The sequence below is a fragment of the Eschrichtius robustus genome, chromosome 11 (genome assembly GCF_028021215.1).
Source record: "Eschrichtius robustus isolate mEscRob2 chromosome 11, mEscRob2.pri, whole genome shotgun sequence".
Taxonomy (NCBI): domain Eukaryota; kingdom Metazoa; phylum Chordata; class Mammalia; order Artiodactyla; family Eschrichtiidae; genus Eschrichtius; species Eschrichtius robustus.
Window position 1 is genome coordinate 46,299,021 of NC_090834.1, and position 60,948 is coordinate 46,359,968.

At 35.9% G+C, this 60,948-nt stretch overlaps 1 protein-coding gene, 1 long non-coding RNA gene and 1 pseudogene across 3 annotated transcripts; 1 reads left to right on the forward strand and 2 right to left on the reverse strand.

Moving 5' to 3' along the window:
• Positions 1-5,815: 5,815 nt before the first annotated feature.
• On the reverse strand, positions 5,816-38,887 carry LOC137771726 (uncharacterized). Its single transcript, XR_011075400.1, has 4 exons — positions 38,574-38,887; positions 37,623-37,695; positions 33,892-34,029; positions 5,816-5,967 (listed from the first exon to the last, which is right to left on the reverse strand). It is a non-coding gene; the product is annotated as an uncharacterized lncRNA (long non-coding RNA).
• On the reverse strand, positions 21,248-24,898 carry LOC137771317 (disks large homolog 3-like; annotated as a pseudogene).
• CHORDC1 (cysteine and histidine rich domain containing 1) lies at positions 38,781-60,448 on the forward strand. 2 transcript variants are annotated; one of them, XM_068555317.1, is made up of 11 exons: positions 38,782-39,138; positions 42,570-42,619; positions 45,334-45,390; positions 47,488-47,645; positions 49,652-49,755; positions 50,918-50,976; positions 54,988-55,058; positions 56,290-56,395; positions 58,081-58,200; positions 58,720-58,782; positions 59,071-60,448. In XM_068555317.1, exons 1-11 carry the CDS (start codon positions 39,075-39,077, stop codon positions 59,215-59,217), a joined length of 999 nt encoding a protein of 332 aa, XP_068411418.1. In that variant the 5' UTR covers positions 38,782-39,074; the 3' UTR covers positions 59,218-60,448. The 2 variants fall into 2 exon arrangements, with proteins under 2 accessions (XP_068411419.1, XP_068411418.1); XM_068555318.1 differs by lacking the exon at positions 42,570-42,619 and having other exon boundaries at positions 38,781-39,138.
• Positions 60,449-60,948: the final 500 nt, after the last annotated feature.

Below are 60,948 nucleotides of genomic sequence, written 5' to 3' on the forward strand. Positions count from 1 at the left end.
AAGGTGGGAAAATAACTTTGCCTTAAAAAGAACTTTCATCTAAGAGTGTAAGTGGGTGAGGGAGAAAGTGGTATGGGATGAGACTGAATAGTGAACAGGTTCCCGATATCATATGGTCTTATAACCATTAAAAGGTGCTGGAAATGTATTCTAAATGCAATAAGAACCATGAATGAGTTTTAAACAGTAGTGAAATAACGGAACTCAAGTTTTAAAAATAAGCCTACTTATATGTGGAGAATGTATTATTGGAGGGTAACAGTGGAAGTGGTGGACATATATTGTTCTCCCAACATCCACTTTCTCATCTCTTAGAAATAGTGCCATGATGTTCCTTTAGGGAATGATCTTTCCCTTCTCTCTGTTCCTGTGGATTGGGTGGGTTTTACCCTACTTGAACCAGAATTCCAAAAAGCTACTATTGACAAACAGGAGCAATGTTTCCCTCTGATACAGTACTTGGATCTGAGACGCCCATATGATCTGGGCCAGGCTCATGAGAGCCCTACTGTGGATTTTTTTTTTTTAATTTACTTATTGGTAACTTTTTTTCTAACATCTTTATTGGACTATAATTGCTTTACAATGGTGTGTTAGTTTCTGCTTTATAACAAAGTGAGTCAGCTATACATATACATATATCCCCATATCTCCTCCCTCTTGTGTCTCCCTCCCATCCTCCCTATCCCACCCCTCTAGGTGGTCACAAAGCACCAAGCTGATCTCCCTGTGCTATGCAGCTGCTTCCCACTAGCTATCTATTTTACATTTGGTAGTGTATATATGTCCATGCCACTCTCTCACTTCGTCCCATCTTACCCTTCCCCCTCCCCATGTCCTCAAGTCCATTCTCTACGTCTGTGTCTTTATTCCTGTCCTGCCCCTAGGTTCTTCAGAACCATTTGTTTTTTGTTTTGTTTTTTTTAGATTCCATATAAAGCATACAGTATTTGTTTTCCTCTTTCTGACTTACTTCACTCTGTATGACAGACTCTAGGTCCATCCACCTCACTACAAATAACTCAATTTCGTTTCTTTTTATGGCTGAGTAATATTCCATTGTATACATGTGCCATATATTCTTTATCCATTCATCTGCCGATGGACACTTAGGTTGCTTCCATGTCCTGGCTATTGTAAATAGTGCTGCAATGAACATTGTGGTACATGACTCTTTTTGAATTATGGTTTTCTCAGGGTATATGCCCAGTAGTGGGATTGCTGGGTCATATGGTAGTTCTATTTTACTAGAGCAAATAATTGGAATAGAAAAGTGATCTTTCTCTGGGAAGGAGAGCTTGACTAAAACTGAAGTCAACGCAGTTAGGAGACACTTGAAGTACAGTTGACCCTTGAACAACTGGGTTTGAACTGCACAGGTATATTTTTATGTGGATTTTTTTCCAGTAAATATGTACTAACTACAGTACTACAAAATCTGTGGTTCGCTGAATCTCAGATGCAACATGTGGATACAAAGGGCCGACTGGAAAGTTACACTTGGATTTTCTACTGTGCAGAGGATTGGAGACCCTAACCTCCGAGTTGTCAAGAGTCAACTGCAATCTAGAGAGAGATAATGGTGACTTGATATAGATGGGTGGAAGGAGAAAGAGAGAAGAGGGCACACTGTAAAATATCTTTGAAGTAGATTTGACTGGCCTTCCTAATGGAATAGATGGAAATAATGAAGAAAAATACTTCAGACTTTGCCTTCTGAGACAGTATGAATGGATGGTGATGCCAAACAGTGTAAGAAAAAGACTTAAACTGGATTTGGTGAATGAGGAAATCAATAAATTCATTCTTGTACTTGTTAAATTTCAGACAACTTAGGCCGTTTTGAGTGGATATGTCAGGAAGACAATTGGATATTGAATCTTAGGAGAGAGGTATGAATGGTGTATGTATATGTATACATATATCTATATATATGTATATTGAAATTAGAACAGGTAATGGGGTGAGTGCAGACAGAGAACTTAACAGGGCCCAGATCAAGTCTTAAGGAACCTCAACAAAGTAGACTGAAATGGAGCAGAGTATAAGATAAAATATAGGAATTGTTAATATTCATTATAATCCTATTGCAAAATGTGAATCATAACGAAGAATCTTAGCAGATGCTTAATTTCAAAATGCTAAATATGATCTTTGCTATCAAAAAACACCTGCAATCCCTTAGGGCTGTCAAAGCAAATATCTATATGAAGGTACCACTTTATCATTATTCAGAAAATTGTGCTTTCCGAAATGTCTATTCACTTGCACTGAGGAAAGGTTTCCAGTTGACAATTTACTCTCAGAAAAAAAATAAATGCTATAGATTCTGAATTCTTCATGAAGCTACTGGATCTTTCCAGTCCTGAAACTAATTTTAATTCATTTTGAGGGCCATGAGGGGAAACTAAGGAGGGCTGTTACAGAGCAGAGGCCAATTTAGTGAGGAAAGCATCAGTAAGTTGTCATACTTCCTCCGCCTCTTTTCAAGTATAGCACTTTTCAAGTAAAGAATATTTGGATGAGCCAAATGTTCTTCCTTGCAGAGGACTTAATAAAAAGAACAAAATGTATGAAGTTTCACAGAAAATAGTTCTAAATTTAGACAGAATATAATTATTTATACGATTGTACAACATAACCATGAGTCGGTGCTTAATCACTCATCATGATGTCACTTTTTGTATCATAAGAAAGACAAATTCAAAACGGGAAATTACACCAAGTAGTAGGCACTTAACAGTAATATGAAATTTTATAAGGCAAAGTAACTTCACATATTAGACTGAGGTATATCATCCTCAGAATTATATAAGTCCCCTGGATCGAAAGGAATGGAGGACCTTTTCCCTTTAAGAAATAATGGTGGCTGTCTAGGTACGGTAGATGCTATGGTAAACAAGAGAGATAGAATCATTGCTTTTTTTTACCTCAAATTCAAGTAAATAAGCAAACATAAAAGTAAACAAGTAGTAGTTTAAGATAATGGTAATCACCTCTATGGAAATAGAGAAACAATAGTGATTAGGGTGATGGGTAGCTATACCAACTGAATATGTATGGAAATTATGGCCAAAGTGCCTGCCCTCTTACTTCCATGAGAGACCGTGTGGCTTGTGCTCATTTATCCATAGTTCCAAGTCACAGTTGTTCTCGTTGTAGCTGATGACTCCAGGAGGAAAGAAAATATCTCACCCCACCCCACATTTACAAGACCTCCCTTCCAGACCACAAGTGCGTGAATTCTGTAAGGCCAAAGTATCTTTCCTTCCTCAAAAGACTATTGGTACTAAATTCACTAAATGCCTCATATCCCTGCTTTCTACCACAGCTTCTGTGTAGAGTCTATGTGAATGGTGTGCCACTGTGGCAGTGACTGTGACTTCACATTGTATCTGTGAAGCCATAAGATCTTTAAGCTATCCCTAGCTCTGTTCTCATCTGTATGATTCTCAGTATGTCTGTTTCCTCACCTGCCCTCCTACTCACACTTATTTTCCCTCCAAAACAATCACATTGGGCTTTCTGGAACACTCCCCATAGAACCAGCAAGTCCCTACAATCCTACCAGCTTCCCCAAACATTACTTTAACTGAAAATGGATGACTACTGAGAAAACTTCTGCAGCTCTCCCAAGTAGAAATTGTTTAACATTCTAGAAAACAATAGCCATAATAATCGCAAGCATTTATTGTGCACTTCCTATGTACAGCACTACACCTATACTGTACATGGATTTATTTCATGAATAAATTTCATAACCTTATTTCATTTAATTATTATAGCAATCCAATAAAGTATTTTATTCATATTTTAGAGATGTGAAACTGAGGCATAGAGAGATTAAGTAACATTAATCAAGGTCACAGAAGTATAGAGAGATGGAGCCAGCAGTGGAATCCAGGCAATCTGAATCCAGAGCTGGGACTCTTAGGCAACATCTTCTCATGGGTTAGAAGTGGGGCTTGAGTTGTCATTGTTGTCTTGTTCTACAGAGCTCTTTCAGCCACTTTTTAAAACTCTTGTGCTTTGTTGTTTTTATCTACCAACCTCCTGTCCAATTCATCTCATTCACTAAAGATTTTGGTACCCTGCTCAGGTATTCCTTTCTTTCTCTATTCTTACCATCATCTCAGGAAATTCAGTGTCCACATGGACAATCTATCCAACATCATATTTTAATGGTTCCCTGACTTTCTTATCATTAATGGTATATTTCAGATCATCTCCACCAATCCCTTATAATTTATCACTGAAAAAATTTCCACTTTCAAAATTACAAACATTTCACTCTCTTATGAAAATTTCCATTTGCCTGCTCAGAGCCCCAACTCTCACTGTTCTTCAGTCTCAGCCTCCAGCTCCATTGACCTCTCCACTTCTTCCAAATATCAAACTCCTTATACCTTTGTTTGATTCTACAGTATTTTACTTCAATCATTTTGTTGCCAATGCACTAACCTCCCTTGTCCATTTCTCCTTTTAAAGTCTCCAACAAGAAAAGCTCCAACCCTGAATCCAACCATCTTTGTTACCTGCATCTATGTCTATACTCAGATAGCTAAGCACTCATAAATGGATTGACAGTACATAAATGGATTGATAAAGTCAGTCAACAACTTCACCTATACACAATCTTAATGTAATTCTCTAATCATCTTGATCTAATTTCTATAACAAATATTTCATATGTTCTTTATTCTTTACAAGCTGTGATACCCTGTCCATACACTTCACTCTCAGCAGATGATTGCATTGTACTTAACTAAAATGATTCGAGCCATCAGACAGGAATTCCTTCAATATTCTGCTGCCAAATCTGTCATTAACCTGCATGTGTACCAACCTTCTCCTCCTGCTTTCCTGATACAAAAAGGTGCATGTCTCTCCTCTTCTTGAAGGCCAATTCTTCTACATGTAATCTGAGTCCCAGTTCCTCCCACATTCTTCAGAATCTATGCTGACATTTAATGCTTTCACTTTCAGAGTATTTTTTTTCTTTTTACTAAGACCCACAACAAGGAATATATGTATTACATTGCAACCCAATATATTCACATTATACATATATATGTACTTATCACATGTAACATATGCACTGTATAAAAGTATCATGTATAAATATATAAAATATATCTCACTGTGGTTTGCAGTTGACAATTTGTACCAAAGAAACACAATTTTACAAGGTAAGATCACCTTACTATGCATGATACACTGATATTTTACCTTTTTTTTAATTAATGCTGGTCACCATTCACTAAATTAATGCTACCACACAATAGTGAGTCATAACCTGCAGTTTGAACCACAATGAATTACTCTATTCCTCTACAAATTTGTCTTTAAATTCTTTCATCTAAAAGTTAAAAAAAACAAATTTTACCTCCGATGCTCTTTCAGCTCATATACTTCGCACATTTAGACTTAATAGAAAAGTTATTTTAGTCTGCACATTTTTGTCCCATTAACTCCTCAGAACAATTTAATCTGTCTCCTACCACACTACCACATGAAAACCACTTCCCTTAAGTTTCAGTTAGCTCTCTACAGTGAGCCCCCTACATACGAACATTCAAGTTGCAACCTTTCAAAGATGTGAACGTGCATTCGCATGTCCGATCACATAAGTTAGTTCACGTGTCTGGAGTACATTGTCCCGTGCATGCAGCCTCTACAAGTGGTTGTGCTTTTGTATACTTTACTGTACACTACTGTTGCTGTGCAATATGAGGAGCTTACTAATGAAGACCTGATGGAATTGGAGGCCCAGAGAAAGGACGAAGAGAGACAAAAGGAAAAAGAAGTACCTGAAGAAACCAAGAGATTCACGATGCAGGAAGTGGCAAGGGGATTTTCTTTACTTGAGGAGGCACTGTTAGTTTTTGAGGCACAGGACCCAAACGTAGAACAGTACATGAAGGTTGCAGCAGCCGTTCAGAATGCAATCCAGGGCTACCATGTCATCTAGGACAAGAAAAAAAAGAGCTACTACCCAGACATCACTGGATCGTTTTTTCAAGAGGGGCGATAGAATTGAATCCAGCAAGGAACCAGAACCTGTGCCATCAACATCAGGCGTGACTGAAATTGCAGCTTGGCCTCCGTCTGCTATTGCTGATGGTCCTTCAGCTCTACCATCTCCCACCCCCTCTCCCTCGTCCAGTCAGTAACTCTCCTTGCCTGTTCACTCGATGCCAGCCCCTGTAGGCCAGCTGTTGTACTGTACTTTTCAAGTTACTGTACTGTAAAATTAAAAATGTTTTCTTTATTTTTTGTGTTTGTTTTTATATGTTATTTTAATGAAAAGCATTATAAACCTATCACAATACAGTACTATATAACTGATTGTGTTAATTGGGTACCTAGGCTAACTTTGTTGGACTTATGAACAAATTGGACTTACGAACGTGCTCTCAGAATGGAACTTGTTCGTATGCAGGGGACTTACTGTATAACTAAATTCAGTGGACACGTTTCTGCCTTCACGCTACTCAGCATCTCAGCAGCATTTAACAACTGATTACCCCCTCCTTGAAACATTAATTTTGCTTTGCTTTCATGACACTGCATTCCATTTGTTTTCCTCCCTTCTCTCTGTCTACCTCCTTTCAGCCTCTTTTCGCTGGCTCCTCTGTCACTCTCAGGTACTGGAGGCCCTCTATTCATTTGACTCTTCTCTTTTAGCATCTCCTTCTCACTCTTTAGCTTTTGCTCTAGTTCTCCCTTTTATTGTTGGAATTACCATCTTGATTTAGGAGGCAAGACAGATGTCCTATTTATAGGCTAGAGGTCTTTGGACATTAGTTGTGAAATAAGTCTTCCTATCCCTAGAGAATACAGGAATATTCATAATAATTCAGAATCCAAAGCTTCTCCTGAATCACTTCCAGGCATATGCAGTTACAGAACCCAGAAATATTGCTTTTTATATTCTATGCTCATGAACCTGACTGCTTTATCCCATTTAGGATTCACTGTATAATTTCTGACATATCCAGGAATATCAAGATTTTCTCTGCATTTCCGATTTAGTTAAATTCAAGGTTTCCTTTTCTCCCTATAGGACTTATGTATCCCTGCAAGTTAACAGCTTCTCTTGGAAGTCAGCTGGAAACCTTTGAATGTTACATGCTCAGTATCTGAGGAATAGATTTTCATGATGTATGAATCATCACACCAACCTTTCCTAGCTTTGAAAATTCTGTGATCTGTTCCAAGAGATTTGGCAATTTCTCCGATCTTTAATTGCATTGCCTGGAGGGTAACCAGAAATCCTTTTTTAAATGTCTCAATGACAAAATAAAACTTAGCTTTATCTTCTTGTATATTTTCTCTCCCGTTAGGTACTGTAAATTACTTGGTTGATACTTTAAAAACATGCAGGTAATGCTCTAGCAAGAAATATTTGCCCAATTTGTAATGTTTTCATCTTACAGATTTGTGTTATGCTCTTTTGAACCCAGTACTTTTCATTTCAATATTGCATCCCAATATAATAATTTTTATGAATTTTGGGCTACAATTATGGTTCCAAATTAATTTAAAAATCAATCTTCTGTTTGGATACAAATTTGCAAATAACCTAGCTGAGTAGACAATTAGATAAATAAGCACCTGCACCTACAGAGTTAAGTTCACAGGCAGGGTGGACCACATGGAAACTTATTTCTTTACCAAGTTTTGGCATTGAGGCTGCAAATGAACCTTGGATTATATAAGGTACCTCAATTTCAAAATGTTAAAATGTGGAGACAATGTATCTCTGAATCAAATAAAAATGTCCTTCACTAAAATCTGCTGATTAAATTACTAAAATTGCAAAGAATCAATAAACATTTTGAACACATGTTGCTTAAGCTGTGTAACAAAATAATTTCATTTCACATGCATTAACTTATGCATATTGTAATTAGAACTTTGATATATAGCTTCAGGCTGTAAACATACATATATCAGTTATAAATATTCACATTTTATTGAAATTCATTCTATTTCTCCTCTAATTTTATCACTCTGATTATTCTTTCTGCCCCCAGGCTACCTTTCTTTTTGGTTTTAAAATGACTAAATAAGTAATTCCTTTAAAGGATCAAACCTATGTCATTTCTTCTCTGAGAATCATAACCAAACAAATCATATTTGTATACCTTCACTGTTATATTAACAATTAAATAGGCACAACAAATAAGACTATAAAACTTTTATTAGAGTAACTAAGATATTACTCTATAAGCATTTGGTTTCTATGGTTTAGTAGTTATGGGAACAAGCAATTATAAAATTATAGTGATATGTTGTTAATTAAATGGCTCAGAATTAGAGGAAGAAACAGCCCAAATTATCAGGTCATCACTAAAAAGGGGTTAACTAAGTTTTATATTTACAATTTTTTACTCAATAGTAAAAATGCACTTAATGAAAAACATTTCATCAAATTTAAGTTCTATTAATATTTTTTAAAATTTTTATTGGAGTATAGTTGATTTACAATGTTGTGTTAGTTTCAGGCATACAGCAAAGTGAATCAGTTATAAATATACATATATCCACTCTTTTCTTTTTTTTTTTCTTAGATTCTTTTCCCATATAGGCCATTACAGAGTATTGAGTAGAGTTCCTGTGCTATACAGAAGGTTCTTATTAGTTATCTATTTTATATATAGCAGTGTATATATGTCAATCCCAGTCTTCCAGTGTATCCCTCCCCCCTTCCCCCCAGTAACCATAAGTTTGTTTTCTACATCTGTGACTCTACTTCTGTTTTGTGAATAAGTTCATTTTGTACGCTTTTTTTTAGATTCCACATATAATCGATATCATTTGATATTCTTCTGTGTCTGACTTACTTCACTCAGTATGACAATCTCTAGGTCCACCCACATCGTTGCAAATGGCATTATTTTGTTCTTTTTTGTGGCTGAGTAATATCCCATTGCATATATGTACCACATCTTCTTTATCCATTCCTCTGTTGATGGACATTTAAGTTGCTTCCATGTCCTGGCTATTGTAAATAGTGCTGCAATGAACATTGGGGTGCATGTACCTTTTCAAATTATGGTTTTCTTTGGGTATATGCCCAGGAGTGGGATTGCTAGGTCATACGGTAGTTCTATTTTTAGTTTTTTAAGGAAACTCTATACTGTTCTCCATAGTGGCTGTACCAATTTACATTTCCACCAACACTGTAGGAGGGTTCCCTTTTCTCCACACCCTCTCCAGCATTTATTGTTTGTAGATTTTATGATGATGGCCATTCTGACCGGTGTGAGGTGATACCTCATTGTAGTTTTGATTTGCATTTCTCTAATAATTAATGATGTTGAGCATCTTTTCAAGTGTTTTTTGGCCATCTGTATGTCTTCTTTGGAGAAATGTCTATTTAGATTTTCTGTCCATTTTTTGACTGAGTTATTTGTTTTTTTGATATTGAGCTGCATGAGCTGTTTGTATATTTTGGAGATTAATCCCTTGTCTGTTACTTCCTGTGCAAATATTTTCTCCCATTCTGAAGGTTGTCTTTTTGTTTTGTTAATATTATTTTTGAAGTTACAAAACAAAAGAAAATCAAAAACAGAAACTACTCTTAAACCCGATTGGACTAATTCATGAATGTTAAAATTGTCAACAGTCAAAATTGACTTGAATATAGAAACAGTCTTTAAAATATATCAATATAAGCCAAATAATTTCCAACTCTAGTAGGTTTATTTGATTGTAATACATTGTTTTCCTGATTCTTTTTATGCTTCAACATGGCCAGACAGGAAACAAAATTTTTGCATTAAATGCAATGCCTTTACCAGTCCAACCTAGAGCAGTTCAAAAAAGAGTCAGTGGTTCTGAAGGAGCCTCCCAAAAGAAAATTGAAAATATTTAAGTAGTGGAGCTTTTGCCTAAAAGTGTAATCAAATTTGGCCATAATAATGACCAAATAATTTCCCCAATTATATATAATTTCCAAAAATGGTTGTGTTAATGTACTGACTACGTTGGCAAAGGGGTGTAAGATGGTAAAATGCAACCTGTAGAATCAATTGACTCAAAGCTTGGCTCTGATCAACCAATCAGATGATACTAATTTCCTTTTGGAGGAAACAATACTGAGTAAGAATTAAAAAGTCACAGGCTATTGAATCAGATTGCCTGCTTTGAATGGTACCTTCACCAATTATTAGCTGTGGGATCTTGAGCAAGTTACTTAAACTCTCTGTCCTTTAGTTACTTTAGTTGTCCTTTAGTTACTTAAGGTAGGTAAACAGAACCTACCTTATAAGGTTATATGTATGAGTAAATCATTTAACACATGTAAAGACCCTAGAATAGAACCTGGAAAATAGTAAGCTTTTGATAAATGTTAGCTACTGATGTTACAAATTTAATGTGAATGTCTTGTTTTCTAAACTGGTTATTAAACTGCTCCAGGGCAGGGACCAAGCATTAATTTTATTTTCATTTCTGGTACTAGCACAGTAGATATTCAGTGAATACCTGTTAAATAATAACACAAAAATGCATTATGTTATATCTTAGAAGAACATTATAGTACTAATTAGAATTCAGAATCTGATGACAAGGATTCCATGTGAATCTTTCAGAATAAATTAATTATACCAAAGCAAATACCTGTAGGTAAATTACATATACCCATTTCTTCAAAAGCCTATAGATATGTTTAGACAGATATTATTTTCATGAAAGACCGCACTGCCAGCTTTAAATAGAAAGATGCAATATCAGCATTTCCCAAATGATGTTTTATGATGTTTTATGTCTTTACGGGGCTTATTGTCTATAAGATTTTTTAGCTTTATGATTTAATTTATATGATATGATATTTAACATAAGCATACTCTGGATCTTGTGAAAACCATCTTAAACATAAGAATGGCTTCATAAATTCAGTACCCAGTTGGTGTTTATAAAAATAGTACAACAAGGAAGAGCTTTTAATTGTCAGAGTCTAATAAGAATGTGACCATTTACATGTAACTAGTGAGGTGTGCCAAGTGAAAGCCAACAATATCAGTTTATTGACTAAACAAGTTATTCAAAGTAATTCCACAGACAAAAATTATGGAGAATTGAGTCATCACATAGTCATTTCAAACTAAAAGTAGTCCTTGTTTAAGAGAGTCAGTACCATTTTCAACCTCAGAAAATTATTTATTTTGAACAAGGCATTCATTCATTACACCAAATTAATTTTCTTAATGTTAGTTTATTTGCTTCATAGTTTTTCTTATACAAATACATAAGAAAATCATACTTATTTCTGTGTTTTTACATATTTAAGTAATATCACAGTAAAGAGTAACTTAAATGACCATTAGCAATATACAAGAGTGCTTTCCCTTTAAAATGGCTCCTTACATTACTCATGTGAGAAATATTGATTAAGATGATAACAAGGCCATTAGCATGGGAAACATGGTAGTGGCTAGAAGGAATTTAGCAGTATTTTATAAATATCCAATAGTTTCTGGACAATGAGATTTTTACCTCAGTTATTACTCTCTTCTTTAGAAGAAGGATTGGCAAAAGCAACATCCCTCGGAAACCATAGCCTATGGGCCAAATCCAACCTGCTGCATATTTTTGTAAGTGAAGTTTAATTGGAACACGGCCACCCCCATTCATTTATGTATTATTTATGACTGCTTTTGCCTGACAACAACAGAGCTGATAGAGACTACAAAAGCAAAAATATTTACTATCTGAATCTTTACAGAAAATATTTGCTAACTACAACTCTAGAATTTTCACTTTTTCTTAGTATTAAATATATCTTAAAATATCTTCATGGGACTTCCCTGGTGGTCCAGTGGTTAAGACTCCGTGCTCCCAATGCAGAGGGTCTGGGTTCGACTCCTGGTCAGGGAACTAGATCCCGCATGCCACAACTAAGAGCCCGCATGCCACAACTAAAAGATCCCACAAGCCACAACTAAAGATCTTGCATGCTGCAACTAAAGATCCCATGTGCCGCAACTAAGACCCGGCACAGCCAAAATAAATAAACAAAATGAATAAATATTTTTTAAAAAATCTTCACATAGCTCCATGGAACAGAGTGGAGAATTAAAACATAGACCTACACAAATTATGTCCAACGGATTTTTTAAACAAAGTTGAAAAAAACAATTCAATGGAAGAAAGATAATCTTTTCAAGAAATGGTCTTGGAGCAATTGGACATGCATGGGTTAAAAAACAAAACAAAACAAACTTCAACCTAGACCTTAAATGTTATATAAAAATTTTTAAATTCATTTAAAATTAATCACAGGGACTTCCCTGGTGGTGCAGTGGTGAAGAATCTGCCTGCCAATGCAGGGGACATGGGTTCGATCCCTGGTCCGGGAAGATCCCACATGCCGTGGAGCAACTAAGTCCATGTGCCACAACTACGGAGCCCATGCACCACAACTACTGAAGCCCACATGCCCTAGAGCCCGTGTGCCACAACTACTGAGTCCATACGCCACAACTACTGAAGCCTGCGTGCCTAAAGCCCGTGCTCTGCAACGAGAAGCCACCGCAATGAGAAGTCTGTGCACCTCAACAAAGAGTAGCCTCCGCTCACCCCAACTAGAGAAAGCCCGCACACAGCAATGAAGACCCAACACAGCCAAAAAACTTTTTTTTAATAAATAAATAAAATAAAATAGCAAAAGTTAATTTCTAAAAAAAATAAAATAAGTTTAATCACAAAGTTAAATGTAAAACATAAATCTGTTAAACTTTTAGGAAAAAAACATAGAAAAAAAATCTTCAGGATCTCTAGCTATAGGAAGAATTCTTATACTTGATGCCAAATGCATGATCCATAAAAGAAAAATTGATAAATTGGACCTCATCAAAATTAGAAACTTTTTTTCTACAAAAGACTCTGTTAAGAAATTTAAAAGATGAATTATGATCTGGGAGAAAATATTTGCAAACCTTACACAAGGACTAGTACCCAGAATATATAAAGAACCAAAAATAAGTATCTGGATTATATAAAGAACTCTCAAAACTCACCAGTAAAGAACAATCCAATTAGAAAATAGTCAAAAGACAAACAGACGTTTCACAAAAGAAGATATGTAAATAGTAAATAAAATTTGCCTTCTATATACCACTAAAAAGGATAAATTGATGGCATGGGAAAAGATGTTCAATACGGCTTGCCATTAGAGAAATGAAACTTAAAACTACAATGAGATATTACTACACACCTACCAGAATGGCTAAAATTTAAAATGGTGGTAATAACAAATGTTTGCAAGCACGCAGAGAAACTGGATCATTCATACATTCCTGGTGGAGATGTAAAATAGTATAGCCACTGTGGAACAGTTTGTGGGTTTCTTATAAGACTAAACATGCAACTACCATATGACCCAGCAACTGCATGCTTGGGCATTTATCCCAGAGAAATGAATACTTATGCTAATGCAAAAACCTGTAGCCAAAAGTTCATAGTAGCTTAATTTGCAATGGATAAAAACTGGAAACAACTTAAAATGTCCTTCAGTGGGAGAAAGATTAAACAAACTATGGCACGTACACACCATGGAATACTACTCAGGGATAAAAAGGCAGGATTGATATATATACAACAACTTGGATAAATCTCCAGGGAATTTTACCTAGTGAAAAAAAAGAAAAAAAAAAAAACCTAAAGCTTTTATACTATAAAATTAAACTCATATAACATTCTAGAAATGGCAAAAGTATAGAGATGGAGACAAAATTCATGGTTGTTAGGGATTAAGGAAGAGGAGGATGAGCTGGAGTGGTTTTAAAAGAGTACAATAGGCAATAGATACCCTTGTATTGATGGAACTGTTTTGTATCTTGACTGGTAGTAGTTCCATGAACCGTTACATGTGACAAAATTGCTTACATCTGAATACACACACACACACACACACACACACACACAAATGAGTACAGATCTTCCTTCCTTACGATGGGGTTACGTCCTGATAAACCCATCATAAGCTAAAAATATCAAAATTCAAAAATGCATTTAATATACCTAACCTACTGAACATCATAGCTTAGCCTTGTCTACCTCAAACATGCTCAGAACATTTACATGAGCCTGCAGTTGGGCAAAATCTTCTAACACAAAGCCTATTTTATAATAAAGGATTGAACATCTCATGTAATTTATTGAATACTGTCCTGAAAGTAGAAAACAGAATGGCTGTATGGGTACAGAATGGTTGTGAGTGTATCAGTTGTTTGCCCTGGTGATTGCATGGCTGATTAGAAGCTGTGGTTCCCTACTGCTGCCCAGCATCACTAGAGTATCTTACCACGTATTGCTAGCCTAGGAAAAGATCAAAAGAGATTATCATACTAAGTGAAGTAAGTCAGAGAAAGACAGATATCATATGATATCGCTTATATGTGGAATCTTAAAAAATGATAAAAATGAACTTTTTAAAATAAATTTACTTATTTATTTATTTTTGGCTGCACTGGGTCTTTGTTGATGTGCGGGGGCTTTCTCTAGTTGCAGCGAGCAGGGGCTACTCTTTGTTGCGGTTCACGGGCTTCTCATTGTGGTGGCTTCTCTTGTTGCAGAGTACGGACTCTAGGTGTGCAGGCTTCAATAGTTGTGGCACGTGGGCTCAGTAGTTGTGGCTTGCAGGTTCTAGAGTGCAGGCTCAGTAGCTGTGGCGCACAGGCTTAGTTGCTCTGTGGCATGTGGGATCTTCCCAGACCAGGGATAGAAACTGTGTCTCCTGCATTGGCAATTCCCAATGTGCCATCAGGGAAGTCTGATACAAATGAACTTATTTACAAAACAGAAATAGAGTCATAGATGTAGAAAACAAATTTATGGTTACCAGGGAGAAAGGGGGTGAGGGATAAATTGGAAGATTGGGATTGACATATCTACACTACTATATATAAAATAGATAATTAATAAGGGCCTACTGTATAGCACAGGGAACTCTACTCAATACTCTGTAATGATCTATATGGGAAAATAATCTAAAAAAAAGTGGGTATATGTATATGTATAACTGATCCACTTTGCTGTACAGCAGAAACTAACACAACATCGTAAATCAACTATATTCCAATAAATTTTTTTTTAAATTCAAAGTACAGTTTCTACTGAATGCATATCCCTTTTGCACCACTGTAAAGTCGAAAAATTGTAAGTCAAACCATTGTAAGTCAGGGACCATCTGTACGTGTGAAACTGTAAAAATCTGAATAAGATGAGTGGATTGTATCAATGTCGATTTCCTCATCATGGTATTCGTACTATAGTTTTACAAGGTATCATCATGAGGACAAACCAGGTAAAGGGTACATGGGAGCTGTCAGTATTATTTTTTTACCACTTCATGTGAATCTTCAATTATCACAAAATAAAATTTTAATTAAATTTTCTTAAAAGCTTGCTCCATAGAATAAAAGTAACTTCAAATATTGCTCCTCCCCCTTTTTGAGCAACTTTCTCTGTGTAATTTTAATATGTAACTTATTCGACAAATATGCATTAGGTATCCACAGAACTATATAATGACATCGTATTGATACTAGGCACGTAGGAATGAAAGTAAGACTTAATTTTGACTACAAGAGAACACTTACTGAGAAGATAGTAATAGCCAATTTCCAACTGAAAGTGTCTTCGAATTAATTACACAAGTGCTACAAAATATATTAGAACTTTTGTGTTAACTCCATGACTCCCAGATACTATAGAAGCTTATTCTAAATACTTTAGACAGAGCCTCAGAATATGAGCTCTGGATTCAGAATGCCTGAGATTGAAATAAGTCTTTCGGACCTACCAGCTGTGATAACTTAGGAAAGCAAGTTAACTCCTTTATGCCTCATTTTCCTAATATGGAAACTTGGGGTAATAAAGTAGTCATCTTGGTCTTTGTGAGGATTATTTAATGTAAAGAGCCTGGAACAGAGTAAGCACTGAATTGTTCTGGTTGTCATAAGCAGTAATGAATGTAAAAGAACAGAAAATCCCATGTTCTCAGCTATTACTAAAAATTAAGAAATCATATTTAGATGGTTCAGCTGAAGCATAAACAAGCACGTATTTAGACATTATTTAGTTGGCTTTTGCTATTTTTAAAGACCCCTAATTTTTTAAAATAAATATGGAATACTGTAAATATTACAAAAATATATGCTGATTGAATTACTACTGCCCATTGAACAATGTGGTGGGGGGTGTTAGGAGTCCCCACCCTCTGTGCCGTCAAAAATCCAAGTATAACTTATAGTTGGCCCTCTGTATCCATGGTCCCTCCTTATCTATAGTTCCCTACTGGTGGATTCAACCAACCTCAGATTGTGTAGTACTGTAGTGTTGACTATTGAAAAATCTGCTAAGTGGACCTGTGAAGTTCAAACCCTTGTTGTTCAATGGTCAACTGTACTCTTAGTTTCCGGAGTTGTAGTTTACATCATTGTCTTTCAGACATACTTATTTTAAATGATGAAAAATGAACTGAAATATTATGAAACAGATATTCAAAAGTTTAACCAATGAAATATTTTTTACATGAGATCTTGAAAATGATAATGCTACCAGTAGAAGGTCACTATTCACAAAAATAGAGAATGTTAACTTTAACACATTTGGCAGAGAAACATCTGGATTTCTTTTTTATCTTAGTATGAATAATATCCTTGAGCTGGCCCCATTACAGCCTGATGCCATTTAGGGTGCCTAGCAGATGTTTTCTGCTTTCCTTCTTATTTATTTTTTCCTTCTCACTATATTAGTTCCCTTTCTTTCCCACTTTCCAGCTTATAGAATTCTTTTTCCAGAGAAGTAATATGTGTCAATAAAATATGTAATAGAACCTGGCAATACGTCATAACATCTTTTATTTTCAAAATTATTTGAAAATTATCATTCAAATTATCAATTTGAAATTATTATTTTATAGGTTAGTAAAATGTGACTGCATTTTATTAAAAGAATCGTGTTACCTGTGCTGGTCACGTTATTTTTTAATTTCTCCTTTCCAATGGCAAGTACTATATAAAAGTTGCTATTTTTACTTGTCATACCAAGTAGATATGGTAAAGGCCTATTAGGCTCCTAGTTGGCTCAACCACTGTACAAAATTACTCCCTAAGGTATATTTTTTAATGCTGTTTCCAGACTGGTTTTGAATAACTGAAGTATTCACACTTCCCACGGGAAGATATTTCATAGCATGACTTTAGTATTAGAACACTTTTCCTGAAACTCTATTTAAACTTTCTGTTCTTATATTACAATATTATTTTATTTTCCTTCAGTCCTCTAAACACATTCTGCTTTGATTTTTATGAATTCCTCACTCAATTATCTCATGACCAACTGAGTATTTTGTCATTAATATTTCCCATAAAATAATTTATATTAATTCAGCTATTCAAAGAAATGGAGAAAAGCATAAGCATATATTATTCAGAACCATAGATAATTGATCAAATATATAATTTTTAAATGTCTATTAAATATCTATTAAGCTGACTCATTTTGAAGACTTTAAGGAAAGAAAATATGTGTTATAAATATAGTAAAACATTGAATTAGAAACATTGGTAGTGGGACTTCCCTGGTGGTGCAGTGGTTAAGAGTTTGCCTGCCAATGCAGCGGACACGGGTTCAAGCCGTGGTCTGGGAAGATCCCACATGCCACGGAGCAACTAAGCCCGTGCACCACAACTACTGAGCCTGTGCTCTAGAGCCCTCAAGACACAATTACTGAGCCCACGTGCCACAACTACTGAAGCCCATGTGCCTAGAGCTCGTGCTCCACAACAAGAGAAGCCACAGCAATAAAAAGCCTGTGCAGGGCTTCCCTGGTGGCGCAGTGGTTGAGGGTCTGCCTGCCAATGCAGGGGACACGGGTTCGAGCCCTGGTCTGGGAGGATCCCACATGCCGCGGAGCAACTGGGCCCGTGAGCCACAACTACTGAGCCTGCGCGTCTGCAGCCTGTGCTCCTCAACAAGAGAGGCCGCGATAGTGAGAGGCCCGCGCACCGCGATGAAGAGTGGCCCCTGCTTGCCACAACTAGAGAAAGCCCTCGCGCAGAAACGAAGACCCAACACAGCCAAAAAAAAAAAATCAATCAATCAATAAATAAAAAATTTAAAAGGGGTATATTTATTAAAAAAAGAAAAAAAAGCCTGTACACCTCAACGAAGAGTAGCTCCCGCTCGCTGCAAATAGAGAAAGCCTGCGCGCAGCAACGAAGACCCAATGACGAAGACCCAATGCAGCCAAAAATAAATAAATAAATGTATTTTTTTAAAAAGAAACATTGGTAGGACACAGAATGATTGAAAAATTATGAATAATTGGCCTATCCCCAGCCCTGGACATTAGCTTAATCTTAAATTATCTGAAGGCAATTGTTCTATATATTGTTCTAAGATTAGCCAAGAAATAAATATACCCTTTCAGTTTTTGAAATTTTGGTGAATATGACTGATACGAATAAGACAAATAAATTTATAAATAAATAAAACTCCAAGTATAACATTATGATATATAAAATTTAATGCAAGCATATTGGATTTGGTAGAAATAATGGTGACCAAATAAAATTCCCAATAGTATGAGTTATAAATGATCACATTTTATGCAGACAAAAACCAATAAATGGATCAACTCTTAGTTTAAAATTTTATTTTAAAAAATTATTAATAAAAATAACTTCAGTAAATTTAAAATGAAATGGCAAAATTGTGAATGGCTAGCTGTGAAAGAAAATTGGTCAACAGATTAAACTGACATAATGACATCTATCCAGCCAAAAATAATTTTATTTTCCCCAAAATATTTTCACCAAAAAAAAATCAATTTTTGTTATAACTATGATTAAAATATTTTACTTTTATGAATGAAAAGCAAAATGATCTTAGAATCAAAATCTAAAGTTAAATACCTATTTGCTAAAAACAGATCAAAATATTCTGTATCTATATTTAAAACATAATAAAGACCTTCTGATTTTTAAAAATAAAAATAAATTATTTTGATAGGACTTGGGATAGAACCAATTATTCACTATTAATTCATTTAATAAAAATTTGCTGAGGGACTTTTAATTGTCAACATGTGCTTAGTTATACGAAGCAAATTGCTGTGAATATGGATTTCAAAATCTGTAAAACTTATAGAGAATTGTATACTGTAAATACAGTAAAGCTTCTTAAATAAAACTTGGATATACTTTTACATGAATGCTTCTAAAAAGTGTACTAATATATTTACAAGACTTTATGGTTCACAACACATTTTCAAAAATTTTTTTCAATTGATCCTCCTAACAACCTATTTTTAGGTTAGAAAGCATGTGAACCAGAGAAGTGAAGCAATATGCTCAAGTTATATATTTGGATTCAATGTCAGGTCTTCTTACTCCAAGTTTAGGCTCTTCTCATTACTTGTTTTTGATTACTATATTGATATCCAACTACTTGTTATTATATTCCTTAATTTTATTTTTCTTGTATATTGATAAAAACTCACAGCTTATATAAGCAATTTTACAAAATTTTACAATTACCTTTGGGAAACTTAAACAGAAACAAAACAAAAATAAACATTTCCTTACTTTTCAGCAAATCAAATCTAATACCCATTTTACATTTAATAAAAAAGAGTGAAGTTTGTGTTTTCAAAAAGCAGCAAATTGAATTAAATTTTAAGAGAACTAAATATATTTTCTAGAACTACTGAGCCAGATGAAAACAAAGAACCCCTTCCACTACCCACAAGATTCTCATATGTTTTCAGACCACAAAAGATAATATGCTGAAAGATTTTTCCCTAATCACCACACACACACACACACACACACACACACACACACACACACACATCTTGTTCCCCTCCAGTATTCTATACTGGTTGTGTTTTGGGAGGTATCATTGACTATTTAACCTGTAACTTTCAGATATGAGAACTCACACTTGAACTGGATCATATGGTGAGGATAGCTTCAAGTAGGAGGTATAATTTGCTTGGAACTTTAAAAATGTATAAGTTTTAAACAAGGAGATATTAGAAAAGAGAGAATGAATTAAAGGAAACAAAGCATTACGGAAATCACGGGACATATCAGGGCAAGAGGAAGTAATCCAGTTTGACTCATGTATAAGTCAGACGAAATGCATTAATAAAGGAGAGAGACCATGGTGTGAAGATCCTTGAATGCAAACTCTCCACTCTATACCTAAAAACTTAACTATGCTTACACTCATTTTTACACCATTTCTTTCAGACTCCGAAAGAAAAAAAAGTAATACTCTCTCCATGTATGAACAAATGCTTCATCTATTTTTTGATCACATCTGACCATTTCCAGAATCCTGTTTTATTAGCTATTCCCTGTTTTTCTTATATTTTAGCCCTCTATTTGTCTACCAGCTTGTTTCTTCACAAATTATATTCATGCTCTAATCTCCTCCATTTAAAATAAACAAAGCAATCCATAAATATTCTTCCTCTATTCAGACTTTCTATGGAGCTACCATCCTGCTTTTGAAAGGAATCTTCTCACAGGAATAGTTCACCCCTTCTTTGCATCTCATGCCTCCTGTCCCACAGCAGGTAGGCTAACAGTGTTCTAGCAGAGGTCACCATCCAGGATACTAATTGCCAAATCCAATCGATTTGTCTGAGTTCTCTTCTCAGTTAATCACTCTGCAGAATTTGACACTAAACTATCCTATTCCTAAAAATTGTTCAGTTCTTGTGATACATGGCACTATTCTCCCCATTCCTTTTTTTTTTATTGCAACTATCACTTATTTAAAAAAAAGTATATATATATACACACACATATATATATATATATATGTATGTATGTATATATATATGGCTCCTTGGAAGGAACACTGGTAAACCAACTATATCATGCTTGCTTTGAATCTCTGCTTTCCTTCCCTGGGAGGGGTAGAGGGTTGCGCATCATTCAAACTACATTATTTAACATCAGACAAATCAACAACACTCCCAGCTCACCCCCTCCTCACCAGAGTCATAATCAGACACCACTTTACCCCTCTTGCCTCCAATCCAGTGTACTGCGCAGGTAAAGCTGCTGCCCTTTCTTTATCCACATTCTGGGCTCCACACTTTACAGTTAGCTTCATCATGCTGATAGGAGAACTGTTAACAGACTTCCTAAATCTGGCTGGTAGCGCTCAAAGCATCTTCAACATATATCCTTTGCACCGGTTGTAACACAGTGGGCTAGGAAACAACAGGCCCAACCCTGGGGCCAAGCATGTCCACGTTCTTCTCCCCTGGGTCGTGCCTCCAGCGTGGAGCTGAGGGAGGCATGGTGGCTTCAAAGGAGCATGGTGGGGTGGGGTGCGGTGGGGCGGGGCCTGGGCCACACCTGTCACCTGCATTTGTGGTCAGAGAAAAACCCCCTTGACCACAATCACTGCCGTTTGACTCTGGGAAAAAGCAACAAGGTTTCACATCTCAACAGTAAGTGAATCTCAGCTCTACAGCTCAAATTGACAGCATTAAAGTCTACTTTCTTCTTGAAGAAACAGTAAGCTACCAGCTGTTGGTGAGGGATTGGGGTAGGTAGGGCATATGAAGCAGCTGCGAAAAAAACCCAAATCAAACTTTTCATTACGCGGCTGGCCAAGCTCAGGGCCGTCCCACTGTCCCAGCGCAGAGCTGGAAGGCAAGTGACTCCCCGTCCCTGCCAGTGGGCCCCATGACAGGGCCTCAGCTGAGCCCAGCATGTCCCTGGCAGGTGAGTGAAGGGACACGTTACAATAGGAGGCCCAGCTCCTGTCGGTTCTCACCTGCCCCCACTTCCCTTTCCGCTGACGGGATGGCCAAGCCCGGGTCACCAAGTCTATCACGAGGCCCAGCTCCTCCAGAACATCATGAGCCTTTAGAACACAGTCAAATTGGATTCTACACATTCACTTAAACAGTAAATGTAAAATCTGGAAGAATGAAAAGGCTGACACAGTAGCACAACATGGTTTTGGTTTAACAGCAGCTTACAAATGAACAAAAAGGAAACCTCTCATGCAGACACGTCAGGTGGCATAAAACAATCGGCAATTTAATACCGTGGGAGTACCGTTAGCCATTCTCTCGCTCCCCACACGCGGGCCTGGCTGTGCCCCAAGGGCAGCATCGGCTCTAGGGTCACGGCTCCAAGGGCTCTAGGGTCACGGCTCCAAGCCTCTGGCCCCCGGGCAAAAGCCCTTTCTCACCATCCTCCAGCTGACCCCTCCTAAAGAAAAGCCCAGCTCTCAAGAGAATGACCAATGCAGGTGCCCTCGGTACAGCACTTAACTACCACTTTCACTCCCTCCCCAACCAGTTGGGATATAAGATGCCATCTGATTGGAATATGAAAATTAAAGCATTTCTCTAATAACACAGTACCACTGAGGAAATCTCCATAGATTTTCTAGTCCAAGTGCGTGTAAATATATAATAAACTATATGAGAGTATATAATACATATATAATTTCTATATATTTATATAAATTATATATATATATCTATATATAAATAAGATACTTTCTATCGCCGTGACCACGCCATCCCAAGCCTCAAGGCAGTGTACAGATCGTAGCAAAGCTGGGTAGCCTCTCCTCGCGGGGTGCACGGGGCTCACTTCATAAGCCACGCAGCTGTCCAGTCTGTCTTTTCATCAGTCCTCCTCTCTTCTCTTCGCTTCAGCTTGGTTTTATGCAAACAATGACTCTGATGGATTTGCACCTGTGCTAGTGCTTGGGAAAGGTCCATGCAGGAATGGGCACAGTCACATGATGAGTAAGATGGCATCATCCCAAAAAATAAACTAAAACAAAACAAAAATTTTAAAAAACAGGACTAGAAAACTCAATTTTTTGGACATATCTAAAAAAGGGGACAAGAACAGTAGTCATTTGTTCTCCCCATGGGGGACAGGAATGAAGAGGGAGGAGGGAAGGGGGAGTTGATTTCTTCTGTTCACAATAGAATGGTTACAGGGGATTCTTCAGAGTTTTTCAGGGAAGGGACCCAAATGTAGTGCCCAGACTGGTCCTCAATGATTTGTTTGGTTTTATTATAAATCTCTTCCAGTGAGTCACCCTGTACAATGGCTGTGAAGTATTCTCCAAACTCCTGCTCCAGATTCATGGCTTTGTCATAGATCTTATTTGCTTCTTCACACATCTGCCGTCAGTTCATTTCCATAAGCGCTCCAATGGACTTGGGCTTGATGAAAATGGCAATGGGATAAAGTTGTGACTGCTGCAGCCTCTTGATAGCATTGCCAGAAACATCTAAGATGCAGTGCTTGCCCCTCTCCCCAACTCCCTTCACTGACTAGATGCTGGTCCCATAGAGATTATCGTTGAATTGGCCTGCCTCAATGAACTTGTCCTGAATATCCTTCTCCATCTGTTCTCGGGAGACCACAAAGTGGTAGTCTTGCCCAACCACTTCATCATCACGCCGAGGCCAGGTAGTATGTTGTACACAAAATCCAAATTTATGTGGGAACTCCGAAATCAGGTCATCGTTGACTCTGTCCTTCATTGGGCCCAGGATGACAGGCCTTGCATAGTGAATTTCTTGCTGTGTCACTGGCTCATATGACAAAATAGCATCCTCCTGTCCTTTGGAACTGCTTTCACTGTCACTGGTGTTGGACGTCACTCCCTGTTCCTGTACGCTGCTCTCCTATACCATGTTTTCTTTGCTCTTGTAAAATGAAAACTTTTGAGAGAGGCGGAAACTCTTTTTACGTTTCGTGGTGTTTTTTTTTTTTTTTGACATCTTTATTGGAGTATAATTGCTTTACAATGGTATGTTAATTTCTGCTGTATAACAAAGTGAATCAGCTATACATATACATATGTTTCCATATCCCCTTCCTCTTGTGTCTTCCTCCCACCCTCCTCATCCCACCCCTCTAGGTGGTCACAAAGCACTGAGCTGACCTCCCTGTGCTATGCGGCTGCTTCCCACTAGCTATCCATTTTACATTTGGTAGTGTATATATGTCCATGCTACTCTCTCACTTCTTCCCAGCTTACCCTTCCCCCTCACTGTGTCCTCAAGTCCATTTTCTACATCTGCATCTTTATTCCTGTCCTGCCCCTAGGTTCTTCAGAACCATTTTTTTTTTTTTAGATTCCATATATGTGTGTTAGCATATGGTATTTGTTTTTCTCTTTCTGACTTACTTCACTCTGTAAGACAGTCTCTAGGTCCATTCACTCACTATAAATAACTCAATTTCATTTCTTTTTATGGCTGAGTAATATTCCATTGTATATATGTGCCACATCTTCTTTATCCATTCATCTGTCAATGGACACTTAGGTTGTTTCCATTTCCTGGCTATTGTAAATAGTGTTGCAATGAACATTGTGGTACATGACTCTATTTGAATTATGATTTTCTCAGGGTATATGCCCAGTAGTGGGATTGCTGGGTCGTATGGTAGTTCTATTTTTAGTTTTTTAAAGAACCTCCACACTGTTCTCCATAGTGGCTGATGGACCTGTTAGACACAATCATCCCCGTCCTGGCATGAAACTTCATGGTTTTCAGTTGAGCCATTTCTTTCTTTTCCACCCTCTTTTTACTGGGGATTACACTGATTTGCTCACTTTCTCCGTGTGGGGTCACCAGTCTCACTTGCCACCACTCATCATCAGAGGCGTTAATGACAGTAGAATGTCACCAAAGGAGAAGCTGAGGTCTTGGCTCGGCAGGCAGCGGTCCTGAGTCGGGTCATAATCAAACAAGGCCCTGACATACAAGGACCTCTTCTCACTCGTTTGCAGGGACCGACCCAGACCCAAAGCTCATGCTGCTGTTCATCATTTGCTCTTGCAAGTCATGTATCTTAGATTCAAAGCGACTGTATTCTGGCGCCGGGTGGGAGTCCAGGTCTAGTGCTGAGAAAGTGTCAGCTCAGGCTGGCCCCTCTGTCTCTCGCAGAAGACCAGGGACCCAAAGTGGGGCATGTGGGGGGAGGGGAGGAGGCAGGGGAGGGGGATGGGAGGAGGGGAAGGGAGGAGGAGGAGATGATTGAGGCGCACGAGGTGGGGTGTGGGGGAAGGAGCGGCGCCCGCCACCCTCCGCCTCTCTCCCCATTCTTATACTGCTTCCTGACCACTTTTTTTTAGTCCCATTTGCTGTCCCCTCCAGCTCCCCTTTCATGACTTACCATTAAGTGAATTGCAGTTACAAAAACAGAATATGTATTATGACCCATTTATGATATATTTGTATATATAGATATTTAGAGTATGAAAGTACGAGTTGTGTCTGTGTAAGCTAGATCTAAAAATATATATATATATATATATATACCAAAATGCTAGTAGGCAATGGAGATATTCTGGGTCAATTTCACATTAATCATTTCTATAGTTTTTTAATGCTTTTGCAATTATCATGTATAAATTTTAAAATTGGAGAGTCAATTAAAAATTCACCAATAATATTTACGTGCTGTTTAATTATACTTGTATGTTAATTATTCCCTCAAGCCCAAATTTTTTCCCCTGAATTACAGATCAGGGTGACCATAGTCACACTCAGCTCACTCCCCCATCTTTCTTCTGTGCCTCAACAGTACCCAAATCATACTTTTCTCTAGGTAGTACTTTGCTGCAGCTACATCTTCATTTTATTCTTTTTTTAAAATTTTATTTTATTTATTTTTTTACACAGCAGGTTCTTATTAGTTACCATTTTATACATATTAGTGTATATATGTCAATCCCAGTCTCCCAATTCATCACACCAGCCTCACCCCCACACCCACTATTTTCCCCCCTTGGTGTCCATATATTTGTTCTCTACATCTGTGTCTCTATTTCTGCCCTACAAACCGGTTAATCTGTATCATTTTTCTAGTTCCACATCTATGCATTAATATACAATATTTGTTTTTCTTTCTGACTTACTTCACTCTGTATGACAGTCTCTAGATCCATCCACATCTCTACAAATGACCCAATTTCGTTCTTTTTTATGGCTGAGCAATATTCCATTGAATATATGTACCACAACTTCTTTATCTATTTGTCTGTCAATGGGCATTTAGGTTGTTTCCATGACCTGGCTATTGTAAATAGTGCTGCAATGAACATTAGGGTGCATGTGTCTTTTTGAATTATGGTTTTCTCTGGGTATATGCCCAGTAGTGGGATTGCTGGGTCATATGGTAATTCTATTTTTGTTTTTTAAGGAAACTCCATACTGTTCTCCATAGTGGCTGTATCAATTTACATTCCCACCAACAGTGCAAGAGGGTTCTCTTTTCTCTACACCTTCTCCAGCATTTGTTGTTTGTAGATTTTCTGATGATGCCCATTCTAACTGGTGTGAGGTGATACCTCATTGTAGTTTTGATCTGCATTTCTCTAATAATTAGTGATGTTGAGCAGCATTTCATGTGCTTCTTGGCCATCTGTATGTCTTCTTTGGAGAAATGTCTATTTAGGTCTTCTTCCCATTTTTTGATTGGGTTGTTTGTTTTTTTTAATATTGAGCTGCATGAGTTGTTTATATATTTTGGAGATTAGTGCTTTGTTCATTGATTCGTTAGCAAATATTTTCTCCCATTCTGAGGGTTGGTTTTTCGTCTTGTTTATAGTTTCCTTTGCTGTGCAAAAGCTTTTAAGTTTCATTAGGTTCCATTTGTTTATTTTTGTTTTTATTTCCATTACCCTAGAAGGTGGATCAAAAAAGATCTTGCTATGATTTATATCAAAGAGTGTTCTTCCTATGTTTTCCTCTAAGAGTTTTATAGTCTCCAGTCTTACATTTAGGTCTCTAATATTGAGTTTATTTTTGTGTATGGTGTTAGGGAGTGTTCTAATTTCATTCTTTTACATGTAGCTGTCCAGTTTTCCCAGCACCACTTATTGAAGAGGCTGTCTTTTCTCCATTGTATATTCTTGCCTCCTTTATCAAAAATAAGATGACCATAGGTGCGTGGGTTTATCTTTGGGCTTTCTAGTCTGTTCCACTGATCTATATTTCTGTTTTTGTGCCAGTACCATACTGTCTTGATTATTGTGACTTAGTAGTATAGTCTGAAGTCAGGGAGTCTGATTCCTCTAGCTCCGTTTTTTTTTCCCTTAAGACTGCTTTGGTTATTCGGGGTCTTTTTTGTCTCCATACAAATTTTAAGATTTTTTGTTCTACCTCTGTAAAAAATGCCATTGGTAATTTGATAGGGATTGCATTGAATCTGTAAATTGCTTTATAGTCATTTTCACAATGTTGATTCTTCCAATCCAAGAACATGGTATATCTCTCCATCGGTTTGTATCATCTTTAATTACTTTCATCAGTGTCTTACAGTTTTCTGCATACAGGTCTTTTGTCTCCCTAGGTAGGTTTATTCCTAGGTATTTTATTCTTTTTGTTGCAATGGTAAATGGGAGTGTTTCCATAATTTCTCTTTCAGAATTTTCATCCTTAGTGTATAGGAATGCAAGAGATTTCTGTGCATTAATTTTGTATCCTGCAACTTTACCAAATTCATTGATTAGCTCTAGTAGTTTTCTGGTGGCAACTTTAGGATTCTCTATGTATAGTATCATGTCCTCTGCAAACAGTGACAGTTTTGCTTCTTTTCCAATTTGGATTCCTTTTATTTCTTTTTCTTCTCTGATTGCCGTGACTAGGACTTCCAAAACTATGTTGAATAATACTGGTGAGAGTGGACATCCTTGTCTTACTCCTGATCTTAGAGGAAATGCTTTCAGTTTTTCACCATTGAGAATGATGTTTGCTGTGGGTTTGTCGTATATGGACTTTATTATGTTGAGGTAGGTTCCCTCTATGCCCACTTTCTGGAGAGTTTTTATCATAAATGGGTGTTGAATTTTGTCAAAAGCTTTTTCTGCATCTATTGAGATGATCATATGGTTTTTCTTCTTCAATTTGTTAATATGGTGTATCACATTGATTGATTTGTGTATATTGAAGAATCCTTGCATCCCTGGGATAAATCCCACTTGATCATGGTGTATGATCCTTTTAATGTGTTGTTTTATTCTGTTTGCTAGTATTTTGTTGAGGATTTTTGCATCTATATTCATCAGTGATATTGGCCTGTAATTTTTTTTTAGTATCTTTGTCTGGTTTTGGTATCAGGATGATCGTAGCCTCATAGAATGAGTTTGGGAGTGTTCCTTCCTCTGCAATTTTTTGGAAGAGTTTGAGAAGGACGGGTGTTAGCTCTTCTCTAAATGTTTGATAGAATTCATCTGTGAAGCCATCTGGTCCTGGACTTTTGTTTGCTGGAAGATTTTTAATCACAGTTTCAATTTCATTACTTGTGATTGGTCTGTTCATATTGTGTATTTCGTCCTGGTTCAGTTTTGGAAGGTTATACCTTTCTAAGAATTTGTCCATTTCTCCCAGGTTGTCCAATTTTTTGGCTAAAGTTGTTCGTAGTAATCTCTTAGGATGCTTTGTATTTCTGTGGTGTCTGCTGTAACTTCTCTGTTTTCATTTCTAATTTTATTGATTTGAGTTCTCTCCCTCTTTTCCTTGATGACTCTGGCTAATGGTTTATCAATTTTGTTTATCTTGTCAAAGAACCAGTTTTAGTTTTATTGATTTTTGCTATTGTTTTCTTTGTTTCTATTTCATTTATTTCTGCTCTGATCTTTATGATTTCTTTCGTTGTACTAACTTTGTGTTTTGTTTGTTCTTCTTTCTCTAGTTCCTTTAGTTTAAGTTTAGATTGTTTATTTGAGATTTTTCTTTTTTCTTGAGGTAGGCTTTTATTGCTATAAACTTCCCTCTTAGAACTGCTTTTGCTGCATCCCATAGGTTTTGCATTGTCGTATTTTCGTTGTTATTTGTCTTTGTCGTATTTTCGTTGTTATTTGTCTCTAGGTATTTTTTGATTTCCTCTTTGATTTCTCCAGTGATCTCTTGGTTATTTAGTAACGTATTGTTTAGCCTCCATGTGTTTGTGCTTTTTACGGTTTTTCCCTGTAATTGATTTCTAATCTCATAGCGTTGTGGTCAGAAAAGATGCTTGCTATGACTTCAATTTTCTTAAATTTACTGAGGCTTGATTTGTGTCCCAAGATGTGATCTATCCTGGAGAATGTTCCTTGTGCACTTGAGAAGAAAGTGTAATCTGCTGTTTTTAGATGGAATGTCCTATAAATATCAATTAAATCTATCTGGTCTATTGTGCCATTTAAAGCTTGTGTTTCCTTATTAATTTTCTGTTTGGATGATCTGTCCATTGTGTGTGTAAGTGAGGTGTTACAGTACCCCACTATTATTGTATTACTGTCTATTTCCTCTTTTATAGCTGTTAGCAGTTGCCTGATGTATTGAGGTGCTCCTATGTTGGGTGCATATATATTTATAATTGTTATATCTTCTTCTTGGATTGATCCCTTGATCATTATGTAGCGTCCTTCCTTGTCTCTTGTAACATTCTTTAAAGTCTATTTTATCTGATATGAGTATAGCTACTCCAGCTTTCTTTTGATTTCTATTTGCATGGAATATCTTTTTCCATCCCCTCACTTTCAGTCTGTATGTGTCCCTAGGTCTGAAGTGGGTCTCTTGTAAACAGCATATATATGGGTCCTGTTTTTGTATCCATTCAGCGAGCCTGTGTCTTTTGGTTGGAGCATTTAATCCATTCACGTTTAAGGTAATTATCGATATGTACGTTCCTATTACCATTTTCTTAATTGTTATGGGGTTTTTTTTGTAGGTCCTTTTCGTCTCTTGTGTTTCCCACTTAGAGAAGTTCCTTCAGCATTTGTTGTAGAGCTGGTTTGGTGGTGCTGAAATCTCTTAGCTTTTGCTTGTCTGTAAAGCTTTTCATTTCTCCATTGAATCTGAATGATATCCTTGCCGGGAAGAGTAATCTTGATTGTAGCTTCTTCCCTTTCATCACTTTAAATATATCATGCCACTCCCTTCTGGCTTGTAGAGTTTCTGCTGAGAAATCAGCTGTTAACCTTATGGGAGTTCCCTTGTATGTTATTTGTCATTTTTCCCTTGTTGCTTTCAATAGTTTTTCTTTGTCTTTAATTTTTGTCAATTTGATTACTATGTGTCTCGATGTGTTTCTCCTTGGGTTTATCCTGCCTGGGACTCTCTGCACTTCCTGGACTTGGGTGGCTATTTCCCTTCCCATAGGGAAGTTTTTGACTATAATCTCTTCAAATATTTTCTCGGGTCCTTTCTCTCTGTCTTCTCCTTCTGGGACCCCTATAATGCAAATGTTGTTGTGTTTAATGTTGTCCCAGAGGTCTCTTAGGCTGTCTTCATTTCTTTTCATTCTTTTTTCTTTATTCAGTTCTGTGGCAGAGAATTCTACCATTCTGTCTTCCAGGTCACTTATCCATTTTTCTGCCTCAGTTATTCTGCTACTGATTAATTCTAGTGTAGTTTTCATTTCAGTTATTGTATTGTTCATCTCTGTTCGTTTGTTCTTTAATTCTTCTAGGTGTTTGTTCTTTAATTCTTTTAGGTCTTTGTTAAATATTTCTTGCATCTTCTCAATCTTTGCCTCCATTCTTTTTCCAATGTCCCGTACCATCTTCACTAGCATTATTCTGAATTCTTTTTCTGGAACGTTGCCTATCTCCATTTATTTGTTTTTCTGGGGTTTTATCTTGTTCCTTCATCTGATACATAGTCCTCTGCCTTTCATCTTGTCTATCTTTCTGTGAATGTGGTTTTTGTTCCACAGGCTGCAGGACTGTAGTTATTCTTGCTTTTGCTTTCTGCCCTCTGGTGGATGAGGCTATCTAAGAGGTTTGTGCAAGTTTCCTGATGGGAGGGACTTGTGGTGGGTAGAGCTGGGTGTTGCTCTGGTGGGCAGAGCTCAGTAAAACTTTAATCTGCTTGTCTTCAGATGGGTAGGGCTAGGTTCCATCCCTGTTGGTTGTTTGGCCTGAAGTGACCCAACACTGGAGACTACCTGGCTCTTTGGTGGGGCTAATGGAGGACTCTGGGAGGGCTCACACCAAGGTGTCCTTTCCAGAACTTCTGCTGCCAGTGTCCTTGCCCTCATGGTGAGACACAGCCCCCCCCACCTCTGCAGGAGGCCCTCCAACACTAGCAGGCAGGTCTGGTTCAGTGTCCTATGGGGTCACTGCTCCTTCCCCTGGGTCCTGAAGCACACACTACTTTGTGTGTGTCCTCCAAGAGTGGAGTCTCTGTTTCCCCCAGTCCTGTTGAAGTCCTGCAATCAAATCCCACTAGGCTTCAAAGTCTGATTCTCTGGGAATTCCTCCTCCCGTTGCCGGACCTGCAGGTTGGGAAGCCTGACATGGGGCTCAGAACCTTCACTCCAGTGGGTGGACTTCTATGGTATAATTGTTCTCCAGTTTTTGAGTCACCCACCCAGCAGTTATGGGATTTGATTTTATTGTGATTGAGCCCCTCCTACCATCTCATTTTGGCTTCTCCTTTGTCTTTGGATGTGGAGTATTTTTTTGGTGAGTTCCAGTGTCTTCCTGTTGATGGTTGTTCAGCAGTTAGTTGTGATTATGGTGCTCTCGCAAGAGGGAGTGATCACACATCCTTCTACTCCACCATCTTGAACCAATTTCCTATATCTTTACATATTTGTAATTCCCAGACTGGAAAGCTCCATGCATTATCTTGTTTCTTTTCCTAGGGCCTATCATAGTGCTTTGTAAATAGAATATAGTTACTGAGTTGATTGACTGAATAAACTAAAAGCATTATTCTTTATTTTGCATGGTTTAGGGAATTATTGAATTTTTTTTTTTTTTTTAGTTAATGAGTGACATGTTCAGATTTGTAATTTAAGGTTAATCTGGAAGTATATGAAATGTGAAATGGAGGTAGAGCATTTAAAAGAGAGGAGGCAAGTATAAGGAATCACAGATACTCTAGCCACCAATGAGAGAACCTTCGTGATGAAGTGGTACCTCCAAGGAATAAGAAAAAATATGCCCCACGTTCCTTATACATTATAGCTTTTAAAGATGTACGTCATCTGGTATGATGATGGAGGGTGTCTAATTATTCTAAAATAAATCTTTGCTGCCACCTTGTGGAACAAAATTTATACTTTATAATAATGTTTAAGCTTTGCAAGACTTATTGAACCTGAAATTACCCATAGTTAGTCTTTAAAAATAATAATAAATTTCAACTTGGTTTTTTTAAAAGTTACTTTGTCTTTTAAAAAATAATAAATTTCACTTAACCTTTAACATTTAAAAGTATTCCTTCTTCTGCCTTCATGCAAACTGACTTTTCAATTTACATGGACTTTTTAATCTATATCTTTTCTGGAGTCTAATTTTGTTTTGTTAATTGTAATATAAATATCTCTAAATTAATTTCTATATTTAAATTTGTTCAATTTTGCTCCAAATTCTACAAGCTAAAGAAAAATATCAGCTACAAATTAATTATGAATTTACCACCTTTTAGCTCCTTTCTACAGAGTACATATGAGTTCATTCATTCAAGTTATTTAATAGATATATACTGAGTGCCAGCCATAAAAAGGAACAAAATTGGGTCATTTGTAGAGACGTGGATGAATCTAGAGACTGTCATACAGAGTGAAGTAAGTCAGAAAAAGAAAAACAAATATCGTATATTAACGCATACATGTGGAACCTAGAAAAATGGTACACATGAACTGGTTTGCAGGGCAGAAATTGAGACACAGATGTAGAGAACAAACGTATGGACACCAAGGGGGGAAAGCAGCTGGGGGGTGGTGGTGGTGGTGTGATGAACTGGGAGATTGGGATTGACATGTATACACTGATGTGTATAAAATGGATAACTAATAAGAACCTGTTGTATAAAAAAATAAATAAAACAAAATTCAAAAAAAAAGAAAAAAAATATATATACTGAGTGCATATCTTGTGTCCATCATTATTCTAAGCATTCAGGATATGGTAGTGGATAAACAGACAAAAAGCTCTGCTTTCAAATATTTTACATTTTAGTTAGATATATAAAGTGGATTTGTTTGTCTTGATGTTCTTTGAAAACATCTTTGTTATACACTATAACAAACTGCATAGAAGTTTTTAATTTTGAAGCAAGGAAGATATAAAAGAAACTATCTCTAAAATGGGCTTTTTTCTTGGAAAAAAATGTCGTCTAGAATACTCCAATATTAGGACCATGCATATAAAATTTTGGAACTTAGAAACTGTAAGTCTTTGTGATTATTTCTGTATTTATAAGATGATATAAAAGCGGACTACAAATAAATGACTTAGCAACAAATTTTTAAATTTTGATTAGTTTATTCAAATCTGAGCAAAATAAGTCACTTAGTGCTCACATGCATCATCTAAAGTGTCAAAGTTTAATGAAAATTGAAATTGTTTAGAAAGGCTTGCATTTTAGATGATGTAATGTAAAAATGTAATTTGATGGAAATGCCAGCAATTATTGCACAAGGAAATCATTCTTCCTAATTGACAACATCTTCAAATTTACAGCCTGTAAAATTGTCTTTTCTTTTTCTATTAATAGAGCATGTAGTCCATAAAATTCTGAGATATGATGAATTTCATTTTTTGAAGGTTTAATTTAAAAAAAAAAGATATTCAGTGAGAATGCACACATTTCAACATATTTCAATTTGTTTCAGCATGGGTCCTCTCCAAAAGCAGAGCTGGAGACAAAAGCTTATTAACAGACAGTCTATTTTAGGAAGTCACCCCAAAGAGGAGGAGTGGGAAACTGCAAAGAGAAGGAGAGAAAGAAAATTGAATCCTAGGATATCTTATTGAGCAGTATGATTATTGCGGTAAATAGTTGGGCTCAATCCCTCTAAGAAGCCTCGAAGGATACATTGCAGAATTGTCCACTTGAGACACAGACTCAGGCGCACTTACCCACTAGTCCCCATCCAACACTTGGTCAGGGCTGCACCATTAGATGTTTATTCCTACCACTTTCAGGTTTGGTAAGCATCAGAAGGGATGACTGGATTCTCTTGGACATTTTATAATACATACTGGCACCAGAGAAATCTGGGAATAGAGAACGAAAAGTATGTGATTCATTTGAAAGGAGACATTAGGTTACATCCACAATGAGTAGAGTAAAATGATGGGCCAAGAAATGTGAGGTGGGGCACGAAACATGTACGATTCTCACCTCTCATTTCATGATGCTGTTGAAACTAATAAGGACACCCTCTTAGGTGGGAATTTAAAAAGTAAAAACAAATAAGTAAGAATTTATTATAAGAAAAAGTACCTTCCAATTTTGATATGAGAATTTAATAAATTATTTCCATCAGGATTGCAGCCTATATGGAAATTCAAATATGGATAACACTATGAAAATTTGTATTCTTCAAAAAGCTCACACATGCTAAAGAGTATAAACATAAACCTATGTTTTTTAATATACAAAATTATCATTTCTAGTTTCTCTGATTATTTATATTTTATTTCCTCCTTTGTTTTGTAGGGATAAATATCAATGTATTCTTATTTGTAATCTTTGTTTTTTTAAACTGCAACTTTCAAAGGACTTCAAAAGCTAAAGGGTTTCTGGTAATCCAAATTTATAAAATGTTTCTGTTAAAGATGTTCAGCTTATTTTGGAAAAAACTAACCAAATTTTGGAAGAATCACTTACAAAATATGCAACACTATTGTAGAGGATTTATACTGTTTTACAAAGTAGTGAAATAAATTCAGGACATTTCTAAAAATGTGACTGATGCAGGGAAGCAAAAAGAAAAACAGGTACTGCTATGATTAGGTCTTTTTTCTTTTCTTTTCTTTTTGATTCAACATAGGCTTCACCACAAAAAAGAATTCAGTTGTTATTCCATGTAAAAATATTTGTAAATTCTGACAATCAGATTTCTAATGTAATTCGTACACCGTCACAGCTTAAGTAAATAAAATTGTACATGCACCATAACTAAGCCCAAGAACATTTCTGCTTCATAAATTTCTTAATCTGATAAGAACAGTTTGTGCCATGATGTTGTGCTCCAAAAAAATTGGTATTCATATTGTTACCACCTAATTTTTTGTATAGAATGTGTATGTTATAATATTTAAAAGCTATGTTACCACTGCAAATTTCAAATACTTAAATATCTAGTCCTCAGATTCTTGTGATATGTGATATGAAAATAGATATATAACCACAACTTTAGGCTATTTAGTAAAATAGCAGAATGATAAGACTACATAATTTATGAAATGGAGCTAAAGTATGCAAGGGCAAATTTATAGCCTTAAATTATTTCATGTGTGAACAAGGGGAAAAAAAGAAATTAAGGCTTTTAACCTTAAAAAAAGAAAAAAGAACAAATAAAATTAAGGAAAACAGGTGAAATAATAAGTGAAACAGAGCAGATGATAATTTAATAGAATTGAATAGAAAGCCCAGAAATAAACCAGAGTAGGTATACATGTGTGTGCATACACAGTATTACGGGAGTAGCTGACTCAACGGTCCTAAGTATAAAAGCACTGGGGAAAAAAAAAAACACAAAGGAAAATATGCATAAATCTGACAGCATAAAAATTAAATATTGCTCTACTATCAAAAAATGATAAATAAGAAAGGTCAACTATGAAATAAATATTTCAAAAATGTCTATTTTAATATTTTAAAATTATAAAAATCTCTTCAAAACCAAAATAAAAATCTTTAGTTCTCCAAAAGATAAATGAGCAAAGGATATGAGGAGTGAATTCACAAAACACAAAGAAAGCAGAATTATTAGAAGTTACAGTACTTAAGGCTGGAAGGATGCTGTGAACCTAGGACTTTCATCTATTGCTGTTGGGAGTGTAAATTTGTATAATCTATCTGGAAAGTAGCATAGGTGTATATTTCATCTTAAATATGTTCATATTATTTTACCTAGAAATTCCACTTTCAAGGATCTAAGCTGAGAAAAAAGGAGATACAAATATTTGTATATAAGGATGTTAATCATATTATTATTTACAACAGAAAAATATCGGAAGCCACAACTATGTGCAACAACAAAGAATGCCTATGTCATCTAAGAAAATATTGGTATTTGTGGCAATAGGATTGGATACCATTTGGTCATACTATTTTTGTAGAACATTTCAAAGTAAAAATAGTTTTCATTTATTGAGCACCTACCATGTGCAAGGCAATGCACTAAAGAGCTTTACAAGTGATTTCCACACTTTAATTGATTTCCATGCTTTTAACACTAGCAACATTTACATGATCTCTAAAGGATTATTATGATTTACATTTGACAGAAGAGAAAATTGAAGTCTAGACAGATTTCCTGAAATGATTAAAGTCTTTTAGGCACTATATTGCAAAGCTAAGATTTGAATCCCAGTCTGACTCCAAAGGTCCACTTTCCACTTTTAGCTCTTCTACAGCACTGCTTTCATAGCATGGGAAAAATCTCAAGATACTATGTAATAGTTTGTGTGTGTTGCGGGGTAGGGAGGTGGGAGCTGGATTTAAAGGCTATATAAATTATGGGTCTTACCACCACAAAGTTTCTTGAACATTTCCTGGTAGTCAGCACTGGAGTGTGGGAATGGAGATGAAGTGTTGGGAGTGAAGTGGAATGCACTGTCTCTATACTTTCTTTTCTTACTAAGAATAATTTAATTGTGTAGTTTATTAAAATACCCAAAAGAGGAACATAAACTTCCATATACACTATGACTCCAGTTCTGTTTTTTTTTTTTTTAACATTCATACCAATACTTGCCTGGGGGGAGGGGGGAACCACTGAAAATAATTTTATCAGTTATTTTAGTGATCTCAATACTTATTGCTGAGAAGTAGAATTATTGTTGATCTGTTTTTCGTACATTTCTATATTTTCAAATTATCTATTATAAGCATTTATTATTTTCTGATTGTAAAATGCTATAGTTGAAAAACACTGACAATAAACATTAAAGTCATTTAAATGAGTTAGCTTACTGATAAACAGTGCAATGTTATGATAATGCTAGGATACTCAGACAGTGGATTTGGCCACAACCAACTTTTTAATCCTCTTCATGGCTCCTCCTCACATCCATGGCTGGTGAAAAAGCAAATTAATACCACCTTTTTGGAAACAATTGACAGTATATAACTTTAAAGTCCTAAAATTATTTTAAAAGGCTTAAGCCCTTGCAAAACAAAGAATGTCGCACACCATCCACTTCTACAAGTATCAAGTCATTAGCCACTGGAGTCACTGACCCTGAAAGGAATTACAGTACACCCTGAAAGGAATTAAGGAGGAAGAACAGGATGAGGCACTCTGTGCTTTGGCAAAATAGGCCCTCTAGATAGTTAGATATCTCAGGAAGAATTTTAATGAAACCAAAATCTTGCATCTTCCCTTACATGGGAAAAAAAAAAAAAAAAAAGGCACTAAAATCATTGACTGAGATACTTGTTCCTCCTGGCTAGCAATAACCTTTTATTGAGATGTGTGCTTGACTGCATGTATTCCCTATCCAAAATCATACACACACACACAGACACACACACACACACACACACACTGGCTCCTCCCCCTACTTCTTCAGAGCAGTTCCTCAGAGCTGCTCTGGGCGTGAGTCCTCTATAATACCCAGAATAAAACTCAACTTACAGCTCTTATGTTGTGGGGTTTTGTTTTGTTTTGTTTTTTCAGTTCATACACCTTACTGCTACTTCTCAAAAATCTAAAATAAGAAAAACAACATACAGTAAGTTTATCACTGAAGCTTACTGTATAATAAAGTTGGTGAGATTAAAGGAAGAATGATTATAGTGCATTTATTCATCAGAAATCTACTTCATCATTCATAATGTGATTATGAAACAAAACAGAAAAATACTCCTTAGGTAAAATAAAGGAGAATACAACATTGTATATATCTATGTTAGAATGACTACATAGAAATTTAATACTTCTAGGTATCGAGGAACGGAATATAGAAAAAGAAGTCTTCTTTATTGGGGTGGGAGGACTGAACTCATGTCTCATTAACAGACTTGGGATCGTTAGAAATATTGTATAGCTTTTTACTTCTACTTAACAAATACTGATATTACATTTTGTTTGTTCAGTATACCTGTTATCAAGAAGCATTTGCTTTTATTTCAAATACATCAAGTCTGGTAAACATACAAGTTGGAACTAGGGTTGTTTGCGTGTGCCCATTAATGTATCACTACACTTTTTAAGATGCTCTTGATAAAATCTTACCAGATGATCCAGGATAGGAGAATTCAGCATCGCAAACTGATTAAATGGAAGCTAACACGAAATAATAACAATTACCCCAGCGTCTTAGAGCAATAGTGACCATTTTAGCGCTGTAACTGAGCAACAATTCCCTTGATATTCTAATTTTCAAGTGCTTTGTATTGTCAATGTGATTTGACCTCAATTACTTCGCTATCAAAACTGCTCCCGATGCCTACACTTCTTCAATGCTTCTGAGATCAGGCCAGGGGAGACACAGAGGGAGGTTCGTCCACCATCCCCCTCATCATTTATTAAGCAACCACGTTCCAGGAAAGAGGATTCGGAAATACTGTACGACTCTACACTTACTCTCAGGCAGCTAAGGAGCAAACAAAGACATCGACCAGGCTTTTACGGGTAATTACAGTCTCCAAAGGAAGCACGATGACGGCCTACGGGGACCGAGAGGGCAGGGCGGTCCGTTCGCTGTGCGAGATACCCGCAGCCAATGAGTGAGGAGATCCGGAGAGAGCGCGTCAGTGCCCCGGATGCCTACATTTCCAGCCTTTAAGGTTTCTCTCCGGCAAATATCTTGGCTGCATCTGCGACCCCGGGCCCCCCACCCATCGTAGTCCCACCTAGAGGGGCCCCCGACTGCGGCCGGCCGCCCGCGCTTCCTCCGCCTCTTCCCATCGCCTGTGCGCCTGCGCGACCGGAAAATTCGCGAAGGTTCCTGAAGCGGAACTGGCCGTTTCCGGAAGCCGGCAGCCGCCCCAGCCTGCAGACGGGTGGTTGCGGCAGGGGAGTTGTAAAGGCAGTGTCTGGCGGTTCCAGGCGTTTGGCCCTGACCCGGAGCGGTGGGAAGAGAAAATGGCCCTGCTGTGCTACAACCGAGGCTGCGGCCAGCGCTTCGATCCCGAGGCCAATTCCGATGGTAAGAGAAGCGCGCCGCCGGCCCTCCCTCCCCTCCACTTCCTCCCGGGGACGCCCTTGGGCCGGAGGGCATCCCGGGTCTCCGCGCAAGCCGGCACCGCGCTGCCCGCGCCGGGCCGCCCCTCCCGCCTGTCCGCCCCGTCCGCCCCGTCCGCCCAAGGGTGCGGGACCGCTCTGCGGGCGCCGCGGCAACGGCTTCTGAACCTCTCTCTCTGCCGCTTCCGGACCCACGGACCCACTGCCCCCTCGGGCGCACGTGTTTGCCCAAGTCGTCTGCTCACTCTCTAATTGGCCTGGAAATTTAGAGCATCTTTATCCTCGCCCCCTCCCCCCCCCCCCCCAGCGTCTCTTAAAGGAATCAGAAGTTAACCAGGTGCTCTGGGCTCGCTTTGCGGTTGGTTTGCTGTGTCCGTATGTCGGAGACAGACCGACATTGACTGGAGGGTTGGGCGGCGGGCGGGTTATCCTAGCGTTTAAGTTCGGCCTCTTTCTATTAGTATAGAAGTGTATTTGTCTGCAAGCCTGCTGTCGATTTATTCATTCGACCTACTCACTGTTTTAACCTTACTCTTTAAAACGTTCTTGGTTAAGAAAATTATTTTGTATCTTTATGCTGTTAAGTTTTGATACATCTGCTCCAATGGGAGATACATTCCTCATCCTTTACTTTGTAGCCATGTTTGTTGGGTATTTTTGCAATGGCCTTTCCATTTAGTACCGTGCGGTGTATAGGATACAGTGATTGAATGTCCTCTACAGCACCCAGGTGTAGAGTTAAGGATGTAAGGTAAAAGTTAGTGATTAGACTAGGTGAACAATAGAACCTGACCAGTGGATTTGAATTTTGTTAGGTGAATGGGATAAAGAAGTGAGTTGAATCCTTGAAAATTGTAGGCATAACACTTTCTCAATTCGACTAGCATATATTGTATGTTTTCTATATGCCAGACATTGGTCTATCACTTTATTATGTTATCTCATTTAACCTTCACAGCACCTCTGTGAAGTGTCCATTGTTATACGCATTTAATAGAGAAGCACGGTTCAGCATGGTAGCAACATGGTTCCTCATTGTGTACGAGGTTAAAATTGATACTTAAAAAATCTTTTTCACCTCTTGAGATGTCTGAATGTTTATCTTGGTGCACAGGTGAATTGGGGACATAATTTAAAATGATGAGATCTTTGGTAGGATTCTGAGGAAAAGATAAGTTTAATCATTTAATGATATTAATATGGAGTTCAGGGAGAAAATCGTGAGACTTAAGTGGATGAAAACATCGAGGAATGAGGGGTTTCAAGGCCCTTTACTGTTGGTAGCCTGCATAAAAAGTAAATTGCTTTAGTGTCTGTACATATTTTACTTTAATATTAAAGGGAAGACTGATGCTTTGTTGAGTGACAATATGTTTATTTATAGGGTGTTATGTACCAGCCTAATTTTAAGGGGAGATGCAGCCAATTTTTTGGAAGTCAGCTTTGTGTGTGTGAAATGGTACAGTGCCCAGGAAAGAGGTGGGGGAAGCCAGGAAAACCAGAGGAGTAGACTGTCTCAAGCATTGAGCGTCAACCGTACTAAATTCAGCAGAGAGTTCCCTTAAGGTTGCTGAAAGTTTATTCGCTTTAGCAAAATTGGGGTTATATTAGAGACTTAGAATAAATACTCCAAGTGAATTGGTTGATGGAAAATGGGGCTAGGGAGTAAAGACAAGAGCTAATAGCAAACTGTGGACTTGATTAGGAGAACGTTTTATGGGATGGGAGAGGTTTGACCTTGTGTATTGACTAAAATAAGAAGACTCCTTTCTAAGATGATAGGACATTTTCATTTGAAACAAAAGTTAAATGAGTGTTTTAAAGAGACATGGTAACTTGCATATGTTAAAAATAGCTATTCTGGAAGAAACACCTCTTCTCAAACAGTATTCAATCCACACGTGCGAGGAAACTGAAACAGCGTGAGGAAACTGAAACAGCTGCAAGAGGCAGAGTCAGAATTTGAGCCAGTGTCAGACTCAATGTTAAAAGCCCTTGGCTCTTAATCGCTACTGTGGTGTAGCTTCTTACGCATAATATTACTTTGGGCAAAACTGGCAAACCTGATTTAAAAAGAAAAAAAAATACTAAAGAGGAAAATGTCCATCTGCTTGTTATGTAGCACTGATTTTCAAATTTTGTTTATACTAGTTGTATGGTTAAGACCTGACTCACTCCTGCTGCCATTCTGCCAGAACTGTCCATTATTATGATCATGCCTCTTACTGTGTCAGACATTATGTGTTTTATGCCTCTGACTGTATGTAAATTTGATATTTGAAAATATTCTACCTGTTCTCTACTTTGATTCCCCTCTCAACTTCATATTCCTCTGCATATTCATTTCTACTTTGAATCTCCTTTTTCAGCCCTCAGCTCCACTACTACCATTAATTAATAGCATCTTCCTAAACTGGGCTTACTTACTGTACCATGAAAATACCTGACACTTTTCTTGCTTCATTAGCTAGAATGGTCTCTAGGTAGTAACGAAGGGAAAACATACTGACTTAATACAGCCATAGGGAGAAAAGTACCAGAAATTAATCATTTTAAGGCGACACCAGGAATCAGAGGTTGTAGACAGTTGAGAACTAAACAGACGTGAAAGTTTGAGCAAAGTAGCCTTATATGAAAATTGCACAGGTGTGGAGCTGACCTGCTTTTTCTGAGCTCATGGTGCTATCTAGCTAGGGAATAAGTGTGTCTATTATCTGTTGTTTTTTTTAATGTAATTCTATATATTGCAGACTATAATAAGTCCATTTTCGTAAGAGTTAAGTAAAACTTGGTGGTGTAATGGGGAAGGGTTAGGGAAATAATAGACTAACAATCATTGACAAGCCTGAAAATAGATTGTAGAATTTAAACTTCTTTTTAATGAGGTTTCTATCTAGAAATTGACACCTGTGTAGGAAAATTAAATTAGCAATTAGATATTGTATCAGTTTTTTAAAATTTGAACCTGTTCTTCCAAAACATCTTTTTAGGGAATCTCTTAGGCAACCTTTATGGATCGATGCACATAAGAACATTTAAATTTGATAGTATTTTTGTAAAAACAGAATATGATGGTCAAAATTTGGAGCTTGACGTTAGGGTACTAAAAAATTTTACAACTAAGATTAGAGGAATACAAAATATAATTTGTTATACTTGAGCTATTTGTGTTTTTATTTATAGCTTTCATACTCAAATTAGAATTTTAACCTTTACTATTTTAATACAATGTTATATTAAGCACTGTGTGTCATGCATCAAATTCGAGCATTACTGAATTTTTAAGGAAAAGTATTACCTGCATATGGAAAAAGGATTATATGCTAACACTGAAGGAAATGATGATTTTTCTTCATTATAAAGTGTTTTTTTTTTTTTTCGTTTGTTTTTGACCAGACGCTTGCACATACCACCCAGGCATTCCAGTCTTTCATGATGCATTAAAGGTAGGAACTTGATACATTTCAGTCTTTTCACATTTGTATAGTAAACTCAGAGGTATAATACTAAATCTTTAATTTCTCATTTTTTTTTTCCTCAGCTTGTGACTCTCTGCTTTCTTAATGACCATCTTGGGGTGCTTTGAGCAAGTGCTCCACTAAAGGCAAAGAGGACAGTAGATGGTGATCTTAAGGGCTTTTCCAGTTTTTAAATTGTTACTTTTATCCCAACTCTCACTTTCAGTGCCCCTCATTTCTTCACTTTGAGGGGAAATGAAAGCAATTGTAGAAGCCATAACACTTCTTAATCTTTCAATATATCAGGCAGGTGCTGTTTAATAAGAGCAGCTCTGAATTTTAGAGAACATTATTATAAATACTTAACAGTGCCACTCTTGGGACAGACATGAAAGTTTAGAGTAATACTGTACAGAAAAGAGATGCCACCTGTTTTCCTTGATGTTCTGTAGAATTAGAGAAATAATAGAATATTGTTTGATCAGGTTTTTTTGTGTTGGGTTTATTGATCTTTTAAAATTTATGATAATGTGGTACATTTTCCCTTGTATATCTCAAAAGAAACTGTTGCAGTGTGGCTGCCATGGTTTTAGGTATTCTTAGGAACATAAACAGTCCTATGTGTTTATAAATTATCGATGCCCTTTGAATTTCTAATTTTACCTTTCAGGGAGTAGTTGGACCTTTCTGGTATTTAACTGTTAGCCACGTATAAACAGTGATGTACAAGCAGATAGCAAGTTTATGTTAATATGGTTAGTTCTGAGTGAGAAAAACAGAACAAACGTTCAGTAGGGCAAATTATGATCTGACTCTTCCTTACATCTTTTTAGCCTCTTTACAAGCTTTTATGGGGATAGAAACTGTGGTTCTGTGGGAATACTCATTTTTGCTGGGGGTGAGGGGATTTTATCTTTACTAAATTGCCATTTATTCTATGTTTGTTTTTCTTGTTGTACTTTGTTTTCCTGTGATGTTTTCCTCCTGTCTCCTAACCATGGGCATACTTCAGTTCTCAGTTTTAGCTTCCTGTTTTCTCTCATTCAGCTCATTCATTCTTGTCCTTAATTTATTCTTGTCACCTCTATGCCAGTGACTTCTGCAACATATTTTCATTTATCTGTGTCATTGGCAAGCACAGACGAGTTCTAAAGTGACCCCTTATTCCAAAAATAGCCTGCCTTTCAAGTTTGCTGCTAGTAATATCACTAACTTTCTAGTCATTTAGTCCATTGCTCCTCTTTTTACTACCCAACTGTTAATTACTCTGATTAATTAAATTTACTGATTTTACTTTGAAGTGTTTTTGTTTCTCTGCTCCGATTCTACTGTTTATTATTGTCTCTATAAACATTTGAAGACTTAGACTTTCCAAGCCTACTGAATTTCACGGCCCGGTAGATTTCAGGCAAAATACATAAATCAGTATGGTGTCTACTGTTGTCAGTTTTCTATTTAACCAAGTGAGAAGTTAAACATTGCATTAACAGAAGAAAAAACATTTTAATATTTAAATTAGAAAAGGCATGTTCAGGGAAAAGAGCAGTCCTTAAGAAAAGACAGTTTTCAACCTTATACTTACATTTAATTTCCTTTTCACATTTTACTGAGGACTACCGTAGATCTCAGATCGGCAGTAGGGAACAATCTATGTCATGTATGTATCCCAATATTCCCAGAATACCTAATTCTTCATATAGAATTAAGACAGTAAAGCTTTTTTCATATAGAATAACTTTACTGGTGACAATATTATCTATATTAATTAAACCTTATATTTAATTTTGTAGTAATTAGTAATTTTTGATCTATATTTCAGTTCAGAGTTAAAGAAAATTAAATTTCAGAATACAGGAAAATATGAATTGTAGAATATTTAACATTTTCCTTTTAAAAAACTTCAAGGGCATATGGTGAAAATAGTCACTACCAAATTCTTCATGCATACATTGAGAAAAACACTGAGGCCCAGATGGATATGTGCAAGGCTGACTCTTAGTCTGAATTTGAGACATCCCAAGCTTTGAGTCTGCTGCATTTTTACTTCCTTATTCTTTGTACTACATTGGAATTATAGATGATAACTTAAAGCCATTTATTGTTTAGCTACTTGATACTTTGTTCAGAAATCTCATATGGCATTACAGTTTCTATATTTGTATGCTTCTAACTGAAAAGATCATTTAACCTTGAAAGATCTAACAGTGCTTAAGCTGCTACATGAATTAATGTTTTTCTGAAAATAGAATGCTTATTGTTGAGGAACAACTATGCTGAGTTTGTTTAGAAACTGAATTATTATAATTATTATCTCTAACTTAATGGATTTTTAAAGTAAAGCACTTCACTTACTCCCTAGATCCTTTAAAATAGTTTTTAGAAATTATAGATTGCTTTTCTTCTAAAAATCAAGTACTATTCTTGAAAACAGAAGCAATTTCTGTTTCCATATTTCAAGGTGCTTCCTTTCATGATGGGTCACAGCACAAATCACTTGTAATATTGGTTAATTCATTTTTTTAAGTCAAAGACTAATCATTTCACTTGATTAGGTGAATTATTTATAACACTTAAAAACTATAAAATTATGTGTATACAGGTTACTTCGGGATTCAAGGAGATAAATCCAAATAGAGTGTTTTAGTGGGTTGTGGTTCTCATACAGATAGTTTTCATTTTTTTTTCCCTCTTATGTTTCTTAGGGTTGGTCTTGCTGTAAGAGAAGAACAACTGATTTTTCTGATTTTTTAAGCATTGTAGTAAGTATTAATGGGTTTCTTTTCCCCTAGATTATCTCCCACAACGTACATATTATGGGGAGCTCCAGAGCTGAGGAGTCTGATTTTGGACATCTTTTGACTAGTCCCTGTTAATTCACAGATAGTACCTTTCTTTTACTCACCTCCCTTCTATGGCATTTAAGATAAGGAATTTATCTGTTTTCGAGATTAAAGTTTCAAGATATTAATTAACCACTTGTCAGTTTAAGTTTATTTTTGATAGCAGTCTTTTTTTTTATTTCTAGTATACTTTATTCCTTTATATACATCAAAATTACATCCTAGAATTTTTTCTTACAGCTTATTATTTTTCCTCTAGCTTTTTATTTATTTTTTTATTGAAGTATAGTTGATTTACAATGTTGTATTAGTTTCAGATGTCCAGCAAAGTGATTCAGTTATATATATACCTATTCTTTTTCAGATTCTTCTCCATTATAGGTTATTACAAGATATTAAATATAGTTCCCTGTGCTATACAGTAGGTCCTTGTTGTTTGATGTTAGTAGTCTTAAAAGACCATCAAAAAGAAGGAACGCAACAATTTAAAGCATTTTCAGTTGGGAACAGTAAATTTTTATCATATCTAAGATATCATAGAGATGCACTATTATTTTGTGTACCCTTAAGAAAGAAATCTAAAGTTGTTAATTAAATGACATACGATTTACCTTATGATTTCAGGGATGTTAAAATGTATGTATAACTCAATGGAATATAGAAAAGGTAGCTAACATTTATTGAATGTTTACCACCTGCCAGATATGGGAAGTATTCTATTGTTTTATTTAATCCTCTCAAAAAAGATCTGAATGCCATTGCCTCCATTTTACTGATGAGGAAACTGACTTTAGAAAACCGTAATTCAAAAAGACACGTGCACCCCAGTGTTCCTTGCAGCACTATTTACAATAGCCAGGACATGGAAGCAACCTAAATGCCCATCAACAGAGGAATGGATAAAGAAGATGTGGTGCATATATACAGTGGAATATTACTCAGCCATAAAAAGGAACAAAATTGGGTCATTTGTAGAGACATGGATAGACCTAAAGACTGTCATACAGAGTGAAGTAAGAAAAACAAGTATCATATATTAACGCATATATGTGGAATCTCAAAAAATTGGTATAGATGATTTTATTTACAAAGCAGAAATAGAGACACAGACATAGAGAACAAACGAATGGCTACCAAGGGGGAAAGAGGGGGGATGGGATGAATTGGGAGATTGGGATTGACATATATACACTATTGATACTATGTATAAAATAGATAACTAATGAGAACCTACTGTATATCACAGGGAACTCTATTCGGTGCTCTGTGGTGACCTAAATGAGAAGGAAATCCAAAAAAGAGGGGATATATGTATATGTATAGCTGACTCACTTTGCTGTACAGTATAAACTAACACAATATTGTAAAGCAACTATACTCCAATTAAAAAATAAATAATTAAAAATAATTTTAAAAATAATGAAGTCATAAAGTTTTTGGAGCCATGTATGTCTCTCTATATATATGAACTCTTGGAATTTGAAATCTGTTGAAATCAACTACCCTTGTTGTTAATAGAAGTGAAACATTTAAACTATTAATTTCTCTGTAAAATGATTATGCCTTATTCTTTGTGATTTAGAAAGAAATAAAGTTTTAACTGGTGGTTTCAAAAAAAAAAAAGATTAATTAACTTGCTCGAGGTCATATAGCTAGGTAGTAGGAGAACTGAGACTCAAATTGGGGCCCTTTTGTAGAATTCTCTGTGTGAGATCTCCAGAATTTGTCTTCTGTAAACAAGTTTATGCTGCACCTTTAATAGAATAAGTAAAGTAGATATTTATTAAGTATAATTTAAAGGCCTGTTTTTAATGCATTATTCGCATGTAAGAACTCATTTACAAATATATTATTTAGAGTTCTATTTTTAGTTTCTTAAAATAAGTCAGTGTGTTAAAAGTGGAGAAAACATGCCCTTGAATTTATTAATAAAGAATTGAAAAATAGTATTTCTATCATGGCATGTGAAGTAGATGATAGGCTAACTCTCAGTGAATGAATACCTCTCACCAACAGGGCTGTACGAAAGGAAGGCATGATAGTGAGAAGCCGCCCGAGCCAGTCAAACCTGAAGTCAAGACTACTGAGAAGAAAGAACTATCTGAATTGAAACCCAAATTTCAGGAGCATATCATTCAAGCCCCTAAACCAATAGAAGCAATAAAAAGGCCAAGGTATACTTTATACAGTTGTATATTTTTGTCACACTTGAATAATAGCATTTGTTCCTGGTATTTCCTCTTCTGATTCGGCATAATATCGTTTGCAGCTACTGTGTAGTTCACCCACTTTTGAACCATTTGGTTTTCTCTTAGATAATACCTTTCATTTCTATTCCCTTGAGGGCATATACACAGTAGAACTGCAGTACAGGTTTGTTCACTGTGTACTCAGTTATGCTCAGGGCGGGGGAGCCACACATCTTTCTTGCGCCTTGGTGTGTATCTTTTTCACGGTGGCATAGTGGAATTCTGTAAAAGAATCGGCCTTGTCAGGGAATCAGTTTGAGTTGAAAAAGAACTTAGAGGCTTTCCTTTCCAATCTACCACTGTTTCTTAAATAATTTTTAGAACATTCTTGATAGAAAAATATTTAATTTCCTTTCAAATAATTCTATTGAAGAAGAATTTATTTTAAAGCAGTTCATTTTAATGTTACTAACTCAGTATTTAACTTTTCCTTGTATTGAGTCAAATTCTGTTTCTTTCATTTGTCCATATTTTGCCACTTAGAACAAGCCTAGTCACTCATCTTTTAACAGTTTGCCTAAAAACTGTTAATCTCATTACTGATCAATTTTTAATGGATTCAATTTACATGGCATATTTGTTAACGTACTTGTAAAACAGCTTTTGGTCATTTTGCAGTAGAGTTACACAGGTACTTCATACTCACCTCCTGATCCACTAGACTCTATTTTACAATCCCACACATGCATGTTGGGTACCACTATTACACCAGGTCTTCTTCATATTGCACTTGAGTATTGAATTGTTTTAGAACCAAAGTACAGGACTTAAAAAAACAGATGGTTTTTGGCCCCAAACATGGCCTTTGTTGATATTTTTATTCACACTGTGGACTCATGATTTTCCCAGCTTTTTCTTTATTGATCTTATGTAAATAAATTTATAGCATCTTGAATTATGCCCGACCAAGATAAGAACCCAAAGAGACTTTCTGATGTTTATTTTGTTTTTTTAACCAAACTACTTAGGATGATTTTATTCTATATCCAGCTTATTCATATCATGAGAGATTTTACCAAATGCCTTACTGGCTGATTTGCCAGTGGGAAAAAAATGTCAGAAAAAGCCAAGAATTTTGGCATGGCTCATTATTAAATATTATAGTGGAGTCTACTATAATTGACAGGATGAGTTAATTTTTTTTTAAATTATGGACTACTACTAATTTCACTTAAGAGAAAGTGAGAGAAATTAAATATTTTATCGTAAATTCATTAGATAGTATTGTAGAGACTGAGGATATAGGTTTTTGTGTACTTTGTTAGTGCCTCCTATATCAGTAGGTTTTTCATTAAGGATGTAGAATGAATAACCTAGGATTTTCAGTTTTATTGTTACATTTATTAATATTCTTAATACTTACTGAGTGCCTTAACCAGATTGTACATATAACACTAAACCATTGTGAAATGTTAGGGGACATTGTTGTTACTGTTTTTTTAACCCTACTAAAACTGCCTTGTGATATAACTGTATCTGAATTTATAGATGCATGTACTAGTGTCCACATAAAGTGAACTACCTCCACCAGTAGGGATATGGATTCACTTAGTACCTGTTTATTGCCTGTTACATGCTCAGTGTTCTGCTTAGGCGTGGAATGTAAAGGTACTTCGCAGTCCCTTCCTTGGAGTTGCTCATCTTAACAAATTTGTATTCTTACTCTTTACTTCCTTCCCATTAGCCCTACTGATTAATAATTTAATGTGTTGACAATAGCATGATTATTTGATATTTAATATCAGAACTTTTCCTGCTAAGACTTAGAAATGTAGCTGTCTTAATAGCAGTTATTGTAAAATACTTTTTAAAGAGAAAAACTTGGTTGACAAGGCATTTGGCGTATCATAAGTAGAGTCTTAAGTATATTTTTACTACAAAGAGATATTTTGGTACATCAGTAATGGTAATAAAGTTTCCAAATTCTCCAGCCCGGATGAACCAATGACAAATTTGGAATTAAAAATATCTGCCTCCCTAAAACAAGCACTTGATAAACTTAAACTATCATCGGGGAATGAAGAAAATAAGAAAGGTAAGGTTTTGTTTTGTATTTTGTGATTTTTTCTGTTCAGTTAACCAATTATCTAAAAGAGACAGGAGCAGTGTAGTTTACTGTATATAAATACGAAAAAGTAGTACATTGTAGTATATTTGTAGAGATGTGGATGGACCTAGAGACTGTCATACAGAGTGAAGTAAGTCAGAAAGAGAAAAACAAATATCGTATATTAACTCATATATTTGGAATCTAGAAAAATGGTACAGATGAACATATTTGCAGGGTGGGAATAGAGACGCAGACGTAGGGAATGGACGTGTAGACTCAGACGGAGGTGGGGGATGAATTGGGAGATTGGGATTGACATATGTCCACTGCCATGTGTAAAACGGATAGCTAGTGGGAACCTGCTGTATAGCGTAGGGAGCTCAGCTTGGTGCTCTGTGGTGACCTAGATGGATGGGATTGAGGGGGGTGGGAGGGAGGTCCAAGAGGGAGGGGATATAAGTATACATACAGCTGGTTCTCTTCATTGTACAACGTAAACTAACACAATATTTTAAAGCAATTATACCCCAATTTAAAAAAAAAAAAAAGTACATTGTAGTAAAGAACTTATTTTTGATTTTTGTTTACTGAATGCTAACCACAAAATGAATATGTGGATTATTCCATTTTGTCTTTATTAAAAATGAGAACCTGTTAATTAAAATTTTTTTCTTCTATTACTCATTACTTTTTAACAGTGAGTTAAAATTTTTTGATAGTTGTAAATGTTTCGTTGTGCGTGATATAAAATATATTCAGTATTCTCTGATCTACACCTGGTATCTGGGGAAAAAAGTAACCCTTTCATGATTTCTTTTTTACATAAGGTTAAGTCATTGGATATAGTATTGCATTGTAGAATAGAAATGTGTCATGTCATATATCAATTTGGGGATATAGGCAAGACTTACTCATAATAGTTGGTTTCTTATTAGCTTTTAAGTGTATTACATGAAAGGTCACACAGAAAACTTAGTTATCTAAAATCATTTTAAAAATCAGTATTTTTTTTGTATTTAGATTATTTTATTAAATACTTGTTTTATGGAATAGTTTACTTTTTTTTTTTTTTTTACTTTTTAAGAATAGCACTATAGTAAACTGTTCTATTTTAATATTTCTATTTTGGTTTTTTTCTTTGTTGTAGAAGACGACAGTGATGAAATTAAGATTGGAACCTCATGTAAAAATGGAGGGTGTTCGAAGGTATATATTGTAAAATTTGTGTTGTGTCATGGAAGTAAATTTTTAATTTTGAGAAAAGAGAGTAATTGACTTAATTAGACAAACATTTGGGTGCCTTTTATGTGTTGGGCACTATTCCATGGAGCAGGGCTATTAACATGGATAAGAGACTGTCTCTAAGGAGCACCGTGTCTAATAGATCATGGGAATAAATAGTTCTAGTTCAGTCAGCATTTACTGAACACTTACTATGTGCCAGACATTGTTTTAGGGGCTGGGAATATAGTATTAAATAAAGCAAAAATCTCTGTTCTTATGGAGCTGATATTCTAATTTTGGGGGAAGGATAACAAATAAGTTTTTAAATGCTGTGAATTTAGGTAGACGTGAAGAAAATTAAGCAGACAAGGAGATTGAGTAAAAGTATTTAAGTGCACTTGTCAGGGAAGTCCTTTCTGATATGGTGACACTAAATCAGAATTCTGAATAATGTAGCAGATGAGTTATGTAAACCTTGGAGTAGATGTGAGAGTAGTATGTGTAGAGGCATTAGAGCTTGGCTACTCGAGAAATGAGAAAGGTCAGTGGGGGCTTGATAAGCGTGCAAAAGTAGGGAGTATGAGAGGCAGGCAAGATTATGGAGGTCCTTATAAGCTACAGTGAGGGGTTTGGGCTTTATTCTAAGTATAATAGGAAGCCATTGTCTGTTTAAGGAGGGGCTTTGAAAAAGATGTCTTTGGCTGATAAGTGGCAAATTTAATGGGGCAGGAGTGGAATCGGGAAGGAAAACCAGCTAGGGTGCTACTGTGGAGACCAGGCATTAGGATATGTTTTTGAGAAGTAGTTAAATGTAGGATGTATTCAGACATCTCAGTGAGGCTTCTTTCTGCCTACTCTATATAATATTACACACCCTCCAACATTCCATACTCTTTTTTCTCCACAGCACTTACCACCTTATTACACACTACTTGTGTTACATATTTATTTTGCTTATGCTCTATCCCATCTAACTTCCCCTTCCCTTCCCCTTTTGCACTAAGGTTTAAAAGGAAAGAATGTTATTTGTTTTCTCTTTGCTGTGTCTTGAGTGCTTAGAACAATGCCTGGCACATGACAAACACGTGTGGAATGAATGATATTTGGAAGTATTAGCAGGACTTGCTAATAAACTGGAAGTGAAGCATCTAGGTCAGCGGTTCCCAACCTTTTTGGCACCCGGGACTGGTTTCGTGGAAGACAGTTTTTCCACGGACTGGAGTGGAGGCAGGGGGGTTGGTTCAAGCAGTAACATGAGCAATGGCTAGCGGCAGATGAAGCTTCGCTCGCTTGCCTGCCGCTCACTTCCTGCTGTGCGGCCCGGTTCCTAACAGGCCGCGGACTGCTACCGGTCCGAGTCCCGGGGACTGGGGACCCCTGATCTAGGTGATTTGTGCGCCATTAACAGAGAAGGAGAAAATGGAGTTAGGGTTGGGGGCAGGTTCGCAGTCTTCCTGCATGTTAAATTTGACGTCACCTTGCTCATTTAGAGATGGAAATATGAATGCATTCACATGTGTATAAGGTAGAAGTAGTAGATAAAAGAGAATGATTAATTCTTGGGGTGAGGGAGCTATCGTGCAAGTGGTAGGGTAATGGAGGAAGATCAGAGCAAAGGTATCCCAGATGAACTTTGAGAAGTGAATGGCAGTTCTATAAATGGACAAAAAGGGAAAGGATATGCCAAGCAGAGGTGATAGCAGTAATATACAGAAAACAAAAATAGTCAATAACAATGGTACAAAATTTGCTGATGTAAAGTTGAGATTAAAAGAGGTAAGTAGGGTCTAGATCCTGAAAGGCTATTATACTGCTCAAAACCTTACTTTAGATCATGCTGGCCATTGAAGAAATTTTTTTTAAGTTTTTTCATTGAAATATTACATTAAATATATAAATATGTAAATTCTGTATAAGCATAAGGGATTTTCACAAAGCAGAGCCCTCCTTATGCTTCCTCTCATTCATTATTTCCTCTCCCAAAGGTAACCACCTTTTTCTATCAACATAGATTAGTTTTGCCTACTTCTGAACTTACTGTAAATAGAATCATGGAACAGGTACTCGTGTCTGTCCTCCTTTGCTTAATAAAATGTTGGTTATCTTGGTTTCATGTAGCTGTAATTTGTTCATTTTCATTGCTTTAAAACATGCCATTGTTTGAATGTACCAATCAATTTATCCTTTCTACTGTCCTGTAAAGTTTTTTGATTAATGTCACTGTGAACATTTTTGTGCATGACTTTTAGGATACATGTACACATTTCTTTTAAGTATATGACTAGAAATGGTGTTGCCGGTTTATAGAGTATGTGTGTGTGTGTGTGTGTTTAGCTTTAACATACTCCCACATAGTTTTACAAAGTGGTTGTATTTACACTCTTACCAGCAATATATTAGGCTGGTTCCTTTTGTTCTACACCTTGGTAACGCTTTGTAATATCAGTCTTTTATATTTTAGCCATTCTGGTGGATGTGGAATGTTCCCATTGTGGTTTTAATTTGCACTTTCCTGATAATGATGTTGACTACCTTTTTGTATGTTTATGGCCATTTGGATATCCTGTTTTGTGACATGTCCAAAATCTTTATCTGTTTTTCTATTAAGTTGACATTTTCTTAATGATTTTAGGGATTCTTTATATGTTTTAGCTACAAGTCCTTTGTCCGAGAGGCTATATACCTTTTCACTGTCTTAATAATGGCTTTTGATAAACAGAGTCTCTTTAATTTTAATGAAATTCAACTTGTTCATCTTTTCCTTTATGACTAGGGCTTTCTGTGTCCTATTTAAGATATCTGTTTATTTTAGGGCCATGAGTATTTTCTCATATATAGAGGCACATTTAAATGTGCAAACGACCTGGAACTGATTATTGTATATGGTGTGAGGTAGATGTAATTAAAGGACTTTAAACAAGAGAGTGATACATGTTTTAATTAGGTAGTAGAGTCCAGAAATTGAAGGCAGAGAAATTAATTAGAATCTTTTAGCATAGTTTCATTGCCTAAAATCTGCTAGTGATCATGAGGAAGTTTAGCAAATTAAACTGACAGATATTTTTAAGTCAGATTGACAGGATTTTGTGATAGACTACATATGGGTAGAGGGTAAAGAGAAATTGAAGAGGACTTACAGAATTTTTGCTTTGAAAGACTGAGTGGATATGGTGCCATCAAATAAGATGGGAAGAAGAGTAGGAGGTTTGGGGGGCAGTAGTGATGTTAAGTTCAGAATCTAACATACTGAGTTTTACGTGCCTATGGAATATCTTCAGGAGGTACACACACCCCGTAATTTGAATTTACAAAAAGTAAATGTACAGAATTTTATTTTCTGTAACTGTAGGATGGTTGCTGTAAATACCAAAATAGACAGAAAATATACTACTGGCTGCATCTATGTTTTATTAACATAACTTTTTGTGAATTCATCTGTAGAGCCTTCATCTACAGCAGCAATGGGGCCCGGATCTTCCAGACAAACCCTGGATATATATATAGGTCTGCAGCTCATTTTACGCTTCGTAGGGAAAAGAAATCATCTGGGACTTCCAGAATCGCTTATTAGATTTTCCATTTTAATTCATAATGTTCACACAGAGTTTACTATGCACATAAATCATCCTATAACTGTATTTCTGATGAGAGTACTAATCTCTTGGTTTCAATATTGTTCTGTAAATTTATAGAACATACCTGAATATGTTTGGCTGTGTCCTCATATGCAAAAGTCTGAAAGTATCTGAATACATCCTTTTGCCTACTTTTATATTTGCCTTTTTCACAGGGAACTGAAACTTAAGCATATCCAAAAAGGAATCATTTTTCATTCCTTATTGGAATGGCCTGAGGTGAATTTATGAATGTTCTAGGTAGCTGTTATCTCTTGGGCATTTTCATAGTTCATAGAGGTCACCAGTACTTGCAAATACATGTGAAATGTAACATTGAGATGTGAAACTCATTTTTTCGTCTCTTTTTCTCTTTTAGACATACCAGGGTCCACAGAGTCTAGAAGAAGTCTGTGTATATCATTCTGGAGTACCTATTTTCCATGAAGGGTAACTTATACCAGACTAATTAAAACTTTATGGTAGATGTTAGAAATGTTAATATGCCTTCAAACATTAAATGCCATGCAGCAATATTAGGTATTTTACTTACATTGTCATATAATTTTTACAATAATCTAGAAATGTGGGTTTTGTCTTCTTTTTACACATGGGAAAACTGAAACAAGATTACAGTGAAGTGGCCGTTGTGATTCAAACCTCATGTTTTTTCCGTATTCCCTTCTATTACAGTGCGATGATACTCTTTCTGTTTGAGCTGAACAGGTGTTTTTTTGTTTTTTTGTTTTTTCTTTGAAGGACTGTGCTGTGCATCGTAGGACATTGGGAATTTTGGGCCCTGGGACACTAAGACATCAACATTGTGGCATCTGAGAAAACCCATACTTTTCCACAGCTCTCAGTTGACAGCCTCTCAATATATTACCCTGTAGTTTATAGAAACACAGTACTGTATTAAAATCTTCCACTCTGCTTCCATATTCTTCAGGACTCAAACCCAAAGTTTTACTGTAATTTTTGTCTTCCAGTGTTAGATTTTTCTCAAGTAAATAATAGTGGGTTTCACCTACTTTGGGCTTGACCATCACAGGTTGTGTAAACAGTTATTTTTAGTTTGTTTGCATGTTCTCACTTTGCTGGTTTATTAAAATACGAACGTTTTCAATCTTTGGTCATACCACTTCGTGGTAGCTTCATGAGGAAACTGGAGTGTGAACTATCAGTGAAAAGCTGATGTTGGATTTTGTGATGGTTTTAAGCATCTTCACTCAGGAACTCCAAAACTGCTATACTAAATGGCATTCTGGTTTTAACTTTAGTCTTCTGGTAGTTTTTTAAGGTTTTTTTTGGGGGGGGGGGGGCGGGGGGTGTTGTTTTGTTTTTTTGTTTTTTAATTTTCATTGTAGTGTAGTTGCTTTATAATGTTGTGCCAGTTTCTACTGTACAGCAAAGTGAATCAGCCATATGTATACATATATCCCCTCCTTTTTGGATTTCCTTCCCGTTTAGGTCACCACAGAGCATTGAGTAGAGTTCCCTGTGCTATACAGTAGTAGGTTCTCATAGTCTTCTGGTAGTTTTAATTGTTTAGTAATTTAGACACTTGTAAGATACTAAAGTTACACACTTATTTCTTTTTTGGTTAAGTCACTTATCACTTAACACTTCTGAACTTGATTGTGAGATTTTATTTCTGAAATTTTTCTATAATAATTTAAAGGATGAAATACTGGAGCTGTTGTAGAAGAAAAACTTCTGATTTTAATACATTCTTAGCCCAAGAGGGCTGTACAACAGGGAAACACACGTGGACTAAAAAGGATGCTGTAAGTAGCATTTTAAAAATAGCTTATTGGAGTGTATTTATCTGAGTCATTTTGAAGAGATTTGAGATTATTCTGTCTTTAGATTAAAGAAAACAAGTTTTTCTCTCTGTCACACAGTAAAGTTTGATGAGCCTAAAAACTGAAGTTAATCTGAGCCAAGCTCTCTCAAAGCACTGCTCTTTGATCAAAATAGCCATTGTGTATGTTGATGCAAATATGTAGGTTTTTGTGAAATAGTTAAGCTAGCCTCAATTGAAGCATATTTTTCTGTAATTCCATACCTTGTTCCCAGTTTTTGTTTTTTAAAAATCACTTTTCTGGTCATTTGATGTTATTAATCATTTAGACTTCTGATTCTCTTTTGGCCACTTAACATCATTCAACCATGTACAGATGTACAAATACTCTTAGTGGCCGAAGAGAAGGATTGCACGCTTGTTTCCTTGGGATTGTTTTGAAAGCCTCTGCTTGCTACCAGGAAATTTATCAAAAGAAAAGAGAAAGCATCAGTGCCTACTTCCCTGACAGCATTTTAAAAAGACTTGTGTCTGTGTAAATAATCCCCTAAAATCCCATTAAATTGTAAGAAGGCAAGCAATTATTTGCTAAATAAATGTTTGTTAGCTATTATTAATGTATCTTAAATTAGTTTTATGTGCTGTATTGGCACTAATAACCTCAAGACAATGAACCTTTTCGGTATGTGTGTCTTTATGTTCAAATTACTTTAGGAATTCATTTAGTCTACATTTGCATATTTTATAGTTTCTGCTTTTTAATAACACATGGGTTTAGGTATTATAAATGTATCCATTAAGTTATAATAATTTACCTACCACAAAACTTCTAGAAATGTTTTATTAGTAAAAAGTGAAATCTCCTTGTATTTTCTCCAAGGTTCAAAAGTTTGAAAGTTTTGCTTTAAAAAAATAAAATGTTGTTTTATGCTCAAAAGTTTTCATAGTATGACCCTTGATGAAACACGTTTTTTGTTATTTTTTAATGCATGTAGTTATCAAGTATTGAGTGTCTAAGCCAGGTGGCTAAGGGCAAAAAAATGTAAGTCATATAAGTAATTTAAATTCAGTTAGTATAATTGTACGAAAATATAAATATTACTTTTTAAAACAGTAGTGTCTCACAGTTTCCTGCATTAAATTACCCTCAGTTATAGAATAAATCACAATTTGTCTTTCAGATAGTTATTGTTATAGCAGTGTATCACTCATAGGTAATAATATTTTCATAATAGTAATCAAAAGATTACTTCCACAAATTCTCACCCTTTTTTGCATGTTATTATGAGAGGATAGTATTCAATAACAACAACAGATAGCTATAACTAGTCAATTATTTTTTCCCAAATTTCAATTTGTAGAAAATAAATGGAAAGTTCTTATGCATGAGGTTAAGATGTTGTCTGGTTTATCCTGCTAAGCAAATGTGTTTTTCACTTCAGTCTTCAAAAGTGTGTTCTCAAATCATAAAACTATAAGATTCTTTGTATTTTATTTTATTGGTTTAACTTGTTGATGGGAGCTTTAGAAGTTGTTTGTGCTTAAAAGCATTAAGGGCTCAGTTTTGTGTGGTATTTTTGTTCTCAATTTAGATGGGTCAAATTACTCTTTTTAAGAGGTTAGTTACGTGGCACTTTGTAAATTCATAAAGTTTCTCTTACATTACAGGGGAAAAAGGTTGTTCCGTGTAGACATGACTGGCATCAGACTGGGGGTGAAGTCACCATTTCAGTATATGCTAAAAATTCACTTCCGGAACTTAGTCAAGTAGTAGCAAATAGTACATTGGTAAGTACACTAAACATCTTTGAGTAAAAATTATACATTATTCTGAATGTTAATGTCTTATAAAACATTGATCTTGTTTGAGCTGTTTTTAAGATCTTTTAATCTTCCCCATTTGAAAATTAGTTTGAAATTACTTTCACAGAAACTATTTTAAATGAAAGTTTCTGCATAGTAGTTATTTCTGAAGCATGGAGATACTGTAGTAGCTTAGAATATCAAATAATAATGGAACTTAATTCTCAATATGAAACTCCAAGTTAATTTTTCTTGTTTTTTTCAAATTAAAAAAGTACAGTATTGGTAATTAATGGTTTTTTCAAATAAAAAAAGTACAATATTGGTTTTTTAATGGTTTAAAAATGGTTAATGGTTTTTCCAAATAAAAAAAGTACAATATTGGTAATTCCTTAAAATAGCTTAAATGATTTTTATCAGTATCTTCTTATTTTTATAATCAGTGTTTTACATCATAAATCTTTACTTTGGTTTTGATCAATTAATCAACTTTTTCTTTTTCAGTTAAATGTGCACATTGTATTTGAAGGAGAGAAGGAATTTCATCAAAATGTGAAATTATGGGGTGTAAGTATTATGAATCCGGCAGAATTTTTTCTTAATATTTAAAATACCATTGTATAATAAAAGACAGTACTTTAGTAAGCATTGATGCAAAGTAGATGTATAACTTACCATTATTTCTTACCAAAAAGTTTCAACTAGGGATAGAAATGGCCTTAGAAGCTTGGAATTTTGACTGTTAGCAATAGGCACAGGCACAGACACGAAATCTTGTTTATCGTTTCAACCTACTTGCCTCTAAAACTAATAAAAGCACCCAGGTGTACTGTAATTCTCTTTGATATGTTGCAGGTGATTGATGTAAAGCGAAGTTATGTAACTATGACTGCAACAAAGATTGAAATTACCATGAGAAAAGCTGAACCTATGCAGTGGGCAAGCCTTGAACTGCCTGCAGCCAAAAACCAGGAAAAACAAAAAGAAGATACAACAGAATGAGTTGAGAAGGAAAAGAAAGTTATTGACTATTTCAGAATTCTTAATATGTGGTGAAGTGGTGGCTTGCTGCTGTACTCTTGTTTTCTTGTTGTTGTTGATGAATCTGGCGTTTCAGGGTCTACAGTAGGTCCAAGCCAAAGTCAGTTTATCTTTTTGTGCCTCCCGTATCCCTTCTGAGTTACCTAAGACTGATTATTCATTTCTCCTCACTAATAGAACTGTAGTTGTGTCTTATACTTGAAGCAGCTAGAAAATAGCTCACAACAGTTACAGCATTTCGTAGTATATTATGTTAATCAGAGAAATGTAAAGAAACATTTGTTTTTACATTTCTTTCTTTTATCCTGTAATTAGTAAAGCAAGATGGAATGTCAAACTTTCAATTAGTTTTTTCATGAGTTTGTGTTCCTATGATACTTGAAAATCTTTAAGGAAGAGATGAAGCTCTGCATTCCTTTTTCCACCCAGCAATTACGTTTTGTGGGGGGATTAACTTGAGGTAATGTACTAAGTAGTAATGGGGAATATATGCATTGATTAACAAATTTCAATTCATTTACAACTAATTGGATTAAAAATTGCATCAGTACCTATATAACTGGCTAAGCAGTATGATTTAAGAGTATAGGAAACATTATAAATAAGAATATAAAGGTATCAATTTGGTTAAAATTCACCATTTTATCAGACTAAGCAATAATGTTAAACATCTTTTTCCTGACTATTTATAAGGTCTTTGTATGGTGTTATGACTGAATTGTACCTAATTTATAGCCTACACCCTCTTAGAATCTTTTATTAGTTACAAAGATCTGGCCTCCCTGATGGAAAAGTGTCTGTAAAGTTGTTGCCTAAAAGGCTTATGGAAATACATTAGAGTATCAGAAAAGTAAATATTTAAACTTTGCTTTATGACAGCTATTACATGTTAAATAAACAAAATAGCTTATTCTTTTGGAGTTTTTTTTTTTTTTAAGGCTTTCATGAACAGCTTGACAATTCTTGGTGATACAATGTTGATTATATATTGTATTTGATTAAATATAGGTATCACAGAATTAGATTGTTTATGCTAACTGAAGTCATTAAAGGATAGTTACTTTTTGAGGCAGTGCAGAGCTCACAAAGAAAACTGATATTAAGACGTGTTACGAAAGCCGAAACTCTGGCAGAACTTAATACGTTTGGGTATGAATTATGTTTATATAGATTAAAATGATTATTTTCTTAAGCTCCTTGAGTGTTTTTCTTTTCTTGGTATTAATGGACTTCTGATACAGAAAAGTTTGCAGAAGTACAATTTCAGTTAATAGTATATCTTAGTCTACTACCCTTAACAGGTAACTATTAGATGTAGTTATATAATTCTTAAACGGTTTAGCTGCGTTACGTATAAAGACAGAAAAATTGGCAGCCAGCTTTCATGACCCTAAAATACCATGGCAAGAAATTTTTGCAGTGAAGATTAGACTCAAACAGAGTATATGTTTCTAGTACTTGGGGTTGTGTTTAAATTTTTTTAAAGTTATCTTTCATAATTTTGGAACGTGGCTGCATTTGGAGACGTGTAATCTTGTGTATTGTTTAGGGGAAGGATTGATAATTGATTCGATTTGAGGTAATGATTAGTAGACCCTTTTTTGAAGATTCCTTCTTGAGGCTTTTTCCCCTGAGCAGTATCTTTATATGTTATGTGCCCGTGAACTATTTAAAGCAAGCATATTATTCACC

Excerpts from the sequence above, each read along its gene's own strand:
- CHORDC1 (XM_068555317.1), top strand. The coding sequence starts at position 39,075 with ATGGCCCTGCTGTGCTACAACCGAGGCTGCGGCCAGCGCTTCGATCCC. Across the intron at positions 49,756-50,917 it reads GAATGAAGAAAATAAGAAAG|AAGACGACAGTGATGAAATT; the intron begins GTAAGGTTTTGT and ends TCTTTGTTGTAG. Across the intron at positions 56,396-58,080 it reads CGTGGACTAAAAAGGATGCT|GGGAAAAAGGTTGTTCCGTG; the intron begins GTAAGTAGCATT and ends CTTACATTACAG.